Source organism: Camelus bactrianus, chromosome X, assembly GCF_048773025.1.
Source record: "Camelus bactrianus isolate YW-2024 breed Bactrian camel chromosome X, ASM4877302v1, whole genome shotgun sequence".
Lineage (NCBI taxonomy): Eukaryota > Metazoa > Chordata > Mammalia > Artiodactyla > Camelidae > Camelus > Camelus bactrianus.
The window spans coordinates 37,653,708-37,722,167 of NC_133575.1; the positions used below are offsets into that span (position 1 = coordinate 37,653,708).

General features: G+C 46.8%; 5 protein-coding genes across 17 annotated transcripts in view; all 5 read left to right on the forward strand.

Moving 5' to 3' along the window:
- Positions 1-9,230: 9,230 nt before the first annotated feature.
- On the forward strand, positions 9,231-20,400 carry PORCN (porcupine O-acyltransferase). Of its 5 annotated transcripts, XM_074359098.1 has the most exons (14): positions 9,231-9,675; positions 9,989-10,101; positions 10,341-10,513; positions 11,836-11,957; positions 12,273-12,316; positions 12,694-12,875; positions 12,956-13,086; positions 14,600-14,725; positions 14,880-14,980; positions 15,983-16,059; positions 16,159-16,222; positions 16,338-16,423; positions 17,417-17,527; positions 19,893-20,400. In XM_074359098.1, the coding sequence occupies exons 1-14, from the start codon at positions 9,377-9,379 to the stop codon at positions 19,992-19,994; spliced, it is 1,731 nt and encodes a 576-aa protein (XP_074215199.1). In that variant the 5' UTR covers positions 9,231-9,376; the 3' UTR covers positions 19,995-20,400. The 5 variants fall into 5 exon arrangements, with proteins under 5 accessions (XP_074215199.1, XP_074215196.1, XP_074215200.1 ...); XM_074359095.1 differs by having other exon boundaries at positions 15,983-16,222; XM_074359099.1 differs by lacking the exon at positions 9,989-10,101 and having other exon boundaries at positions 11,765-11,957.
- An 895-nt stretch (positions 20,401-21,295) lies between these two features.
- On the forward strand, positions 21,296-25,513 carry EBP (EBP cholestenol delta-isomerase). 2 transcript variants are annotated; one of them, XM_010968122.3, is made up of 5 exons: positions 21,296-21,447; positions 22,397-22,760; positions 24,125-24,161; positions 24,290-24,420; positions 25,017-25,513. In XM_010968122.3, the coding sequence occupies exons 2-5, from the start codon at positions 22,460-22,462 to the stop codon at positions 25,238-25,240; spliced, it is 693 nt and encodes a 230-aa protein (XP_010966424.1). In that variant the 5' UTR covers positions 21,296-21,447; positions 22,397-22,459; the 3' UTR covers positions 25,241-25,513. The 2 variants fall into 2 exon arrangements, with proteins under 2 accessions (XP_010966424.1, XP_010966426.1); XM_010968124.3 differs by having other exon boundaries at positions 21,301-21,447; positions 22,442-22,760.
- A 3,056-nt stretch (positions 25,514-28,569) lies between these two features.
- TBC1D25 (TBC1 domain family member 25) lies at positions 28,570-40,521 on the forward strand. 2 transcript variants are annotated; one of them, XM_074359094.1, is made up of 6 exons: positions 28,570-28,693; positions 30,550-30,659; positions 31,617-31,771; positions 38,232-38,359; positions 38,487-38,675; positions 38,924-40,521. In XM_074359094.1, exons 1-6 carry the CDS (start codon positions 28,676-28,678, stop codon positions 40,283-40,285), a joined length of 1,962 nt encoding a protein of 653 aa, XP_074215195.1. In that variant the 5' UTR covers positions 28,570-28,675; the 3' UTR covers positions 40,286-40,521. The 2 variants fall into 2 exon arrangements, with proteins under 2 accessions (XP_074215195.1, XP_010966423.1); XM_010968121.2 differs by lacking the exon at positions 28,570-28,693 and adding an exon at positions 28,706-28,955.
- An 8,306-nt stretch (positions 40,522-48,827) lies between these two features.
- RBM3 (RNA binding motif protein 3) lies at positions 48,828-52,502 on the forward strand. Of its 4 annotated transcripts, none has more exons than XM_010968125.3 (7): positions 48,828-48,986; positions 49,585-49,704; positions 49,960-50,066; positions 50,711-50,819; positions 50,920-51,019; positions 51,492-51,577; positions 51,921-52,502. In XM_010968125.3, exons 2-6 carry the CDS (start codon positions 49,602-49,604, stop codon positions 51,550-51,552), a joined length of 480 nt encoding a protein of 159 aa, XP_010966427.1. In that variant the 5' UTR covers positions 48,828-48,986; positions 49,585-49,601; the 3' UTR covers positions 51,553-51,577; positions 51,921-52,502. The 4 variants fall into 4 exon arrangements, with proteins under 4 accessions (XP_010966427.1, XP_010966428.1, XP_045361111.1 ...); XM_010968126.3 differs by having other exon boundaries at positions 51,492-51,573; XM_045505155.2 differs by having other exon boundaries at positions 51,495-51,577.
- A 4,930-nt stretch (positions 52,503-57,432) lies between these two features.
- WDR13 (WD repeat domain 13) overlaps positions 57,433-68,460 on the forward strand; it is a 12,228-nt gene continuing 1,200 nt past the window's right edge. Inside the window, exons 1-8 of one of the 4 annotated variants that reach the window (XM_045505179.1) lie at positions 57,433-57,451; positions 63,417-63,496; positions 64,184-64,424; positions 65,059-65,168; positions 65,286-65,416; positions 66,315-66,622; positions 67,343-67,523; positions 67,627-67,768. In XM_045505179.1, the coding sequence (XP_045361135.1) occupies positions 63,456-63,496; positions 64,184-64,424; positions 65,059-65,168; positions 65,286-65,416; positions 66,315-66,622; positions 67,343-67,523; positions 67,627-67,768 (1,154 nt within the window). In that variant the 5' untranslated portion in view covers positions 57,433-57,451; positions 63,417-63,455. Of the gene's footprint in view, positions 57,452-62,928; positions 63,069-63,416; positions 63,497-64,183; positions 64,425-65,058; positions 65,169-65,285; positions 65,417-66,314; positions 66,623-67,342; positions 67,524-67,626; positions 67,769-68,460 lie in introns of those variants that run through there. The other 3 variants (XM_010968127.3, XM_045505181.2, XM_045505182.2) reach the window with 3 other exon arrangements.

A 68,460-nucleotide genomic window follows, 5' to 3' on the forward strand; every position in this document is an offset into this window, starting at 1 on the left:
GCAGCCGTGCTGGAGAGCATCTCTAACCAGAAGGTGGAGGTCACTCTTAGCTGGGGCTCTAAGAATTTCCTCTAGGGAAGGAGATTCTGAAATCTCCTGAGTATAGCTGAATATTTTTATCTAAGAAACTATCGGAGGGGGGAGTGCTATAGCTCAGTGGTAGAGCGCGTGCTTAGCATGCATGAGGTCCTGGGTTCAATAACCAGTTACCTCCATTAAAATAAATAAATAAACCTTAGGAAAGAAAGAAAGAAAGAAAGAAAGAAAGAAAGAAAGAAAGAAAGAAAGAAAGAAAGAAAGAAAGAAAGAAAGAAAGAAAGAAAGAAAGAAAGAAAGAAAGAAAGAAAGAAAGAAAGAAAGAAAGAAAGAGAGAAAGAGAGAGAGAGAGAGAGAGAGAGAGAGAAAGAAAGAAAGAAAGAAAGAGAAAGAAAGAAAGAAAGAAAGAAAGAAAGAAAGAAAGAAAGAAAGAAAGGAAGGAAGGAAGGAAGGAAGGAAGGAAGGAAGGAAGGAAGAAACAAAGCCAGTCATCCTAGACTCCTTGTCATAAGCATTGGACACTGTTGGCTCTGTGAGATGGTGTTGTCTTGCATAGGGGACCAAGAGCCAGCAGGACAGTCGAGGACATGCAGTAGGGATGACATGGCTGAACCAACCCCTGTGCTGCATACTTCCAGGTGTCAGACCCTGTCGGGAAAAGGGGACAGCTTAAACAGCTCAACATGAGGTCAGTATAGTCAGATCTTGGGGCACCAGAGGGACCTGGGGTAAGGGTACGGTGTGCCAGGAGGCCCTGGGGTGCCAAGAGCTGTGGAGGGGGCAGCAGCTGGTAGATGGGTTAAGGCAGGAAGCTGAGGGCAATAGGACTGCAGGGTGAAACGTGGGGTCCCCCAGACCCAGAGAGTCCCCTTGGCAGCCCCATCCCAAGTGGTCTTCAGGCAGGCAGAGGCCAGTCTTACCACCCCTCCTTCACCCACGCTATTCAGCTGCTTGATGGGGTCCTGTAGTCAGCACTTGCTGGGCATTGCCTGGAAGCCCAGCCCAGCTCAGCCCAGTGCAGAAACTGGGGGCCCCAGACAGAACAGATATGCAGGCCCTGCCTAGCGGGGAGACAGGCGCTTCTGGGTGATAAGGCTAATGAAGGGAGGGTCTCTCCAGGGTGTGGAAGTGCCAGAGGCAGGAGGTGGGAAAGGTTTCCCCTACCTGATGGGTGACACCAAGCTGGGTCTTAAAGGGAAATTAGGAGAGGCTGAGGATGAGAAGTGGAGGAAGGCATTCCAGACTGAGGGGATGGCATGGGCCAAGACAGGGAGGTATGAGATGAGAAATAGAAAGATGGGAATGAAGCATGCTCCTGGTGATGGGGTTTGTGAGGGGCCAGAGCCCGGAACCAGAGCAGATGGACCAGGAAAGAGGAAGCCCTTTGGGTTGAGACCTCACTGCCTGAAACGCCTTGAGGGCAACCCAGGTGTGGGGGTTCCTGCATCCCTCACCTCAACCTGGGATCTTACTGCTCCAATCAACAGAAAGAAAAAACTAGGGCGGGGAGAAAAAAAAAAGCCATCCTTCAGATCTGAGCCCGTGTGTGTGCTGTAGGCAGTTCTGTGGCCCCCAGGGGCAGGTGGCGGGGGCGGGTGGGGCGCTGTTGCCTTCCTGTTGGGGTTTAGCTGGGCTAGAATGGGCTTGGGGACAGGTCCTGTGTCTGCTGGACACACTTCACCTTGGGGTCAGCCAGCGTGGCTTCCAATTCACATCCAGCTACCAGCTCGGAGGCGGGGACTTTGAGGAAGTCACTTAATCTGTCTAGATCTTACTTTCTCCATCTATTTAATGATGCTCCAGGCTCCGGCCCACTTAATTAGGAGTCTGAGGACTAGAGGGTCCAAAGAGCCCTTGAACTTGCAGCCAGCTCTGTAAATGATGTCAAAGCCTTCCAGCCAAAGACCCCCCCAGGAATACACTGGTGGTTGAACAAAATTGGTTGACTGCCCTTTTCAACAAGAGAGAATGCACACTGTGGGGAACTGTGGGGTGTCTCAGTAGAGGACGCAGGAGAGAACTTCTAGGATTTGGGCTAGTGGGTACATGATTTGGGGCAGGGTTTAAGGAAGCAGGGCTTTGCTCTGGATGGGAGGTGGGGTGATTCTATGATTGGGGATCTTAAATCTCTAGAAAGAGGGAAGATTAAAGTGAGGCTCAAGTTGTAATTGGGAATTATAATTGGCAGCATATAACCAGGTTAGGGGACTACTTGGTCATCTCTGTGGCTTGGCTAGTGTTCATGTTCCGTGTTCAGACATGATTATGGGCGGTCTTGTTCTTGTCTTGATCTCTGGCGGGTCGCAGAGTGACCTTGTTTGGGGCTGGTGCACTATGAAACTCTTCACATTCAACGGGAGGACACCGAGGTCTGGTTGTGAGTTCTAGCCCAGCTCCTGGATGCACAGACTGCTTTTCTCTTTCTCGGCTTTTTACTAAGGAGAGGGCTTTAATCAGATTTTCCTGGGAGGCCTGGGATCCCACAGAGAAACAAATGTTTCATCTCTAAAATTGCCTATAGCCCAGACAGTCCAAGAGGGCCCCTCATGGCTTATCACTCGTGACCTCAGTTGCTGCTTCTGTGAACTAAACAGTTCCTATAACAGCATCAGGTTGTGTGGCGGGAGGGTGTAGCCACCTGCAGAGGCTCCGACAATGCTGGTGAAATTAAATCGCTCTGTAAAAACCAGTCTTTGTGAAATTAAATCCCTCAGTCTTAAAACCAACATGGACTAATGAATGGCAGCAAGGAAGACTGTTTGGTTTCTCTTGTGAATAGCAGCTTTTCTTCTCCGTGCTTTTGAAAATGTCCTTTTTACAACCCCAGTGCAAGGGAATTTGACATCTAACAAAAACTCAAATGTGTTTCTCTTTTGCCCCAGCAATCCCACTTCCAGCCATTGGCCTTAAAGATACACCTCCCACAATGTGAACATACATATGCATAAAGTAATTCGTTGTAGCATGATTGATAATTACAAAATATTGGCAACAATGTCAGTTCCTAGACACAGACACTGGTCGAATAAACTGTGGTACAGTTACACAATGGAGTGCTATGCAGCTGTAAAAAGACTAAGGAAGAAAACTATGGATGAAGGAGGAGTGATTTCCAAGACACATTGTTAACTGGAAAAAGCAAAGTGCACAAAAGCATCTATAGAACACAACCCCTCGAGTAAGAAACAAGATGATATAAGAAAACATATGTATATTTGCTTATCTTTACAAAAAGAAACGTAGAAAGGCTAAACCAGTACCTATTGAGAATGGTTGCCTAGAGGGCTGGGTGGGAGCCAGCTAAAAGGAATGGGACAGAGAAATGACACTTCTTGTTGTCACAACAACATACTTTTTGATATAATTTCTTTTTTTTTACCGGAGGTACTGGGGATTGAACCCAGGACCACATGCATGCTAAGCACGTGCTTTACCACTGTGCTATACACTTCCCCCATACAGTTCTGACTTTTGAAACCACCTTAATGTTTCACATACTTAAAAAAATAAATGAAATTAACAAAGATGGGGGCGGAATCCAAAAATAGAATACAAACAGAAACAAATGAACCTTAGTCATATTTCAAATACAGCCTCACCCAAAGGGGAGCAGGAAGAACTAACCCAAGTAACTTTTGAACAAGGTATCCATCAGGCTAAAGACAAAAAGGACTGTAACAAACACTGGCCTCTGGTTGGTAGGCTTATCTTCCACAGTGAATCAGGTTAGTGAATCTGAAATTACTGAATGTGTATTTTAGGACTGAGCAAATAAGTAAAATTCTTGTGGATAATGAGGATCGGGTTTCTCACTGTTGGAGAAGGGAGTTACAAACAGAAAAGGAAAAGTCTACGAACACTGGGGTGTTGTGAATAACAGCTTTTCTTCTCTGTGACATTGGTATTGTAGATTTCAGTCAGAACTTATTGTGGATTTTAATATACAGGTAGAAAGATAGATGTGAGTATGGATTTACATACATATGTATATATGGATTCACTACATATACACATTCATATTTATATCCTATCTCTGTCCACTGAGAAGGCCTAGAATCAGCAACATGACAGAAGCAATGAGCAGTTCTAGGACCCAGATCTTGGTGTCCTCAGTGCCATTGTCCACTAAAAGGAAACAAGGCTCCTTGGGGGAAATGGCTGACTCCAGGGCCAGGACTAGGAAAGTACAAGATGGGCCTGAAACATCCTGATATGATCAAAAGAAAGGATGTGCTCAAAAAATGATGGAGACGTAAACTATAATGAAAAAAGAATATGAAAAGGAATATGTGTATGTACATGTATGACCGAAACATTATGCTGGACACCAGAAATTGGCCCAACATTGTAAACTGACTACACTTCAGTAAAAATAAATGAATTTTTTAAAAATGATGGAGACATGTCAAAAGGACACAGCCAGCTCGAAGAGACTCCCTCTGGCCAAAACTAGAACAATCTGAGCATTAAAATACTGATAATTCTTTTCAACAAATGGTGTTGGTAAAAGTGGATATCCACATGCAAAAGGATGAAGTCAGAGCTTTATCTCACATCTTACACAAAAATTAACTCAAAGTGGATCAAAGATATAAATGTAAGGCTGAAACCTATAAACCCCTTAGAAGAAAACATAGGTGAAAGCTTCATGACATTGGATTGGATTTCTACTAAAAGCATAGGCAACAAAAAAATAGGTAAGTTAGCTAGGTCAAAGTGAAAAACTTCCACACATCAAAGGACACAATCAACAGAGTGAAAAGGCAACCCATGGAACGGGAAAGAATATTTACAAATCACATATCTGTCTGATAAGGGGCTAATATCCAGAATATATAAAGAACCCCTACAACTCAACAACAACAACAGCAACAAACAATTCCATTTAAAAATGGACAAAGGACTTGAATAGACATTTCTCCAAAGAATATATATAATCGAAGCCAAGAACCACATGAAAAGAAGCTAAATCTCACTAATCATTAGGGAAATACAAGTCAAAACCGCAGTGAGATACCACCTCATACCCATTAGGGTGACTACTATAAAAATAAATAAATAAAATAAAAAATAACAAGTGTTGGTAAGGCTAAACTTATCAGAACTCTTGTGCACTGTTAGTGAGAATGTAAAATGGTACAGCCACTGTGGAAAACAATATGGTGGTTCCTCAGAAAACTAAAAGTAGAATTACCATATGATACAGCAACTCCATTTCTGGATATATACCCAAATGAATTGAAAGCAGGGACTCAGAGAGCTATCTGTATACCCATGTTCATAGCAGCATTATTCATAATAGCTGAAAGGAGGAAGCAACCCAAGTGTCCACCAATGGATAGCTGGATAAACAAAATGTGGCATATACACCAAAATGGAATATTATTCAGTCTTTAAAAAGGAGATTCTGACACATGCTACAATATGGATGAACCTTGAGGACATTGTACTAAGTGAAATAAACCAGTCACAGAAGGGCAAATACTATATGATTTCATTTACATGAGGTACTTAGAGTAGCCAAATTCATAGAAACAGAAAGTAGCATGGTGGTGGCCAGGGGTTGGAGGAGGGAGAAATAGGGAGCTGATGTTTAATAGGTACGGAGTTTAAGTTTGGAAAGATGAAAACAGTTCTGGAGCTGGATGGTGGTGCTGATTGCACAACAATATGGGTATACTTAATGCCACTGAACAATACTTAAAAACGGTTAAGATGCTAAACTTCATGTTACATGTATTTTTATCACAGGTTTTAAAAATTATGCTTGGTGACAGAGACAAGATACAAATGATGACCTATTATGTGATTTCATTTATATACGATGTCCAGAATAAGCAAATCTAGAAAGAGATTAGAGGTTATCTAGGGCTGTCAGGGGCAGAAAGGGAGTGACTGCTAATGGCCACAGGGTTTCTTTTGGGGGTGATCAAAATGTCCTACAATTAGATTGTGGTGATTTTTGCACAAGTCTATAAATATACTAACTACCATTGCATTGTACAACTAACTCGAGTTATGGTATGTAAATTAGATCTCAATTAAGCTACTTTTATAAATACATATAATAGTAACAGATTTTAACCTGTAAATTATGAATCTCATAGTGATACAAATAAACAAATGAATAAATACATGGGGAAGAAGAGAAAGCTCTTTGGCACAGTAAAATCCCAGCTACACATGTAAAAGAAAGTCATCTTTTGGCCACCATCATAGTAGTAATTGCTTCAGGCAAGAATCATCAATGTATGCTAGATAGTGAATGTAAGTTTGAAGAAAAATTGGAGAGTGACATAGTCTCAAAGTATGTCCCTATAAGATACTTATTAATTACAAAGGGAAAAGAGTACCTTTACAGAGGAGAAACCTGGAAGACACTACGTTAATCGAATGATCAAAGCTAATACCAACAATTTTGAAATTAAGCAATACTTCGTGCTTCCGGATACACCAAGTAGAACACAGCGTCACTTCTGTGGAATTCCTGCCAAAAATGCATAATCCAAATCTAATCCTGAGGAAACATCAGATAAACCCTAATTGAAGGACATTCTTCCAAAGAACTGACCTGTGCTCTTCAAAAACATCAAGATCGTGAAAGTTAATGGAAGACTGAGACATTGTTCCAGATTGAAAGGGACCAAAAAGACCTGATAAAGGAATGCGGCTCGTGACCTAGGATTTCCTTTTCCTAGGAGAGGACAGTATTGGCATACCCACTAGGATGGCTAGAATCAAAAAGTCAGATAACAAAGTGTGAAGATGTGGAGAAATCGGAACAGTTGTACTTTGCTGGTACAAAGGTAAGAAAATGTCCTTGTTCTCAGAAAATTCATACTGAAGTATTTAACTGAAAGGGCATCACCCCTGCAACTATTATCAAATACTTAAGAAAAAATTATAGATAAATAGATACCGAGAGAAAAAGAGAGACAGGGAGAGAGACACAGAAAGAGAAAGTAAATATGTTATTATTTTGAGGCTTGGCTCTTTTTTCTTTCTTTCTTTCTTTCTTTCCAATCTAATAAGCGAAAATGGGATCGCGTTGTCCTAATTTTCATCTCTTTAATTACAGGGAGACCATTTAAAATGTCCTAGAAACCATAACCCAGAATGACTACAAAGGCTGTAAAATCTGACAGATATTTATTGAATGCTCACTCTCCACTAAGTTCCAGCAGTAGAAATATGAAACAGCACACCTAGTAGATGTGAAACAGTATCTAATTGTTGTTTTAATTTTGCATTTCCCTGATAACTAAAGAGAATGAGCAATCTTTTCATATATTATACATCTTGTGCACTTCAGATGTCTTCTGCTGTGAATTACTATTCACTCATGTCCACGTCCATTTTCTAGTGTATTGTTTGTCCTTTTCTTATAGATTTGTAGATACCCTTTATATGTCCTAGAATCTAGAGACTAGTTCTTTGTCACAGAAATCAAAAGACTAGGTGGAAACAATCAAGTCTGTGAAGCTCAGGGTCTGGCTTGGTGAGGATCACCTAGTTTTAAATGCCAGATTTTGCAACCGAGGGAAATATTTCTGGCTTGTGCTGTGGGTCACTGTTGACTCAACTTGAGTATGTTTGAAAACTGATGGAAAAAAAGTAGAATGAAGTGTAATTCATAAAGTGTATGACCTGTATTCTGCTGTTAAGGGAAGGAATTAGTATTGGTGCATCTGGCCTATGTAATTACTCATTAGAGTTGACCATTGAACAACGGGGGGCGGGTGTTAATCAACGTATCATTTATAGTTGGCACGCCATATCTGCAGTTCCTCCACATCCAAAGATTCGACCAACGAAGAACAGCGTAGTATTGTAGTATTTACCACTGAAAAATACCCTCCCATCAGTGGACCTGCACGGTTCAAACCTGCGTTGTTCAAGGGTCAACCGGATATATACATTCTACTGTGTTAAATAGTTTTTATTTGTAATACATAAATATTAATTTATGAGTTAAAATTCCATTTAACTTCATGCTAACTTTTTTTAAAAATTGGAGGGGTAATTAGGTTTGTTTGCTTATTTATTTTTTTAAACATTTTTTATTGAGTAATAGTCATTTTACAATGTTGTATCAAATTCCAGTGTAGAGCACAATTTTTCAGTTATACATGAACATACATATATTCATTGTCACATTTTTTTTTCCGCTGTGAGCTACCACAAGATCTTGTATATATTTCCCTGTGTTATACAGTATAATCTTGTTTATCTATTCTACATTTTGAAATCCCAGTCTGTCCCTTCCCACCCTGTTTATTTATTTTTTAATGGAGATACTGGGGATTAAACCCAAGACCTTGTGCATGCTAAGCATGTGCTCTACCACTGAGCTATACCCACCCCTACCACGTTAATTTTTTTTTAAGAGAGGAGACATACATTTCTCTTCAATTGCCATTGGTATTTCCAAGCAAAGAACTGCTAATCCCTCTCTTTTGTTTAACAGAAGGGGACTGAAGCCTGGGGAGTGGGCATGGCTTGCCCAGCTCCATGCAGGCAGGCATCAATCTGATTAGAACCTGTTTTCCTTAGTTCCTCAGGCCAGGGTGGGGTCCAGCTTGACCTTGGCTTCCTTCTCCCTTATATCTCATAACGAAGTATGTAGTATGTGCCCAATAAATGCTCCGGGAAAAGGCCCTTCATCAGCCTTGGGACAGAGTGGAGTGTCCAGACACCAGCCGGGTAGGAGAACAAACAGCCGGTGCTGCATAAATCCTCAGACTTGGTGCTGATAGAGCCCAAGACAAACCATCGTTGGGGACGCTGTAAGTGCTTCATGAGTGCTCCCAATCAGTGCTCCCTACTAATCTCCTGGTTCACCGGGACAACTCAATAGTTGCTGGGTTACCTTCAGTGCAGGAGTGAGTACGGCGGAGGAGTTAGCAGTCAAATCAGTTCTCAACGACAAGCTAAGTGCTCACCAGGAGTCCTGAGGGGAAAGCACAGGAGCCTAATTCGTGCTCCTAAGTGACACAGTCAGTACTTGTGAATGTTTCTTCTAGTCCGTCCCTGGTTGGGGGAAAGGTTGGGAATTCCCAGAGCTCCCTCAAAGGATGGGAAAGGAGAGACCGCGCTTTATTTTCCCATCTATGAAACCGGGGCACAACGGCGTCAAGCTGACTTGCGCGGGTGGGCAGTTTCGGGGGCGAGGCGGACGGGTAGGGGAGCAGGCTTTCTCTCCTCCCTCCGCCATCCTCCCCATCTGGGCTTCCAAGGATTAGGAATTTGGAGATTGGACAGTTCGTTCCCGGGCGGCCAGAAGCCCTCCCGACACGAACGTTCAGGGACTGGCACCCCAAGAGGTTGGAAAGGTGCGGGAATGAACGTTCCGCGAGCCGAAGTCCTCCTGCGCCCCGCTCCTCTCAACCTCCCGCTCCTCCTTCCCTCCATCCTCCCGCTCCCCTCCTCCTCCGTCCCCGCCCCGCTCCTGCCCTCTCATTGGCTGGGCCGGCCGGCCGGGCCTCCCCGGGATTTAAAGGGCCCGCTCTCCGCGCCGCCCTGGGAGCCGCAGCTGGTCCCGGCCTTGCGGCCTGCGGGGGAGGCTGCCCGGAGGAGGCGGCGGCGGTGGCGGCGGCGGTGCGTCCCCGGCCCCCTGGACCTCAGCTTTCTTACTGCCAGGTAGGTCGCCGGTGGTGCACGCGCGGCTCTCCAGCTCACATCCTGAGCCGGCCTCCCCTTGCGGGTCTGCAGCGCGTGTACTAGGGCCCCTCTCCATCACCTTTCCAACTACCCCTTCTGCCGTGTCCCTTCCCACCACCTCCACCTCCCTGCAGCCCCCGGGCCTGGGCAGGGCTTTGTTGGCGGCCGGGAAAGGCCGGGTAGGGGTGGGATGGGGCGCGCAGGGGATACAGGACACCCCCCACATCCGTTCAAGGAGAGATGCACACGGCCTCCAAGTGTCACAGGATCTCCCTCTCTGCCCTCCACACAGAGTGACTCTACATTGGAAACCAGGGAGGCCCCCACATTTGATATACGGGCCTAGAATGTACACCATTCAATCACCATCGGACCCGGACTGTTCCCAGCATACAAGAAACACAGGTCTTTCATTCACCGCAGGTTACGGGCTGTGTGTGTGCACCCAGGACAACCCCAACACACACAGTTGGCGGCTCAGCCTGATGTCCCTGACACTCACACCCTCTCCCAGCCCCCAGTACCGTGTCTCTACAAGGGTTGGACAGCACCAAACTGAAATCTGAGTGCTCAAGTCCATCCCTTGAGTATCGTCTGCCCCGTGGACTTCCCAGCTAGCTCCCTCTATGTCCCCCGTTTGGCAGGTCTATCCATCTGTCCATCCATCCGTGGGGGTCCGCAATGGCCACCTTCAGCCGCCAGGAATTTTTCCAGCAGCTGCTGCAGGGCTGTCTCCTGCCTACTGCCCAGCAGGGTCTTGACCAGATCTGGCTGCTCCTTGCCATCTGCCTCGCCTGCCGCCTCCTCTGGAGGCTTGGTAAGTGCCTGCCACACCATGGGCCACCACACCAGGGATATCACACCTGCCACGTTCATCCCTACCAAGCCAAACCTTATCCTGCCAAGTCTTGCCAAGTCAGCCAGGCTCCGACACGTCAAGCCTATCACATCCCACCAGGTTAAGCACCATTCTACCATACCACGTCCTACTACACCCAGCCACCTCATGCTCCACCACGGCAAGCCACATCCTGCCATGCCAACCATGCCAAGCCATGCCTTTCAGTATTCCTGGGTTCTGGGATTCTGGAAAGCTGAAGTTCTTGGATCTTGGGATCCTGAAATGTCTACATCCCAAGGTTATAAGATTCTGAAAATGCTGATGTCACAAGGTGATGGAAAGTACCGCATATCCCCAAGTACCATGTTATAGGGTTTGGAGATTCCAACAAGTTAAAATTCTCACCTTCTAAGCTTCCCAAATGCTGGCATTCTAGAATCAGGGCATAAGCTTTCTGGATTCTAGGATTCTGGAATGTTTCCACAATCGTGGCAAGCCTATATCCAAATGACAAGATTCCAAGTCCCCAAGGTTCCCATAGGATGCTGAGAATTTTGGAAATCTGAGATTCAGAGGTTCTACACTTTCTTTTTCCTTATTCTTTTATTTTAAATGGATGTTTTATTTTTTTTCCCCCCAGGTTTATCAGTTTGAAAAATTTCAAAGTTACTGAAAAGCTAAGTTGAGAGAATAGTGCAGTGAACACCCATATATGCATTACCCGACTGGATTCTCCAAATGTCACCATCTTGCCACATAAGCTCGCTCTGTTTATCTATCTATCTATCTGTCTATCTATCTATCTATCTGTCTATCTATCATCTTCCTGAATCACTTGAATAACCTGCTGCCACTGTACCCCCAATCCTTTTCTGTGTGTCCCCCAAGAACAAGGACATCTTCCCCCAAACTACAGTCTCAACCATCACCCCTCAGGAGATGCAATCTGGATGCAGTAATATTATCCAATATAAGTTATGCAGATTTCCTCCAGGGTTCCCCAGATGTCCGTTATAGATGCCTCTTTTCTTTAAACCCAAGCCCTTCCATCTCTCCAGCTCCCCAACACCTGCTTTGGGCCCCCTGCCATCCCATTCCAACCTCTAAGCCTTTCTTTACCTGGGCTGTGCCCTCTGCCTGGGTTGCCCTGCTACCAGTCCCGCTCAAATTCCCTTTCTTGTTCTCTCCCTCTGTCTCTCTGTCTCTGTCTGTCTCTCTCACGCAAAGGGTTGCCGTCCTACCTGAAGCACGCAAGCACCGTGGCAGGCGGGTTCTTCAGCCTCTACCACTTCTTCCAGCTGCACATGGTTTGGGTCGTGCTGCTCAGCCTCCTGTGCTACCTCGTGCTGTTCCTCTGCCGACATTCCTCCCATCGCGGCGTCTTCCTCTCCGTCACCATCCTCATCTACCTACTCATGGGGTACGGGCGTGAGTCCTCATCCCCACGCTGTCGGCAGAAGGGCGGGTGGGTCCCCAGATCGCTCCTCGTGAGGCTGTCCAGGACAGGGAGGACATGGGGTGTTGCTGGAGGGGGGACTCTGAGAGACTTGTGCTTTCTGAAGGCTCTTTGGGACAGGCTGGACTTGGGCTCCCCCTGGAGGAGGGATCCCTGGAGAACTCTTCCTTCATGAGGTTGTGCAGGGCAGGGGAAGGTATATCCTCCTCGCACCTGGGTTTTCCCCCTCCTTTGTGGCCATGGGAGTCATAGGGCCAAGACCACCACCTTTTTCCTCAGTGAGATGCACATGGTGGACACGGTGACATGGCACAAGATGCGAGGTAGGCAGCCCTGGACCTCTCACCTGCCCCAGCCCTCCAGCCCCACTCCACATCTCCTAACTCCCCAACCTAGTCTTTCCTTCCTCACTTTTCTCCCCCATCTGCCTCGCCCACTGGACATGCAGACCTCAGATCCCCCTTACGTCTGTGTTTTTCTCTACCATGACTTCTCCCCATCTGTCTGTCCCATCTCATGGAATCTCTTGAGTCAGGGTGTCTGCCAGTCCCGGACCCACCTGCTCGACTGCCTGTCTGACCCTGTGCCCACCTGTCCACCCTTGGACTCTTCTTTCCTGCCACCTCTCACCTGGTGTTCCCCGTGCCCCCACGCTGACCCGCTCTCTGCTCATCCACTTGACTGTGGGCACCACACATAGGGGCCCAGATGATCGTGGCCATGAAGGCGGTGTCTCTGAGCTTCGACCTGGACCGGGGTGAGGTGGGTGCAGTGCCCTCGCCCGTGGAATTCATGGGCTACCTCTACTTCGTGGGCACCATCGTCTTTGGGCCCTGGATACCCTTCCACAGCTACCTACAGGCTGTCCAAGGCCGCCCACTGGTGAGGTCCTGGGTGGACAGGCGGGCAGGGACTGTGGGAGCCACCGTGGGGCCGTGTTCATGGAGCCTTGATCCCCACAGAGCCGCCGATGGCTGCAGAAGGTGGCCCGGAGCCTGGCGCTGGCCCTGCTGTGCCTTGTGCTGTCCACCTGTGTGGGCCCCTACCTCTTTCCATACTTCATCCCCCTTGATGGTGACCGCCTCCTTCGCAAGTGAGCACGGCCTTTGAGGCCTCTGCCCAGCAGTGAGGGGGGTTGGGTAGGGACCTGGGGTCTCCCCCGCTCTGAGCTTGTCTCTTAATGCTTCTGTCTGTCTTCTGTTACTACAGCAAGAAACGCAAAGCCAGGTAAATGAAGGCAGGTGCTGAGAGCGAGTGGGGCTGACTGGGGGGATGCAGCGTGGGGCACAGTCTGTGACCAATTGGTTCTGTAAGTCTGAGACTGTCCGACCGTCTACCATGACTAGACAGAGACTGAATGTCTGTCTGTGGCTGTGGTTTGACCCAGACTGGCCCTATGACTCCATGTACAATGGATACTCCAACACATACTGTCTGGCTGTCCATCTGTTCCACTGTTTCACCATTAGAAGCAAGCTGTGACTACAACGGGGAATGACAAACACATGCTGGTTGGTGACACTGACCTGTGACTCTGGCTAGGGGTGTATATGGGTTATTTTTCTATCAGCCACTGGCTCCTTGTGTGGGACTGGAATTCTGGTTGTCTGGCTGTGCCATTGTCAATGACGGGGGTATGTGGCTGCCCTGGATAAGTCAAGTCTGACTCGTCTGTAACTCTGGCTGGGAATGGGTCTGACTGTCGCATGTGGTGTGCGTGCGTGTCTGTGGTGGATTCTGCCTGTGGGTCTGCCTCCTCTGGCTCCGGGGTGTTGTCTAGCTGAGGGGTTATGAACGACTGCGTGCCTGTGCCTGTCTGCAGGACCAGTCATCCACCCCCGGTGTGACTGTAGGATTTCATCTGGCTGTTTGAGTGTGTGACTCTCTCCCCCACTTACTGGCCACTGATTCTGTCTGCTGCTGAATGAGGCTCTGAAAGGGGGAATGACTTGGCCTAGTGTCACCCAGCCAAAGCAGCCATGCATGAATCCCAGAACCTAAGCATTTTCCAGTGTAAGATGCGGCCTGTTTTTGACCGTGTCTGTACAACTGACAGGATGACTACCTTGAGTGTAGAATTGTGTTCATGTGCATAGCAGGGTGCTTGATGGTCTCCGTGCCCTACTAAAGGACTTCCACGTGTCTTAGGGTCACTGAGTCAGGTCAGAGAGCTGGAAGTCTGGGAGTCTGATCGAATGTGTGTTTGGACACGTGGCTGTGTCAGTGTGTAGGGTGGTGAGGTCGGCCTCTAACAGGGGCTGGGTCTGGATGTCTGGCCACGTGAGGCTGCGGGACCGGGTGAGGCTCACACAGCCATTTGAACTGCATGAGACTTACTGGTGGTGGATGGATGGATGGGTGGGACTGTCATACTGCATCCCTTTTGCTGCCATGTTTCTGTCTGTCTCGTCTACGAGCAACTCAGGCCAGCTTCCGGGGCCTCTCTGACTCTTTCCTTTCTTCTCTGCTGCCTTCCTGACTCCTGGGGGCCCTAGGGGCACCATGGTAAGGTGAGTCTACAGAGTGGGGTCAGGGATGCTGCCACACGGTGGGGTGTCACCCTGGGGCCCCGGGAGTGATGCCTCTCCCCCCGGCTTTCTCCCCAGGTGGCTGCGAGCCTACGAGAGTGCTGTCTCCTTCCACTTCAGCAACTATTTTGTGGGCTTTCTGTCTGAAGCCACAGCCACGCTGGCGGGGGCCGGCTTCACCGAGGAGAAGGATCACCTGGAATGGTGGGGAGGGCTGGGGGGCCCCCCTCTCCCACAGGGTGCCCAGAGGAGATGTGGGGGGGTGCTCCCCGGGGAGGGAACAGCCAAGAACAAAAGCGTGGCGGTCAGATGGGTTGAAATCCTCAAATGAGTTTGCATATCTCTTTTTTGCCTACAGGGACCTGACAGTGTCTAAGCCACTGAACGTGGAGCTGCCCCGGTCCATGGTAGAAGTTGTCACAAGCTGGAACCTGCCCATGTCTTATTGGCTAAATAACTGTGAGTCACCAAGAGAGTCGGGAGTCCTCAACCCACGTCCCTTTCACACATTCAAACAAGCTGAAGATAGCACAGGGACCAAAAAAACCCCAAATCCCTGCCCTGGTGGAACTGACATTTTGATAGAGGGAGCAGATAAGAAGAAAAAAATACACAATAGTTCAGGTGGTGATAAGTGCTATGGTGAAAAAAAATAAAGCTGGTAAAGATGATCTGGGAGTGTCAGCAGGAGTGTTTGGGTGGGGGTGGCTGCAATTTTAAATGCATTTGCCAGAGCAAGTCCCACTGAGGAGCTGACATTTGAGCAAAGACCTGGGGAGGGTGAGAGAGCAAGCGATGCAGATATGCGGGGGAGGCATTTAACACATGGCAAGAACAGCAAGTGCAAAGGTCCTGAGGCAGGATCCCAGCTGGCACATTTGAGAAATAGTGAGGAGACCAGTTTGGTGGGATCAGAGTGAGTGAGGGGACCAGTTGGCAGGTGGTAGGGTCAGAGAGGTGACGGGGGCCTGGTCTTCTAGGGCCTCTCTGGCCACGGGGAGGACTTAGGCTTTTTCTTGGGTCCAAGCAGAGGAGGGCTGTGGGCTGACTTGGGTTGTGATGGGGCCCTCTGGCTACTGTGAGGACAGATGGGAGGGAGCGAGGGCGGCAGTACATATGGAGGGGAGAGATCAGATTCTGGAAATGACGGGATTTGCTGAGAGTTTGGTTGTGGGAGTAAGGGGAGGGCACATCAAGGGTGATTCTGAGGGTTTTGCCCTGAGGAACTGGAAGGGTGTCGTTGACACTGGCTGCACTTGGGGAGACTATGGGAGGAACAGGTTGGGAGGGAAGATCAGGAGCTAAGTTTTAGACATGTGAAGTTTGAGGCCATTATAAAGAGACTTTATCCCTGGGGACCCTAAGAGGTGGTGGGTATCCTCACCCTGGCCTATGACCCCATCCCTGAGGAAGGGCAGGGGGGAATCTCGGGAGACTCTCAACTCAGTCTCCCCCCTGCAGATGTTTTCAAGAACGCTCTCCGCCTAGGGACCTTCTCAGCCGTGCTGGTCACCTATGCAGCCAGCGCCCTCCTGCACGTGAGAAGGGCAGAGTGGGACTGGGGTGGTAGCCCGGTGGGGGGGCAGGGCCTCCTCCTCATTCACTTCATTAACCGCCCCCCACCGTTGCCCTGCCAGGGCTTCAGTTTCCATCTGGCTGCGGTGCTGCTGTCCCTGGCATTTATCACTTACGTGGAGCACGGTGAGTGCAGAACCCAGCCCAGCAGATGGATGGAAGGTCGGTGGGGAGCTGGAACCACTGTCCCTCCACCAGGAGGCTAACCTGACACCCTTATCACCCCCTCCATCTGCCCTAGTTCTCCGAAAGCGCCTGGCTCGGATCCTCAGTGCCTGCGTCTTATCGAAACGGTGCCCACCAGACTGTTCACACCAGCATCGCTTGGTGAGGGTTCAGCCTAGGCCACCTTGTGCCCAACGCTCCCCCTGAAAAATATTACTTCCATCTCCGTTTTATATCTGTCCGAGGGTGACCAACTTCCCCTTTCAGTGCCTGAACCAGCCCCGTAACCTCACCTCTATTCACTGGCATCCATTTCTCTAATGACCATTTCTCAAGCAACTGCTGTCTACATACCTGGCATTAGTTTCCCCCGATGAACATCTGTTGAGTGCCTGCTGGTACCAGGCACTGTTCTTGCGGAGCTGGAGACAGTAGTGAACAAAACAGACCAAAGTCCCAGCCCTCTGGGACAAACATTTTAACAGGGGAGACAGGAAATGAAAAATAAATCAAGTATGATAGTTTGTTAGATTGTGATTAGTGCCAAGGTGAAAACACATAAGGGACAGAGGAAGGGAAGTATCAGGGGGGCAAATGGTTTCTAGTTTAAATGAGGAGGTGACTTTTGAGTTTTTCACTGAAGAAGGTGAGGGAAGAAAGCATTTCAGGCAAAGGGAACAACCACTGTAAAGGCCCTGAGATGGGAGAGGGCCTGGACTGTTCGAGGAACAGCGAGGAGTCCAGTGTGGCTTGGCTTGAACAAAGTGAGTGGTGGGCCCTGTAGGTCATGGTGAGGATTTGCTTTGGTTTGGTTTTTTTTTTTTTTTCTCATTCTTTTTGCAAAAAGAAGTATGGACAATTTCAGATTTGTCTTCCACCCAAACCAACTTAAAGCCCCACCTGCCATGTTTCCTTCTCTGTCTGAACACTCACATCTCCCCCAACCTGGACACTCTCATGCTAACAGTACCCTCATCCTTCGACCACCCCACCTTGAGCTCCCATAGGAGAACCTTTCCTTTCCTACGGCGGGGGGGTTGCCCTAGACATCCTAATTCCTGTGCCTTGTGCGTTTCCCTGGGCTCCCCTGCCCAGTTGGGGCTAGGAGACAGTGATTAGGTCCAGCTGCCAAGCATATACATCTGTCCCTCACAGGGCCTGGGGGTGCGAGCCTTAAACCTGCTCTTTGGGGCCCTGGCCATCTTCCACCTGGCCTACCTGGGCTCTCTGTTCGATGTTGATGTGGACGACACCACAGAAGAGCAGGTGAGGTGGGGCCCTGGGCTGGTGACTACGCAGGGATGTGGTCCCTGCTTGTGGGAACCTTGAGGACAAAGGTGGGGAGGCCGAGCAAGGCATGAGGATCTCATGTTGTGTTCTGTGACTAGCTCGTGCAGCCTGTGCTCCTTGGTCCCAATTTTCCCATTGTCCCTCCGGCTGATTCACACTGTTGGGTCTTTTACTTGGGTGAAGTGTGCAAAATATGTTTATTTTACTTATAAAATTTATTTCATGGAGCTGGAGGGCAAAATCCAGGTTTTACTTTTTTTTAAGTTCATTATTTCATCATAGTTTTCTTTCAGCCGAATTTGCACACTCTCTTATTTAATTTTTTTTTAAATATTTTTACTTACATTGTGCAAATTCTGGATTCTATTTTAAAAGCACATGATAAAATGTATGCGCTATTTTTTACTCAGGTGGAGTATGCACAGTCCAGATTTTACTCCTTTTTAAATGAAAAACAATTATAAATAATGTTTATTCATATGGCTCTAGCAGGATCCATCCAGGTCTTGCTTCTCTTTTAGTTAAATTCTTAACTGAAAATCAAACTTTATTTTATATTATTTTATACTTTGTCATTAAAAACAATTTAAAATTTTTTACTCAGGTTAAATGTGCAAAAGCTGGGTTTTGCTTCTTTTTAAATAAAGTTTTTGCCTTATTTGAATTCAAGTATTAAAAATAGTTAATGCATATCACATGGTTCAAAAACCAAACTGGGGGGAGGGTATAGGTTAGTGGTAGAGGGCGTGCTTAGCATGCATGAGTCCTGGGATCAATCCCCAGTACCTCCATAATAATAATAATAATAATAATAATAATAATAATAATAATAATAATAATAATAATAATAATAATAATAATAATAATAATGTTCAAAAAACCCCCAAACTATTCAAGATGTTCAGGGGAAAGTCTTACTCCTACTGTCTTACCCCCTGCCCTCTTACAGATAAGCACTTTTATTCTTTTTATTCAAATATTGTCCTAACACTTAAGCATAATAAGCAAATATAGAAAATCTATTTTCATTCCCTCCCCCTGATTTTTACCCTAAAGGTAACACATGAATGACACTGTGCTGCATGTTGCTTTTTCACATAATAATTCCTGAAAATCTTCCACATTAGTACAGTGTCCTCATTCATATTTTTCCATTGTGACACAATGTAGTTTGTCCCCTATTGGTGGACACTCAGATGATTTCCACTCCTTTCCTATTGCTTTTTGGTTTTTTTTTTTTACTTTTTTTTAACTACTGTTTTTTTAATGGAGGTACTGGGGATTGAACCAAGGACCTCATGCATGCTAGATGTGGACTCTACCACTGAGCTCTACCCTCCCCACCCAACTCCTGTCCTATTGTAAGTGATGCTGCAGCAAGTAATACCTTCAATTGTGTGTGGATTCCCACAGGTGCAGAAAGAGGCAGAAAGAGCTGTAGGATCTATTCCTTTTTTAAAAATTTTATCCTATTTAAAACATTTTCTTTAAATAGAGGTACTGGGGATTGAACCCAGTACTTCATGCATGCTAAGCACACACTCTACCACTGAGCTATACCCTCCCACCCCCATAGGATCTATTCTTGATACAAGATGGAGGGGGTGGGGGTATAGCTCAGTTGGCAGAGTGCATGCTGAGCATGCATGAGGCACTTGGTTCAATTCCCAGTACCTCCATTTGAAAAGAAAGACAAGAAGATGAAGAAGTTACCTTTTTGCCCTCCCACCAGCAGTGTGTGATCCTGCCTGTCACCCCACCAACTGTGCCTCTCAGACTTCATGGAGATGTTTGCCAGTTTGAGAGGAGGAAGATTATGAGTGAGGCTGAGTATCTTTTCATATGTTTAAGAGCCATTTTTTTTCCTTTACTGAAAAGGGCTTACTCACCTCCTTTGTTAATTTTTGTCTTTTTAGAAAAAAAATGGTGGGGGGTAATTAGGTTTATTTATTTATTTTTAATGGAAGTACTGGGGATTGAACCCAGGACCTCGTGCATGCTAAGCACACACTCTACCACTGAGCTATACCCTCTCCTCTAGTTTTTGTCTTTTAAAAAAAATCAATTTCCAGGAGCTCTTTATTTATAAGGGAGAGTACAGGCTAAAAAGTGGGATTGCCTTGACTTGTCTTGTAAAATGATTTTTAAAGGAGAAGAAAATACAAAAGGAAAAAAAAACGAAATCTGCTTACCTTTCTTATTGTACCCAGTCTCTTCTCTCAGGCCTCACCTAGGGTTGCAGTGAAGTCACAGAAACATCCTTGAGCAAAGGATGGGTTTTCTTGAGGCCTTCTTTGTTCTTGCTGAGTGGGACCAACTGTCACCTCTCTCTCTCCCACAGGGCTACGGCATGGCGTACACTGTCCACAAGTGGTCAGAGCTCAGCTGGGCCAGTCACTGGGTCACTTTTGGATGCTGGATCTTCTACCGTCTCATAGGCTGAGGCACAGATGTGGACCCTCACAGCTCCCTCAAGACCCCTCCTCAGGGTCCCACCTCTGATGGGGGATGAGGGAAGGCCCTCTCTCTAATTCTTGACCCTCTCTCCATCCTTGACCTCCCCCAAGACCCCTACACACACACACACACACACACACACACACACACACACACACACACACACACACACACATCATTTCCATGCCTGTCAATCCCCACCCACCACAAGGCGGGAAGGGAGTGGTCCCTTCTGGGGCCTAGGGGTGGAGGATGCTTGGGGAAGCAGAGAGGGGGAGATCCAGGGCCTCCCCGCCTTCCTTGTCCCTTTTTATATACGGTTTGTTATTATCGAATAAAAGTAGGAAATGTACAAAAGGTACTTTCTTCACTGCTAAGTGGCGAATAGGAGTGAGAAAGGAGGCACAGAATGGATAAAGGTTTAGCAGCTGGACACCTGAAGTGGGAGCAGGTTGTGATTGGTTCGTGGCCAATTTATTATCATTCATGATTGGAATGATAAGTCTGAGGCTAACACTGCTTAGGATAGATTGGATAGTTGGATGTGGGGGACGCCTGATACTAATTGGCTGGGAAAACTGAGGGATCCCCATTCTGATGGGTTGCTCTGACTGGGACAGAGGAAGGAAAGCAAGACAGATGAAGAGATGACACTTATTGGTCTTTAGGAGTGAGGGGTGTGGGTTCTAATTGGTTAGAAAGCCTGGAATGGCTTTGGACTCTGATGAACAGTCTGGGTGCCCACCGGCTTTGAGTTGTGGGGTTCTGATTGGCTCTTTAGAGTTGGCACAGGGAGATTGAGGTTCTCCACGTCAATTGGCCAGCAAGGCTGAGGTGAGGGGTCTGGGTTTTGACTGGTTCTGACTTGAAGTTGGGAGAGGTGAAGATGACCAGAGGGAGAGACAGAGGCGCAGTGTATAGGATGTGATCTGCCTGTCATTTTAACAGTTCCCTTGCCCATTCAGGCATTAAGACCGATGGTTGGTCTGGGAAAAGACTGGTTGCTCTGCCTTTGAAAACGAGGGCAAAGGTGAGAGGACATAACGCAATGCTGTCTCAACAGCAGATAAGGAGGTTAAACACCCAATTTCCAACGTGATTGATAAGGGGATAGAAAAATTAAAACCGACACTAGCTGCAGATTGGTTTCCAGCCGAAAACGCCCAGCAACATTGGCCCTCCCAGCCTCTTCCACTCCTGACTGGGTCTCAACCAACAGCGAAAATGGCACCACGCGTGAGGGTGGGGCCGGAGGTGCACAGAGAACTCCTATTGGTTGGGAGCAGCACCGGCCGCCTTCCCAGCCCTTCCATTGGCCAGCTCCGTAAGGCAAGGAACCTGTGAGAGGGTGGTTCTGAACTAGGAATATTTCGGAGCCAGCGAGCTAGCCTAGAGGACCCGGGAGCCTGTGGCAGAAGCTGCTGCAACCGCGCTGCTGGGTAAGCGCTCCCGTGTGGCCTGCCACTCCATTCCCTAGGTCTCAATTGCTAAACAGCCGGCCCTCTGCGCGCGTACGCAAGACCCTTCCCCCCCAACCCCTGCCCCGCCATTCCCACGCGCCTGCGCAGGACCCCCAGCTACCGCGCGGTCGTCCGGACGACAGAAGATCCGCCTTCTCATTGGGCAGCTGGACTAGAGGGTTCTAGTTCTGATTGGTGGTCTCTGTACTTGACCCTCCTTTTCCTCTTTAGCGCCCCGCACAAGACCCCTGCCCTCCGCTTCCTCTTTCTTGCAAGTTGGCTGCGGGAAGCGCTGTTTCAGGAGGAATCGGGCCATCCCACACACTGAACCTGAGGGTCGTAGTTCTGATTAGTCTTCTCTCTTCTGTCCTGCAGTTTCCAGGACTACGGGGAGGGTAATACCTTTTCGTTGAATGATGCAAGACAGTGACCCCTGCAATAGGACCTAACCTGGTCGTTGTGTCTCCCCCAGCCGACTGTGACCCATGAGGACTGGAACCAGTTCCGGCTCCTGTGTCTCCCCCAGCCGACTGTGACCCCTGAGGGCGGGCACCAGTCCTGGTTCCTGTGTCTTCCCCCACCAGACCAATGAGGACTGGAACCTAGTGTGATTCTTGTGTCTGCCCACCAGACTGTGACCAATGAGGGCAGAGACTAGGTCTGGTTCCTGCCTTCCCCAGCAGACTGTGACCAATGGGAGCTGGGACCTGGTCTGGTTCCTGTGTCTACCACATCGTATGGTTCCCAGGGGGCTGGAACAAGCTTTCAGTCTTTCTGTGGTCTTATAGCCATGTTTTTAAGTCAGTATATAATTCTTTTACTTGAGTCCGCCTGTTAACTGGTTAACTGAGTCCATTTATATTTCTTGTCATAATGAACTACTTGGATTTGATTTTATGATCTCATTCTGTGCTTTCTATTTGTTCAGGTTTATCCACCTCCTTTTTTCTTCTTTCTACATATCCACACACAGCTATCAGTCTACAGAGACATGTCCACCAACGCCGGCCCCATGCATCCATACTGGCCTCAGCACCTGAGGCTGGACAACTTTGTGCCCAATGACTACACCACCTGGCATCTCCTGGCTGGCCTCTTCTCCGTCTCTGGGGTCTTACTTACGACCACGTGGCTGTTGTCAGGTCGTGCTGCAGTCATCCCACTGGGGACTGGGCGGAGACTGTCCCTGTGCTGGTTTGCAGTGTGTGGGTTCATTCACTTGGTGATTGAGGGCTGGTTCAGCCTCTACCACGAGGACCTTCTTGGAGACCAAGCCTTATTGTCCCAGCTCTGTGAGTCCTGAGTTCTATGATGTGCTGTGGGAGGGAATTTTCTGGGAAGCGATTGATTTAGTTTACCCCCTCACCGACTCCTTTTCCATTAACTTATTTTTTAAATTTATTTAATTTTTTTGTCTCATATATATTCACATGGGTCAAAAAACAAACCATTTAAAGAGGTATGCAGTGAAAATCTACCTTCTGTCCACCAAGTTTCCCCAATTATTTATTACCACTGTTAATTGCTTATGTTTCCTTTCAGGGTTTTACACATAAATTACACACATAAGCTTCAGTTTTCACAGTTGTATAAGAGGGACCAAAGTAATATCCAAATATATATAAGACACTTAGAACAGTGTTTAGCAGACAGTAGATGCCATGTAACTGTCATGATTTTTATTTTTCCCTTTTGTGTAAATGGTAACATGCTATATACACTTCTAAACTTTGCTTTTTTTTAAATGAGGTCACTCCTCCTCAGTTCATAAAGAGTTTTGAAAGCGCAGATGTTACAGAATGATTTGACTTCTCCAGTATTGATAGGCATCCTCCCCCCCCAACCCCAATCTCTTGCTGTTAACAAACAATACTCCTTTTTGGCCTCATGAAGAAAGCTGCCAGAACATTCTGTGTGGCAATCTGCTTTCATTTCTCCTGGATAAACAGGGAGGAGTGGAATGGCTGGGTCACATGGTAGATGGATGTTTAACTTTATGAAAAGCTGCCAAACCGTTTTCAAGAATGGCTGCACCATGTCATATTCCCAGCAGCAGTATAGGGGAGTTCTAGTGTTTTCCCATCCTCACTGACACTTGGTATGGTCGGGTGTTTCTTAAATGTTAGTCCTTCTCGTGCATGTGAGTGCTATCATTATGGTTTTAATTTGCTTTTCCTCGATGACCAGTGAAAGTTTGAGTACCTTTCATGTTTACTGACCATTTGGAAATCCTCTTTTGTGAAGAACCTATTCCAGTCTCCTGTCTATTTTTATCTTGGGTGATCTGTCTGTTTCTGACTGATTCTCTCCTCACTCTTTCATTCATTCATCTGTTCACCCTTGTGCTTGCTCTGTTTCACGCTCATTGGCTACTTCACCCTCTCCATCATTTACACCTGCCTCATTTCATGCCGCAACCATTTATTGAATACCCGACAATCACAGCAACACTTACTGTTCTGTGTCAGGTTTGCACACATTATCTTGTATATGTATATTAACTCTCGAGTCCAAACAGCTACCCCATTTCACAGATGAGGAAACTGAGGCATGGGGAGGTTATAAAGCCTGTCTTCTTACATGGGTCCTCGACTGTCATGAGTCTGAGTTCCTTTTCCTGCCAGTATTCTTCACATCTGTCTTTTGTCTTCTCCAGGGAAAGAGTATGCCAAGGGTGACAGCCGTTACATCCTGTAAGTGTTTGCCTCTGTCAAGGGAGACCTGTATCGGTTTCGGGCGGTGGTGAGTCGGGAGCACTAATGGGGTGCCTGGTGCCCTACACAGTGATGCCAGTTTCCACCCCCTATCCTTTCTTCTGCAGGAATGATAACTTCACGATATGCATGGAGACCATCACAGCTTGGCTGTGGGGTCCACTCAGCCTATGGGTGGTGATCGCCTTTCTCCGCCAGCAGCCCCACCGCTTTGTCCTACAGCTTGTGGTCTCTGTGGGTGAGGAGAGGGCCCATGCTGGATGTTTGCTGGCTTGATGGGGGATCCACAGACATGGGGGCATCCCTGCGGGTGGGATCTCTCAATAGTGCCCATTGAGGGTTGAGTCTGACTGAATTTTAACAAACTCCCTGAGGTTCTGGAACAGCCATGCCCCTCTTGGCCTGAATTCTCATTTCTCCTCCCACTCCATCACAAAGCCTCCTGTAAAGGTTCCATGAGGTGGCGCATGATGGCAAGAACTCCCGGGGTCCTCCAGGATCAGGATTCTGAGCTGCCTTCATCTGAGATTCAATGTTCTTACATTGTTAGCTTTCTGCCAACGTGAGTTCTCTTTAGTCCTGGAATCCTGAGCTGTCTTAAAGGATCTGGAGCTTCCTTAAATTCGGGAGCGATGAACCATCCTGAGTTCAGAATTTCTCAGCTTCCGATTTCTGAAATTCTCCCTTTCCTGATTTCTCAACTTTTCAGCTGGGTGACTTCAGAGTTCTTAGCTCTCTGAATTGGAGAATCCTAAGCTCTGAAGACTTGGAAAATGGCTTGGAATTGCACCTCCTCCTCACAAGGTTTCCCTCTTTCTCTTCTACCTCCCACAGGTCAGATATATGGGGATATTCTCTATTTCCTGACAGAGTACCGTGATGGATTCCAGCATGGGGAGCTGGGCCACCCACTCTACTTCTGGTTTTACTTTGTCTTCATGAATGCCGTGTGGCTGGTGCTGCCCGGAATCTTTGTGTTCGATTCAGTGATGCATCTCGCTCATGCCCAGAGCATGCTGGATGCCAAAGCCACAAAAGCCAAGAGCAAGCAGAACTAACAAGTGATGACGTGGGCTTGAACACTGGCTGTTGAGGAATTCTCCCCCTGCCAGAAGAGTCCAATCCTTGCTCCCACAGGTTGGAAGGGCAAATTGAATTGATCTGTCAAATTCAGGCTGATGGGTGGGCACCAAAAGGGCCAGAGATGGGAAAGGAAGGAGCTGTGTGGAGCAACTGTCAGCAGCCATTGGGACAAAGGTACAAGAGAACCTAGGAGGTATGGCAATGGTGGCAATTTTTTAAATCAGGAAATAAAAGATCTTGGCCCTATACTGAGAGATCTTGAATTACTAACCCCAGAGATGCCCCAAGACTGGCCCCATAGACCCCTCCATCACTAATTCCACAGACCACCATTCTCTCAGCCATAGACCCCCACCATCGTTATCACATAAACCTCACAAACCCCCATCACTGATCGCACAGATGCCCCTAATGGCTGATTAGATCCATGAGACACACCTTTAATCTCTTTTTGCGGGGGAGGGGTAATTAGGTTATTTATTTATTTAGCATTTATTTTAGTTTGTTCAGATTGACATTGGACCCATTGCTTTAAATGTACCTGAAGGTTGAAAGCAATGCATTGAGCATATTTGGCGGAGGGGGCGGGTAATTAGGTTTATTTATTTTGTTTATTTATTTTTTGATAGCAGTACTGGGGATTGAACCCAGGACCTCATGCGTGCTAAGCACGAGCTCTACCACAGAGCTATACCCTCCCCCCACCTTTAATGTCCCTCTCTCTTTTTTTTTTTTTTTTTTTTGCTATTTTTAAAAAAAAATTTTGGCCGGGGGAGGTAATTAGTTTCATCTATTTATATATTACTTTTGGTGGAGGTACCAGATATTGAGCCCAGGACCTCGTGCATGCTAGGCATGCACTCTACCACTGAGCTATACCCTCCCCGCTTTTAATCTCTTTTAAGGCTTGATCGTCCATCCACACCTTTGGTATTCTCTCCACAACACACTTTCTCATTTTTTGTAATACGGACAGGCTGCAAAATTTCCAAATCTTCAGGTTCTTCAGTTTACTCAACTTCTTGTGTGCTGATCAGGCACCCCATAGATACCCCATTACTATCTCCATAGACCCCCCATTACTCACTCCAAGGACTCCCATCAGTACCCTAAAGATCTCGATCACTCACTCCAGAGACGCCACAAAACTCACCCCACACACTCTGTCATTAACTCCTAAGATACCCATCCCTCTTCCCACAGCCTTTTATTTACTCCATAGACTGCCCATCATTCACCTCACAGACCTCCATCACACACACCACAGACCCCATCTCTCCCCCCAACAGATCTCCCATCATGTACAACTCCATGACTCAACCCATAGACCCTCTCCCCACAAACCTGCTATCATTTACCCCATAGGCCTCTCATCACTGACTGTACAGATTCCCCCATCACTCACCCCAGAAACACCTCATAACTCACCTTGCAGAATCCATCACTTCCCTCACATCCCCTCACTTACTCCACAAACCACCTATCATCCACCTATAGACTCCCATCATTCACCCCACAGATACCCCCTCATCCCACAGTCTGTCATTAACCTCATAGACCTTCAGTCATAAAACAAATGGGTACTTAAGGAATTTGGAGTAGGTGACAATGAATAATAAAGCTGCAGATACCTGGCTCCAGGAGACCTGTGCAGAGCAAGACTTCAGTTTAAATCATAGTTCTGCTCCAGCCTACAGTATGGCTTTGGAGAAATGCCTCACTGTTAAAGCCAAAGCCGTGCATTACTTTCTCACCTCATATCTGTCACTTACCTCATTTACTTAAGGCTTGCTGGCCTCCTTGCTCTTCCTCAAACACTCCAGGCCCAGCCCCACCTTCTGTCCATGGTGCTGTCTACTCTCTGTGCCACTTACTATCCCTTTGACATTGAGCACATTTTCCCCTGACCTTCATTCTCTGCTTTCATCTGTAAAATGCTGATAATAGTAATACCTACCTCATAGGGATTTATGCAGATTAAATGAATTAATATATGTAAACTATCTGGCACTTTGTATATGCTGAATGGAAGAATAAACAAATGAAAGAGAAAATTCTCCCCTCTCCCTGACACTATGGCAGGGACCTCCTTTTTGATCTCCTTTCTTCCAGTATCTTTCCTTCCAGAGCTCTGTAACCAAGACAGAGACATCTGACTACATCATATCCGCATCTAAAACCTGTGCTCAGGATAAACTTCAAGGTCTAGGCTAATATTTTGCTCCTTCCACCCTATGCTAATTTTAACGAGAGGCAGACTTTCTTTTTCTTTAATTTTTGTTAATGGAAATACTGGGGATTGAACCCAGGACCTCCTGCGTGTTAACATGCTCTACCACCGAGCTATATCCCCCACCCCCTGGGAAGCAGACTTTCAAACTCCTTGTTTCCATCAGAAAATCCAGCAGTGCCATAAGAAGTGTTTTTGGCTCCAGCACAGGGGACAAGAGAAATGCGCCACGAACCCTCTTCTGGCTTTCAAAAAAAAAAAAAAAATTCCACAGGATTTATAGCTTCCAGGAAATAGAAATCTATTTACTCTTAATACCAAGGCAAAAAAGTATTTTAAAAGATATCAAAATAGAATTGCAGACTTCTCTACTTCTCTAAAAAGTTAACATTCAGGGTAGCATCATACAACACTGCAACAACAGCAGAAGTCCAGGCACCTTACAGGACTTCTTTGTTAGAAATTACATTTGTACAGGCAGCCTGTATTCTTTCCAAACCATACGATGTTGTGCAATGAAGTGAAGAGAATGCCTTTTTGCATTTTGCGATACATAAAGTTTCTCAAAGGAATCTAATGTATGTCCAGTATTCAGCTGATATTTGGTGGACACACACCGTTTAATAATAGGACCAACCTCAACGTGTTGTAAGAATTAAATAAAAGAAAGGCAAATTTTAAAAAGCTAGGACCTCCAGAGAGTATAATAACGGCTTTTAGGGGTAAATTATTTATTGAAGTATAACGTAAGGGCAGAAACTGCAAAAATCATAAACGTACAGCTCGATGAATTGTCACAAAGTGTAAACTATTCTTTAAAGATTCTGGATAAAGGATTATTCCTCCCTTCAGCAGATTCATTTGAAGTGAGGCCCACAGGCATTTGAAACAGATGACATCATCTGTAAGCAAAGAAGCAAGGCGACTTGGGGCGGGGCGTGAGGCCTTGACGTCATCGCGCAGCAGCTTCCTTTCCCCGCCCACTTCTCCCGCCAGAATAGGTTGTCACTTTAACACACACCTAGGTGAATCCGGAAGCAAAAGGACCAAACAACCAAACGCGGCCGAGAGGAGGCGGGGCCTCAGTAGGCGCCTGCACACTGGCCGAAGTGAGGCAAAATGCCCGGCTTTGGTGGAGTGGGGGCCTGGCAACAGCGCGCTGTGCACATGCGCAGAGGCAATGGCCAGCCTGTGCCAGGTGAGGGGGGGCAGGGTCGCGCGGCGCCCTCTGCGCCTGCGCCCGGGCGCAAGGTGGGGCCGCGGGCGCCTGCACTCTGGGGTGCGCGCAAGGGTAGGGGGCAACGGTCAGCTGTCACTCTGAAGCGGGTGGCGGCGGCGGGATGGCGACGGCCTCTGGGTCCTTGGAGTTGGCCAGCTCCGGAGCGCCCCCGCCTGGCGGGGGAGCCCAGGCGGCGGCGGCTGAGGAGGAAGAGCGAGAGGTGGTGCGGGTCCGAGTCAAGGTGAGGCTGGCGACCCGTCCGCCAGCCAGCCGGGGGCTCCCGGGGGAGGGGAAGGCGGTGGCTGTCCTAGGATGGAGGGCGGGACCTGAGATTTAGGGTGTTGCGTGAGAGGCGAGGCTTGAGGGCAGAGTGATGGTGGCGTGGGTGGGGGTTGGGGGAAGGCTGGACTTGGAATGCAGGGGCAGGGCATGGGGCGTGGGGACTGCACATGGAGGGATAGGGGCCTATGGAATGGAGATTGTAGGTAGAGAGGAGGGGCTGTAGGGTTGGAGGAGGGGCTTTAATAGTTGAGTGGGGCCCTGATGAATGAGGGAGGCTGTTGCTGTCGGAAAAGGTGGCGCCAAAATCAGTTAACATACGTGTTGAGACTGCACTTTGGTGCACGTCCCCACCCTGATTGAGCAGACATACTCGTCTATATAAATGAGCTTCAGACACTGGTGGATGGCATGGGGAAATAACCAAAAAGGTTCTGAGCTAGGGAGTTAGCTTTAGCCAAGGTTGTACAGGGAAATCCCCAGAGAGCTATTGAAGGAGCAGAGACAGAAATAAAAAGGAGTCAGCCATGTGCATATCAGCGGGGGAAGAGTGTTCTAGGTAGAAGGAACAGCAAGGGCAAAGGCTGAGAGGTGGGGACAAGCTTGGCATGCTCTCTTAGGCTCCCATATTGTTAGCGCCCAGAGAGTGCAGGGAAGAGTGGTAGGAGGTGAATCAGAGAGGTAAGAGAGGGGCAGATTGTGACGGACCTTTGGTGCATCCTCTTGAGTAAGAAAGCTGTTGGCAGTAGTTCCAGCAAGAAGTGAAGGTGGCTCGGACTACTGTGGTGGCTCTGGTGGTGATGAGAAGAGGGTCACTTCTGGGGAGATGTAAACAGATCAGTTCAGTGTAATAGAGAGAGCTCTAAGATAGAGGTTTGGGAGTTCAGAAAAGAGATGGTGCCTGAGCCATGAGTGAGCCAGTTGAGGAAAGTGGAAAGGATGTTCCAGACAGGGGGAGCAGCATAAGCAAAGGCCAGGAGCCAGAATGTGTTTAGAGTAACTTCCCTCAGTTTGGTAGTACCAGAGTGGAAAGTTCAAAAAAGCTGACTGGAGAGAGGCTGGCTGGGGTCCCGTAGTTCCACTTGGTGGGGACCCTGGGGTTCCCTTTGAAGAGATTTAAGCAGGGGAGTATTGTAGACAGAGATGCTGGCTTGCTTGCATTGTGGATGACTGGTTTAATAAGGGCCAGACTGGACATGGTGATCCTGCCAGCCATCGTTGAAGGGATACAGAAGAAGGATTGGGTGCCTGGACGATTGCAGTAGCCTCCTCCTCACTGGACCACTGCTTTCTCCTTTGTCCCCTATAGTCTGTTCTTCACAGAGCAGCCAGAAGGATCCTGTTAAATCCTAAGTCAGACCACATCCCTCCTCTATTCAGAACCCTCCCAAGCCTACCCCCTCACTCAGAACAAAAACCAAAGTCCTCACCATAGTCCAGAACTCCTGCCTTCATTTGGCCCCTGCCACTTCTCTGACCTTGCCGCCAGCCTCTCACTGCGTTTCAAGCATGGTGATGCGACCCCTGATGGCTGACCCTGTGTCTTCTCTTCCCAGAAATGTGAGAGCTTCTTGCCACCTGAGTTTCGTTCTTTTGCTGTTGACCCTCAGATCACCTCGCTTGATGTGTTACAGCACATCCTTATCCGAGCCTTTGACTTGAACGGGTGAGTAATGGGATGCTGGGGAAAACCTCTGTACCACCCAGCCTCGACAGTAGTTGTTTGGGTTTTTTTTATTGTTATTTGGTAGAGTGTTTGTTTGTTTGTTTTATTATTATAAATAATCCCACAATAAACAAACAGCCACATGCATATCTTGGAATATTTGGGGAAATCTTGTCAGAGGAGAAATTCCTAGCAGTGATATTGCTGAGTTAAAGGGTGTATGCTTTTTAAAATTTCAATGGATGCTTCCAAAATGTTCTCCAGATAGGTATTACCAATTTACTGTCTCACCAGCAGCATATAAAATTCTTGTTTCCCTCACAGCCTGGTCACTAACACTAGTTAGAAAACACTGGAAATTTTGCCAACCTGACAGATGAAAAGTGGTGTCTCTTGGGGGCAGGTATGATGCTTATTTTGTTGTGGTTGTCGTTTTGGAGGGCTATATGCACATGGTGACAAACTCAGAGTACAAAAGTGATGGGTATATGTTTCCATGGTTACATAGTTATAACTATTAACGTACTTCTTTGCATAGTTGCACAGGTGTATCTGAAGAACAAATTCTTAGTTGTTATTTGACTTTTTTGCATAAACATTTTTTGTTGTGAAAAATAACAGACATACAGATTGCTTTATTTTTTATGCAGTAAGAAGGCTGCTTTCTTCCCACCTCTATCCCTCAACTACTCTGTTACCCTCCCTAGAGAGGACCACATTACCCGTTTCCTATATGCTCTCCAGATACAAGCAGGTGTGTATCTGTTTCTGTGTTTGTGAAACAAAGTGGATGTAAATGATCTGACCTCAGACTGCCTGAAATCCTTGGCGCAGTACCCAGCACATAGGAGGAAGTTGTATTCAAAACCATCCATCTTTCCCTGCTTCTTTTGGAAGCCATCCCTGAGGCCTCCAGGGCACTGGGGCACTGAAAGCTGCCACGTCTCTTCTGTCCAGGAAGAAGAACTTTGGTATCAGCTACCTGGGCCGGGATCGGCTAGGGCAGGAAGCTTACCTCTCACTCCTGTCTGACTGGGACCTCAGCACAGCCTTCGCCACCGCCTCCAAACCTTACCTGCAGCTGCGTGTAGATATTCGGCCCACTGAGGATAGTGAGTACCTGGTGCCCTGGGGTACTGCTCTGGGATTGCCTTTCTTTCCTCATAGGATGACTCCACCCCTTGCAATACACTCCCTCACAGGGGGCTAGGGAGCCAGGTCTCCTAGGTCCAAATTCTGGTTTGGCCACTGGGCCTCAATTTCCTTACCTGTAAAGTAGAAGTAATGGTATCTTAGGGCCATCATGAGGATTAAACAGGGAAATTCATGTAAAATGCCTGGAACTGTGCATAGCTGCATAGTGAATGCTCAAAAAGTTTTAGCTCTAAGAACAATAATTATCATTGATTATAGCATATAATCTAGCAATGTATGTTATGGTCATAGAATGCAGTGTAACAATAGAGCTGGAGTATTATGCTTGAGTTATAATAATACGTAACTATAACAATGCTGATTATACTAATGGTAATTGTATTTATTTATTCAGTCATCTCACACTCATATTCATTTGTTTGCGCTGTTGCTCACTCATTTGTTTGTTCCTTTGATCTCTCAGCCACTTCTGATCTTCTCATATTTGTTCCCTCAGTCTTGACTGTGCTGGTCCCAGGGGCCCACAGATAAATTAAGACATGGTCCCCCACATTTGATTATGGAGCAGACATTAGATAATAATATAGTATCAGTGTTAAACTTCCTGGGTATCATAATGGTATCATGGTTTTCGAAGGAAAACATCCTTGTTCTTGGGAAAAACACAGTTAAGAATTCAGGGGTAAAGTGTTACGAGATCTGCAAATAATTCAGCAAAAAATAAATGCATATATACAGAGAGAGTGAAATGAAGCAAATGTGGCAAAACTGAACAGTTAAGGGAGCTGGATGAAGGGTGTACGGCTGTTCAATGTATTTTTCTTTTTAACTTTAACTGTAGATTTGAAGTTTTTTAAAATAAAAAGTTATGGAGTGGAAGACATGGTTCGCAGCCTCAGGGAACTCACAGTGCCTATTTAGGGTGACTGAGACATTTTATTGACATAATAATAACACATAAGTAGCTAATACGTATTGAACACTTGGGGCCATTCTGAAACACATATTTATTCATTGGATTGTCAAAACAATCCTACAGGGAAAGGGCAACTGTTATCTCCGTGTTACAGATGAAGAAACTGAGGCTCAGGGAGGGGACAGTACTTATCTGTGTCACACAGACAGTAGTGGAGGAGCAGGATTTGAACCCCAGGTGGTGGCTTCGGAGTCCTCGCTCTTAATGTCTGACTCTGCAAAATTTGGAGCTTGGTAAGAAAAAGACAGGCAGAGAGAGAGAGAAAGAAGAGTCAGAGAGAAAGTTAGTGACAGAGACAGGCAGAGAGACAAATGGAAAAAAGACAGGTAACCAGAGACACAGGATCCTCTACACTGAGAAGCCCTGTGCACTACCATGTGTCAGTCACTTGACTAATTCCCCAAGCCCAGGGTTTCCTCCCCTGCGAAATAGACACATAGCACTATTTCAGTAAGGAAATAAAATCCCCTCGGCTAATAAATATTTGAAGAAAACCCCCAGAGGCAAGGCTATAGCTCAGTGGTAGAGCGCATGCTTAGCATTCACAAGGTCCTGGGTTCAATCCCCAGTACCTCCATTAAAAAATAAAATAAATAAATAAATAAACCTAATTACCCCAAAAAATTTTAAAAAAGAAAACCCCAACTGCATAAGAACTGAGAGGAATGCAAATGACACAGGGAGACAGACATCCAACCATTTGGCAAAAGGATATTTAAAAGGTACCTTTTTAAAGAGAATCAACTTTCCAGTTACAGATGAGTCAGTTCTTATTTACCAAATTCCTGCAAAGACAGGAATACAGGAGTTTGTTTCAGAATTCCTGATCCTCTTAAACTGATCTCTTTGTTAACTCCTAAGCCAGTTCCATGTTGTTTTCATCACATAGCTTTAAAATAAATATGTTTCAATGTTTTCCTTTTAAAAATGTTCTTGATTATTCTTGTGCACTTGCCGTTCTTTTCATTTAATAGAGTTAGCTTATCATTCCATTGAAATCCTGATGGGAATTTGATTGAAGTTGCGTTTTTAAAAGAAACGATTTTTTTTTTGCAGGGGAAGGTAATTAGTTTTATTCATTTATTTAGTTTTTTGATGGAGGTACTGGGGATTGAACCCAGGACCCCATGCATGCTAAGCATGCACTATACCACTTGAGCTATACCCTCCCCCTGAAACGAATTTTTTAATTATCCAGTAAATATATTACTAGAAATGAAAATATTTCAAATAATGCTGTGGTCTCCTGGAACCACTGTGCCTAATCTTGACCCCCCGCCACCCTTTCACCCTGCAGGAACCACTTTGATCAGTTTGATGTGTAACCTTGCAGGTCCTTTATTCACACACGCACACACAAATTAATCCACATATAGAGATACGTAAGTATGTTCCTATTTATATATATCCACAAACAGTATTTGTTTAACATAAATGGTATCATACTCTAAATGAGTAAGTATCCCATCGGTGGAGCTGTTAAAAATACTATTAATGGAATTCTTGCAGTTGTGTTCATGACTGTGAAAGCAGCAGGCATGCAGTGACCACTTGGATGGCCCAGTCCCTCTTTCTGGGAAGAAGTCAGTCTCTGTCACCTCTATAGTTGGAAGATTACCAAACCTAGACCTTCAACCAATTTGTGCATTTGTGATAGGAATCCTCTTTCTGTCATAGGTATTGCAAATATTTTTTCCAAGTGTATCTTTTGGTTTTATGGCTTTGCTTATGGTATCTTTTTTCGGTCCTATCAGAAACTAAAATTTGTATGCAGTCTCATACATGTGTCTACCTTTTCCTTTATGGTTTCTGAATTTCTCCTCTTACTTCGGAACATCTTCCCCATCCATAAGCTTACACAAATATTCTCCTATATTTTCTTCCAATATGCTTATTATTTTCTTTTTTTACATATAACTCTCTACTCTGCCAACAGTGTGATTAGTAGACTTAGCTTTTAAAAATAATTCCAGATAGTTATGCCAGCATCATTTATTTAATAACCAGCTTTTTGTACACTGATTTGAAATGCCACTTTTGTCATATACTGAGTTTCCATATGTACTTGGATTTATTTCTGGGCTTTCTATTGCATTCCACCAATTGGCTCTATTTGTCTCATGCTATGCTAACACTATATTTTTATCTCAGTGGTTTTGTGATAAATTTTAATCAGAAAATTTAGTGCCTTCCTCCCACTATTTTTTTTTTTTGGCTCTTCTTTTTCTTAACTATTCTTAAATATGAATTCTTTCATATGAGCCTTAAAATAATTTTATCCAGTTCCAGGAAAAACCTCATTACATTTCTATTTGGCATTGCACAGACTCTATCTAAAGTTTGGGAGGTTTGACAATTTTATGATAAGGAGACGTAGTATGTATAGCATATATTGTGTAATACTGCAGGCAGGGCCTGGGGCCACACCCTATAATGAAACACTTTGCTCTTTCTTCAGGGAAATGCATGCGGATTCACACTTAGTGGGTTACATAAGGACTATATATAGTCTCTTGTCAGTTCAGAGCTGGTTTTGCCACTAGATGAGTTTGTGCTTGTAGAAATCCTTCACCCATTTTATTAAGAGCTTCTTTCTTTCTTTTTTAAATCAATATAGAACGTCTCTCTTTTCCTGTCATGTATTTGGCCCTGTGCTTTTCCTGACGTTCACATGGCTGCTCTTGGCTTTGTTTATCCGTGTTTGCCAGGTACACCTTTAGGTTTCTTCTACTTTTTCTTTTTAATTTTTTTTTTTTGGCTGGGGGAGGTAGTTAGGTTTATTTATTTTTAGAGGAGGTGCTGGGGATTGAACCCATGACCTTGTGCATGCTAGGCACGCGCTGTACTGCTTGAGCTACACCCTCCCCCGTTTCTTCCATTTTTAACCTTTCTTTGTCACCTAGTTTGAGGTACATCTCTCAGAAAAACTCCTCAGCTGGATTTATGCGTTTTAACAGAATTGCCAGTGAAATCTTTTGACCACTTTCCCCCTCCAGACTCCCCCACCCTCCCTGGCCCTTGAAATGGAAGCTCTGGAGCACTTCTAATTCTCATTCTTCCTCTGGTCCCTCCCTAACCCTTAACTTCCGAGATGGCTTTGCTTAGACGGTAATTTTTTTTTCTTTTTAAATTCCAGGCTATCACTTATCTTTTCTTTAGAGTAGGTCGCTTATGTGTTTCAGGAATCGTAATGTAACACTTAATATTACAAACTCCCAGTCACTGTGTCTTTGTCATTTTATGTTTAACTGGGTATATTAAACACTTGTGGCCTGTCACCATTCACCTTCCTTTCTGCCTTCCCCCACCTTAAGCCCTTGCAGTCATTCCGTAGTCATTTCTGAGAGAACTTCTTTGTTCTCCTCCAGTAAGGTGCACAGGTTAGATGTACTCCGGTGACCAGAAAATTCTTTCCTCGGCTGTGGTACACATGTGCTGGCTTAGCTGGGGTGGGGCCCTTGGATCTCGGGCCTTTCTTGTCAGTGCTCCGTGGGTGCTGCAAGCCACTGTCTTGCTTCCAGAGTTGTGGAACAGAAGTCCGTCGCCAGTCTGACCTTCTTTCCATTGTAAGCAGCCTGTTCTTTGTCTTTGGAAGCTGGCAAGAGTTGGTCTTCATTCTTAGAATTTGGGCATTTCGCCAGCAGGTGAGTAGAGTTGGGGGAGGCCTGTGATATGGGCCATTTGTGGATTCATTCTGTCTAAGACCTGGTGAGCCATTTCTTCATCTCAAGGACATTTTCCTTCATACCTGGGTCATCGTGTCTCCACCTGATCCCTTATCTCCCCCTGCATTTGCTGGCGTCTGCATCTTAGGTCTCCTGGACTTGTCCTCCTGGTCACTCTACTTTTTCACTCAAATCACCAGGCTTTACCTCTGTGCCTTGAAAGGGGTTCTTCTCTTTGGTCTTTCAAACCATCGGTGTGACCTTCATTTTACCCTCTGAGTGGTGCGATCTTCTTCCTTTTAAGGGCTTTCATGTTTTAGAAAAGACCACTCTGCAGCTAGCTGTTGGAGAGAGTGGAGAGGGACAAAGGGGAAGCAGGCACTGGTCAGGAGGTGGCTTGAGACAAGAGAGGTGGAATTGAAGTGTGTTCCGCAGGCAGGAGCCACGGGGCTTAGCGACAGTTTGGCGCTGGGTGTTGGGAGAGTGGGAGGTGGCAAGGATGTCTCTCAGGTTTTGGGCTGAAGCAACTGAACAGATAGAGATGCTGTTCACTCACATGAGCAGAGGAGGAGGGCATGTCTAGAGTGGATCTCAGGTTCCCCTTTTGGACCCCTTAGGTTTTCAGTGCCCTTTGAGACCTCCAAGGAGAGACAGTGACATCCACTTGTTGATGCTCTGTAGGAGAAAGTTCAGTGGACTTCATGGAAATGCTGCTTAGGGGCAGCATTTGCCTGCAAATGACAATGGCTTAAACAAATCGCAGTTGATTTGTTTCACATCGTAGCATTTGAAAGCCACCGGTCTTTGCTGTTGTCAGCTTAGCAGCTCTGTGGCACCAGGGCTGACATCTCTTAAGTCTCTCGAACTTACCCTCAGGTGGCCACTGCTGCTGCAGCCACATCACATTTGACGTGGAAGAAAGGATGCAAGGGGGGAGGAAAGAAGGGAGAGAAGGGACAGGCTTCTGCTGATATTCCAGGGGCCAGAATTGGGTCAAGTCAAGCATAGCATTGTTTCTTGCATCTAACATACACGACCTACCTGTTCCACAGATACTTTTTTCTGACGTTTATCTGGGCCCTGGAGTAAGGTAAATGAGATTCAGACCCCAGCCCTACTGTTTCCTGGCTGGAGAATCTTGGCCACTTACTAAATGTTCCAGCCTTTTGGTCCTCGTCTGTAAAATGAGAACGATAATGGTGGTCTCCCCCAGTTGTGGGAAGAGGACTAGCAGGAATGTAAGATTAAGAGTTTAGGCTCCTGAGCTTCGGGCCTGGGCTTCAAATTTCAGTTCTTTCACACTCACTAGCTGTGAGGCCTTGGGCAACCACCTAATCCTGCCTGTGCCTGTTTCCTCATAGAAAGAGTGGCGGTGATGGTAGCACCTAATTTAGAGGATGGAAGTGAATATAATATTAAATGAGTTAATATTTGCAAAGGGCTCGGAACACTTACTGGCTCTTAGCCCTACGGAAGTGTGGACTAATGTTCTTATTATTTATGTTGAAGTTAAGCCCTGTCACAGTACCTGACACCTAGTAAGTGCTCAATAAATACTACTTTATATCATTAAGCTATTACCGATAGAGTCTCCCAGCCATCTTGTGAGACAGTTACCACAAGAGAATTATTCAGGGTTTTATCTTTGCATGATTTGGATGACACGGCAAGAGAGAGTGGAGTGGCTCATTGCCCTGTGGGTGGCCTGGCTTTGGTGGGAGAGGAACCCGGCCCTGAGGTCTGGGGTTCTCATACCACGTCATCCTGTGTGCCCAGGCCCCCTGCTGGAAGACTGGGACATAATCAGCCCCAAGGATGTCATTGGTTCCGACGTGCTGCTGGCTGAGAAACGGTCATCGCTGACGACAGCTGCCCTGCCCTTCACACAGTCCATCCTCTCTCAGGTGGTTTCAGGGAGCTCCGGAACCCAGTGCGGTTGGAGGGCAGGGCCTGCTTGGCACCCCTAATCCGAGCATGCTGGTTGGTGCCTGCCCAGCTGACTGGGGGCCTCCCACCCTCCTTCCTTCACAGGTGGGCCGCACCTTATCTAAGGTCCAACAGGTGCTGAGCTGGTCATACGGGGAAGACGTCAAGCCCTTCAAGCCACCCCTGAGTGATGCGGAGTTTCACACATACCTGAACCACGAGGGCCAGCTCTCCCGCCCCGAGGAGTTGCGCCTGCGGATCTATCATGGTGGTGTCGAGCCCTCCCTGCGAAAGGTGGGTTTTCTTGGCCACTGGACCCATCACTCCTGGAGACATAGGCAGTGGGCCACACTATCATGGGATGGAGTGGAAATATTCCAGGGCGGCAGGCTCGCCTTCAGGAGGGACTAGGAGTCAGAGGTGGGAAGGCAGCCTTTCCCAAAGAAGGGTGGAGACCTGAGGGCGGGGTGGTGACAGATCCACGCCGGGGTGTGGCACCTCGTCTGTAGAACCTCAGCCTCACCTGTCTCATCCCTGGCCAGGTGGTGTGGCGGTACCTGCTGAATGTGTACCCAGATGGGCTGACAGGCCGAGAGCGGATGGACTACATGAAACGCAAGAGTCGCGAGTACGAGCAGCTCAAGAGCGAGTGGGCCCAGCGCGCCAGCCCCGAGGACCTGGAGTTCATCCGCAGCACGGTCCTCAAGGATGTGCTGCGTACCGACCGGGCCCACCCCTACTATGCGGGGCCTGAGGACGGCCCGCACCTGCGGGCCCTGCACGACCTGCTCACCACGTACGCCGTCACCCACCCACAGGTGTCCTACTGCCAGGGCATGAGTGACCTGGCCTCGCCCATCCTCGCCGTCATGGACCATGAGGGCCACGCCTTCATCTGCTTTTGTGGCATCATGAAGCGCCTGGCCGCAAACTTCCACCCTGATGGCCGCGCCATGGCCACCAAGTTCGCTCACCTCAAGCTGCTGCTGCGGCACGCCGACCCTGACTTCTACCAGTACTTGCAGGAAGCCGGTGCCGACGACCTGTTCTTCTGCTACCGCTGGCTGCTGCTCGAGCTCAAGCGTGAGTTTGCCTTCGACGATGCCCTCCGCATGCTAGAGGTCACCTGGAGCTCGCTGCCCCCTGATCCTCCTGAGCACGAGGTGGAGCTCGTCGGGCCCCCCAGCCTGGTGACAGACACCAGCTTCGGGGGCCACAGGGGACGGCCCGTGCGGCAGCGGCACATGCTGAGGCCTGCAGGTGGAGGAGGTGGTGCCTTTGAAGATGCTGTTGACCACTTGGCTGCCACCAGCCAGGGGCCTGGCGGTGGGGGGCGTCTCCTGAGACAAGCCAGTCTGGATGACCTCCAGCAACTCAGGGATAACACAGGCCCCAGGAGGGACGCCCTGGTCCAACTGCCCCACCCCGCTGCCCTCATCAGCTCCAAGTCCCTCTCGGAGCCCTTGCTGAACTCCTCAGACCCGCTGCTTTCCTCCTCCTCCCACCCTGATTCCCCATCCTCCTCGTCTCCGCCGTCCACCCAGGACGCCTCTCCTGCGGGTGACGTGGCTGCAGGATCCCCCTTGATGCCGGAGGTGGGCTCCCCGCAAGACCCTGGGAAGCCCCTGCTCCCCCCACCCCCACTGGGCCTGCCCCCGCCCCAGGAGTTTGGCCGCGGGAACCCGTTCATGCTCTTCCTCTGCCTTGCCATCCTGCTGGAGCACCGCGACCACATCATGCGCAACGGGCTGGATTACAACGAGCTGGCCATGCACTTTGACCGCCTAGTGCGAAAACACCACCTGGGGCGCGTTCTGCGCCGGGCTAAGGCTCTCTTCGCTGATTACCTGCAGTCAGAGGTATGGGACTCAGAGGAGGGGGCCGAGGCCACGGCCCCATCGTGATCAGGCTCCCTCCAGGCCACCATTAGCCCCACCAGATCTTCGTTCCTTGCCATCAGGGCCTACATGTGAGACCCCACCTCCCTGCCTGCCAGCCCGAGGCCTGTGGGAACACGGTGCCCTCTCTCCCCAGCTCTGAGAGTATGGGGCTCTGTTTTGGCACTGCCCCATGGAGGCCACGGCCTCTTTTTTCTGTTTTTGTTGTTTTATTTTTAACAACTATACTTTGCACACATGAAGGTCACCGTGGTCTGTGTATTTCTCCATCTTCTCCCTGGTTTTGGTTATAGGTGGCATCCCCGGGGGCTCTTCACCTGGTGGAGCTGAAATACCTCCCACTTCATGTGAAGGGCAGTTTGCGTCCCCAGGGGCAGGAGGGCGGATGCTGAGAAATCGGTTCTAGAAGATGAGCCCAGGTCGAGGACAGCTTGAGGAGGCCTGAGGCTGTTTTGTGGTACATTTGTCTGCCTATGAGGGTCTGGACTATGGCTGTGAATGTATGTTTTTAGAACAGGCCCCGAATGAGGGATGAAAGAGAGTTCCTGACTCAGAAAGGACAAGATTCATTACAAAGACTGGGAAGTATGGGCCACTTAGAGAAAAACACTGAGCCAGCCACCTCTGGCATTCCACATGTCCCCATTTCTAGGATCCAGACCCTCCCTCCCCTAGAGTCTTATGCACTCATGTCAGCGGTCCTGTGCAAGGGTCTAAGGCTCCTACTCTTGTCACTTGCTTTGGGGCCAGCTTAAGGGACTGTGGCCTTGCCATGCCTAGGGCTCTATGCCCTAAACTGGGTTTCCAACTCATGGATACCTGTGTTAACCATTTCTTTGCCTTCTCTATGCCACGACTGCAGACAAACTAATCAAGCACTGATAAAGCTCAGGCCTTAAAAGAAGTCACCTACATATTTGGAGGGTAATGATCAAAAAAAGTTCCTTTTTTCCACTTACCTTCTCACAAGGCAGATTCTCTCACAGGCCTGGTGCTCTCCTCCACAAAGGATGTGACCGACGATTGGTGACATCACTGGGCTCCTTCAGGTTGTGGCCTCATTATGCCAGATTCTGGCCAGAAGCTGTGCTGTGCCAGGCAGTGCTGACAGTTGAGGGGCATCAGGGCAGCCATCCTTTCATCTGTCTCTCCCAAGAATCCCATACAAAGCTGGAGATAACCCTTCAAAGGCTCCCAGTATTGGAGAGGAAGCTGACCATTCCTCAGATGAGGGCTCGGTCATCAGAAGAGCAGGACATGACCGTTCTGTGCCAAGGGTGCTCTGAGACTGGGGGGGGGGGGGGTGGTCTAACAAGAGCAGATAAGGAGCTCAGAAACCCTGGTCCCCAAGCACCATCCAAGCTGTGGACCTGAAATGTCCCCCTTTGTCAGTAACCAGCTGACACCCTCTGGGTGCATGCTGTGATTAACGAGCTCATATACTTGAGAGGTCAGACTATTTGGTGGTTTGGGACCTCTGAGGGCCAGAGGGGTCCCTTCTGTGAACAGGAGGCTCAGATACCCTGAAGGACAGAAATATCTGTTAGTCCCCAAGGTTACCTGGGACTTCTGGTTCTTGCCAAGATGGCAAACAACACAAGCCACTGACTCCCTTGCCCCAAAACAACTCTGGAGAAACTACAGAGGAAAACATGAGTTCCAGAGACTGCAGCACAGCTATGAAGACCTAAGGGGAGATGGAAGGCTGTCTTTAGCTGGCCTGTGTTTTGAGTGGCAGATGGCTGGAGGTAGCAGATACATGATGGCTTAGAGATAGAAGTTCTGGCTGTTACCTCTCCCCCATGTTGCCTCTTTAGCCCGCTCACTGCAGAAATCATCCAAACCACTGGGACAGGCATCGGGGGCTAGTATTAGGGCATCAGGAACCCTGCTGAGGGGAGGAAATGAGCAGCCAGAGGCAATCACTCGTCCACTGTCCCCTCCAGACACCAGGGCCCGTGGTCACACCTGGGAGATGACCTCCTCTTAGGGTTTAAAGAGAAAACCGCTACCAGAGGAATCATCAGGCGGTGTGATACTAGATGGGAGAGAGCTCCGCTTGTGTGGTGCCTGGGCCTGTCCACCCCCTGGCTTATCTCCCCACACATCCCTTTACCCCTTGGACTTCAGGTGATTGAGCAGAGTCAGGTCTGGCCTTCGGCCTTCCATCCACACATTTTACCAGTGAGAACAGCTGCTCATGTCGGGAATATGAGCTCACTGCCCAAACAGCTAGACACCGGGGCAGTATAATTACCTCCAGTGAAGAAAAAGCTGGACGTAAGTGGGGAGGGTATCGCTCAGTCGTAAAGCACGTGCTTAGCATGTACGAGGTCCTAGGTTCAATCCCCAGTACCTCCATTAGAATAAATAAACCTAATTCCCTCCTTCCTCCACAAAAATAAATAAACTGGATGTGTTATCTATTGCTCTATAACAAATTACCCCCAAACCTAGCAGCTTAAAACAACAAATATTTATTTTCTCAGTTTCTGAGGGTCAGGAATCTGGGAGCAGCTTAGTTGGGGGTTTTGGCTTAGGGTCTCTTCTGCGGTTTCAGTCAAGTCAGCCAGGACTGTGGTCAGCTGAAGACATGACCTGGCTGAAGGACCCACTTCTAACACAGCCCATGCACAGGGCTGGTGGTAGGAAGCTTCAGGTTTTCGCCACCTAAGCCTCTCCGTGGGGCTTCTCATAATAAATGGTTCCAGCAGGCAGGCAAGAGACTGTGGCCAATGACATACTATCACTTCTGCTGTATTTTCTTGGTCACATAGGCCAACCCTAGCACAGCATGGAAGAGAATTACTTAGAATGTGAATACCAGGAGGCAGGGGTCATCAGGGGCTATGTCAGAGATTGGCTAACACACTGGGTGACACACAATATCCGAAGCAGGAGTATTGGGATAGATCAATGAAGAATTTTAAGTAAGTATAATAAATAAGAGGTAAAATATAAAACAAGAACAAGAAGGAGTGAGGGTAGAGCTCAGTGGTAGTGCATGCTTAGTATGCACAAGGTCCTAGGTTCAATCCCCAGTACCTCTGTTAAATAAAAAATAAACCTAATTACCTCCCCCCTCAGAAACAAAACAAAATAAAAACCTAATTAAAAAAAAAACAAGAACAAGAGATACAAAAAGGACCCAAAGAGAATATTAGGTATAAGTATGATAGTTGAAAAAAAGGAACAGAAAAATACTGTAAATGAAAAATATAAAATGAGACACCAGAAGTTTTAATAGTAATTATGAAAAATACTTAGAACACAGAGACCCTCAATAGATTTAAAAAAAAAAAAAGTTCCAGCAGTATACACAAATGCAAACATTTGGGAATGCTGAAGAGGAAAGGATGCAGAAAAAATACAGCAGAGCAATAACCAAAGAAAGCTGAGATAGCCATCCTAATAGCTAACAAAACAAAATTTAAGATCACAAAAGACAAAGGACATACACTCACTGACAAGGAATATGAGTCTACCATGAACACATACACTCCTAAGGGGCCCTGAACAATTTTTAAGCTTGATATATAATTTCATGACACATTCCGATATAACCCTCCACTTAGCAACTGGAGAAGACTCTTTATGCTTACACTTAACAATTACAAAAATAGACCATGTTAGGGCACCGAGAAAGCCTCAATAAATTCAGAAGTATCAATGTTAAGCATGCTGAGCACAATACAATAAAATTAGCAATAACAAAAAGCTTTTTAAAAAAACCCCATTTTGGGGGAACTAGCATTACTAAATAGCCCCTGGATGAAAGAAGTCATGAAGGAACTTTACAAATATTTAGATCTAAATAATAAAAACACTATATGCAAAATTTGTGGGACACAGCAAAATCAGTTAATAAAAGAAAATATATAGCTTTAAACACATTTATCAGAAAAGAAGAAAGGTTGAAAAATAAATGATTTAAACATTCATCTTAAGAAGTTGGAAAGAGCAGAGAACAAACCCATGACTCCATGAGTCATGGAGGAAATATTATAAGGACGGAAATAATTGCCAAAGTGAATTTTTAAAGTAATGATAAAGAATAACAAAATGAAAAGCTGCTAGGTTCTTTGAAAATATTGATAGACCTTGGCCAAAGACTGCTTTAAAAGAATGCAAAATACAGAGCAAAAAAAAAGGGAAATTACAGACACAAAAAGAGGCTAAATATTCTAAGCTAATACATTTGAAAACCCAGGTGAAAGGCTTAAGTTTCTGGAAAAATTTAAATGTGCTCAAGTTGATGCAAAAAGAAATTGAAAACTTGAACGTAAGTTTTAAGAAAAATTGAAATGATAGTTAAAGACACCCCATCTCATTGTAACAAAAAGCTTCAGACCCAGATGCTTTTGCAGATGTCATTCTATCAAACTTACAAGGAGCTGTTAATTCCCAAATACACAAAATTTTCCAGAAAATAAAAGCAAAAGCTGCCTAGCTCATTTTTTTGAGGCTAGCATAATTTTTATTCTAAAATGAGATAAGGAAGATGCAAGATAATAAAGTTCTAGACCCATCTTACTCATTAATATAGATGCAAAAATTCTAATAAAACATTAGCTACCTGAATTCAACAGCATATCTTTTAAAAATCACAAGTAGGGCTTATCCCAGGAATGCAAGCATAATCCAAATTATAAAATTAATGAGTGAACTACCACATTAATAAGAAGGAAAAATCGTGATAATCTCAAAGCAGAAAAAATATTTGCTAAAGTTCAGTACCCGTTCATGATATTTAAAAAAAGAACCCTTAGCAAACAAAGTTGAGTACAAGAGGACTTCCTTAACTTGATAAAGGTTATAACGTGGCAAAAAACAGCAAACATGCCTAATAGAAAAAATTAAACCAAAACAACAAACGAAAGAATGCCTAATAGGGAAAATTTAAACACATTTTCCCTTTAAGATCAAGAACAGGCAAAGACATTCACTCTCAATATTGCTATTTAATACATAACTGACCAATGCTGTAAGGAAAGGAAAAGAAATGATATGTAAGTTTTGGAAGGAATGGATAATAGCCCATTTGCAAATGATATGATTGACTACCTTAAAGAACTAACAGAATGACCAGAAAAACCATTAGGACCAATAAGAGCTTTCCAGACCAACCTATAAAAATCAAAACATTTCTCTACACTAGCAATAACCAAGAAAATAAAGCAGCTAGGAAAGAATTTATCCAATACAAAAGACCTCTGTAAGAAAAAAATCAGTAACAAATAGGTGATCTGAATAAAAGGAAAGCCATCTCATGCTCTTTGCTGGGAAGATTTTAGTGATGTATTAGTTATGTATTGGCAACAAATTACTCCCACACTTATTGGCTTAAAACAATAAACATTTATTATCTCACAGTTTCAAAGGGTCAGAATTCTGGGAGTAGCTGGGTGGTTCTGGTCCAGAGTCTCTCACAAGATTGCAGTCAGGATGTGGATGGGGGCTGCAGTTATCTGAAGACTTGACTCCACTTCCAAGAAAGCCCACTCACATAGCTGTTGGCAGGAGGCCTTAGTTCCTCCATAGGGCTGCTTCATGACATACCAGCTATCGTCCTATAGCGCAATCTGTGTGAGGGCAGGATGTCGAAGTGACTTTTATGACCTAGTCTTGGAAGTGACATGTTCATTCTGTGCATTACAAGTGAATCACCAAGTCCAGCCCACACTCAAGCGCAAAGGAACTAGGCTCCACCTCTTGAAGGGGGCAGTATCAAAGAATTTGTGAACCTATCTTAAAAGCTCCACAGGGGGAAGGAGGGTATAACTCAGTGGTAGAGCGCATGCTCAGCATGAAGGAGGTCCTGGGTTCAATCCCAGTACCTCCATTAAATAAATAAATAAATAAATAACCCTCATTACCTCCCCCCCAAAATAAATAAAAATAAATTGCACAAAAAGAAGCTCCACAGGTAATATTATTAAGATGTTATTTTGCCCCAAATCTATTAATTCAATGCAATCCCAACAAAACTTACATTAGTTTTTTTTTTTAGAATTCTAATAAACCTACATTAGAATTTAGAATAATAAAGGATTATCGATAGCTAAGATAACCTTCAAAAAGTAGTTTTGATGGCACAACATTGTAAATCAACTATATTTCAATAAAAATAAATAAATAATTAAATGATACAACTACTTTGAAAAAAAAAAGCTGTGATAGGAATTTGTCCCACTAGATATTAAGACATACTAAAGGCCTTACTAATTAAAGAAAAAAACTGATATTGGCTCAAATAGCCCAATGGAATAGAAAAAAAGGGCTCAGAGACAGAGCCCTATATCCATGGAACTTAATATATGATAAGAAGTGGTACCACATAAACAAAACGATGGGACAGATTGCTTAGCAGATAGTGATGGAACATCTGGCTCATGATATGGAAAAAAATAAAACCAGATCCCTCTCTCACACCACAAATAAGGATGGACTCTAGATGGGTTAAAAACCTAAATGTGAGAAAAAATTATAAAGTTAATAGAAGAAAATACTGAACATCTATATGACCTGGGGAAAGAAGAATTTAAAAGCACAGACCATAAGGGGGGAAATTAATTACATCAAAATTAAGGATCTTTATTCAACTAAGAATACTACTTACAGTTAATACCATACATGTCAGAGTGGAAAAGGGTATTTGCAATTTCCAACACCAAAGAGATTCGTAATTAGACTATGTGAGGGACTCCCGAAGATCAACAAGAAGAGGAATATGAGAATTGGCCCAACAGTAATATGGATATGAACAAGCAATTTACATGAGGAAATCAAATACCGAACAAGTATATGAGGAGTACTCAAAATAATTGTCAATCATTTTTAAAACTAATGAAATATGACTACACCTGTTGGACTGAAAGATTTTAGAAAGCTGAATAATGCTAAATGTTGGCAGGGATGGGGGAATGTAGACACTTTCATACATTGCCCCACCCCGGCACTGCTTACAGAAATTTAAGTAGGTACATACCCTATGACCCAGCAATTCTTCTGAGTACACATTCTAAAGAATTTTCCACAGTGCCCATAAGGGAGCATTTACAAGGCATTATTTATTGAAATGAGGTGTTGGAAGGAACCCAAGTGTCCCTTATTGGGAGCTCCTAGGGGTAAAATGGAGTGGATGGACACATCGGAGTTTACTGCAACCATTAGAAGCAACAGACAGATTAGATGTACCCGTAACAACACAGATGGGTCTTAAAAACATAATGCTGGTCGGAGAAAAGGAAAAGAATGACACTACCACTTACTTTAATTAAAAGCATACACAAAAATACAGATTTTATATGAAATCGCACCAAAATACACATTAAACTCAATTAAATGGTTAACTGCGGGAGGAAGAGAATGATAGTTGGGTGCAGGAATAAAAGAGAATAAATAAAACGAGAGGCTTTGCATAGAACAACCATAACAATGTGTCACGAACTGTGGAATATGATCAGAGGTCAAACACTCTGAGAGGTAAACAAGTACCTCATTTTTTGCATGGGGGCTCAGATTCTCAGAAGGCTAAGAAAAACCAGTACGTGTGTGGATAATGTGAAATCTATTCACGTCCATCCTGGGCGTATGAGGTTTGGATATGGCAAAAGCCAAATTTTGTGGATGCATACCATACTGTATTCTGAAAGTTAACAAATTGCGTCTTTTTCTGGGGTGATGACCCTTAGCAGGCTGAACAAGTCCATTCTATGGATAAGAAATTTAGAGTCTCTGAGCGCAAACTAACCCATTCATCCTTGATGGGGAGCTCAGAAACAACAGGTCTGTCAAATCCATTCATTGTAAAGGTAGCTCAGAGGCTGGACAAGACCAAATTGTGGGCAGTGGGTTCAGACACTCCTTACCCTTTGAATAAGTCCATTTTGTATTGTGAAAGTCCCTTCTGTGAATCGAGGGTTCAGCAATTCTGAGTAACAACAAATCATTCTGTCGGATTGGGATGCACTCCCTCTTAAGATTGGAGCATCCTATTTTGCAGATGCACCTCAGGCAGTCTACTGGAGGGGAATTCAAGAGACTGGCTTCAAGAGGCTGTCAGATAAGGATGAGGGCTGAAGTCAGAAACGAGAAGGAATGACGGCAGGGAAAAGAGTCCAGAAACAGGTAGTGAAATGTTCGGCACAGAGAAGAAAACATAGGGGTCAGGATAAGGCACTAACAAACGAAGGGTCTGATGTTAAGGACCGTGAAGGGTGATGACGTCACAGACAGTAGGTGGATAAAACATGGGCTCTCAAGGGGTAAGAGTTTAGAGGACTAAACGGTGAAGGAAACAATCGGAGGACGGCAATTATGGCATCAGGGACCTGGAGGAAGGTATCAGAACCAACGGGGGAAATGACGTCAAAGATGGTGAGGGTGAAGTCAGGGACGGAAAGGGGTGTGACAGAGAAAAGGTTCATGCGCAGAAGGGATGAAGACGGCTGGGGCCAGTGGCGCGATGCTGACGTCAGAGTCTACCAACCACACAAATCTCGCCTCCATTCCCGGAAGCGTGCTAAGCGCATTCCTCCCACCCACCTCACTGGCCTCAGCCAATGAGAGCTCACGCTCGGGGGACGTTTCGTGACGTGTCCGCTACGTAGGCTTTATCAGGCGTCTTCCCGCGCGCCAGCCTTCTCAGTCTCTCGGCTCTTTGGCGGTAGCTGCTTCTCCTGCCTTCTTACTTCTTGACTTCCAGGTAAGCAATGTTGGTCTTGCGGAGCGGCCACTCCTAGTCTCACTGACTTGCGCCGCGCCATGGGGAATAGCGGCTTCTGACACGTAGGCTTGGGCTTTTCCGGGGGGGGCGGGTCTCGTACTCGGAAGTGACACTTGTTGATTGCCGCGAGGCTGGCCGTGCTCTGTCCGAGTGCGGGAAGTGCCGGGAGGGTCTGGCGGCTTTGGTGGCAGCAGTGACCACGCGACAGCGGAGATCTGCGGGGGGATGGGTGGACCCCTTTTTTCACGTGATCGCCGCCATCTTGTTCTGCGGGTGCTGAGGGAACGCAAGGGTGTAATGGGCATGCGCGGCCATACAAAATGACGGGCGTGGTGGCAGGGGATGTTGTGGGCATGCGTCAGGGCGGCCCTCAAATGGCTACCTCACTGAGCGGTTCCTGCAGATTTCCTCTTTTTTGCCTTTTTTCTCTTGTCCATCCTTAGTTATTCCTTATTTTATCCCTTTTGTTTAGTTCCCTGTTCTCTCTTCATTCCCTATCTTCATTCTTTCTCACTCCGATCTCTTCTGTCTCCCATCTCCGCTTCTCTCCCATTCTTTTCCGTACTTTTCTCCGCAGGACTCGCATTTACTGCCATGTCCTCTGAAGAAGGGAAGCTCTTCGTGGGAGGGCTCAATTTCAACACTGACGAGCAGGCTCTGGAAGACCACTTCAGCAGCTTTGGGCCTATTTCTGAGGGTGAGTCTTGGGCCATAACCATAATGAGGGGGTTGTGGGAAAAAGTCTGGGGCACATCCATTTCAAGAAACATGCAGAAAAGGCTCAGGACCCCAGGCCTTCATGTATCCCTTTCCTCCTTTTGTTTCTCGGCCTAAGACTGAGGAGAACCCAATAACCTTCCATTGAAGATTGGTGGGATAAGGGTACATAGTTTAGCTAACACTCTTTGCCACTCTTCTTACCTTCCTCCTCCTCCTCTCTCCCTTTCCCCAGTGGTCGTTGTCAAGGACCGGGAGACTCAGCGATCCCGGGGTTTTGGCTTCGTCACCTTTGCCAATCCAGAGCATGCATCAGATGCAATGAGAGCCATGAATGGAGAGGTGAGGCCTCCTAACTTTATAGGGGTCCTGCCCCTATCTGTCACTTCCACCATTCTTTCTGTTTTTCTCTGTGTCTGCTAGGGGCAGCGTGGCCACCAAGCCCCGCAGTGCCCACTCACAGGAGCGTGACTGCCTTCTGTTCTAGGGGGTGGAGGGCAGCGGCAGACAGAGCCGGGCTGCCTGGGAGGCGACGACTGGTCCTGCATGAGGCCGAGAAGCCACCTGTGGATGGTTGACCTGCCCTGGGCTTAGGTAGTAGAGTCTGCAGACCTGCGGGCCTGGCCCGGAGAGGACCTCGTGAGTCTTCTGGGATGGACTCTGAAGCCTCAAACCAAGAGAGGTGTCTAACTAGCCCTAATAGTCGGGCAGCTTAGAGGAGTGGGGAGGAGAACTCACCTGAGTTCAGTCAAGATGTAAGTAGTAGCAGGGGGAACACGGTGGATTCAGGTCATGTTGTGGGATTCTGTAGCTCCCAATAAAGCCATTTTGGTCAGAGGAGCTTGTTCTGGAATGTGGCACCCAGAACCTGGTGCCCAGCAGGAGTTTCTGGGCTCATTTGCTCGCCTGCCCTGCCCACTCTTCCCTCAGCACTGCCCTGTCTGACCACCAACCCATCCATCCTCCTTGTGTCTCCCCACACCTAGTCTCTGGATGGTCGCCAGATCCGTGTGGACCACGCGGGCAAGTCAGCCCGAGGAACAAGAGGAGGGGGTGCCTTTGGGTCCTATGGGCGTGGTCGTGGCTACCCTAGAGGTAAGTGTAGTGGTTAAGCTTGATCATGGGGTATGGAGGAGAGTCACCTGTTAGTGGCCTTTGTCTAGATAATTGCCATTAAAATATTTATGTGTTATAGGTGGTGGAGACCAGGGCTATGGAGGTGGCAGGTATGACAGTCGACCTGGAGGATATGGATACGGATATGGATATGGAAGGTCCAGAGACTATGGCGGCAGGTGGGTAGCCCAGGGATTGGGGTGGCTCTGGTGGTGCTTCTTAAGAGCTCAGCTTCTTGAGCATTCATTCATATCTTGTTTTGGTGCCGCTAGTTAGTTTTCGCTTTTACAAATAGCGAACTATAAAGCAAGTACATGACAGTATTCTGGGTTACATACAACACTAATAAGTCATAAGATCATACAGTTTCAGTGTTCAGTAGATGGTGAGAGGTATATATTAATTTTACTGTGTTGGTTAATGAGGTGTCTGTATTATATTAGTATTTGATACGACTTAATATGCTATGCATGTTATGTGCCGTATGACTGATTTCTACATGCTGTTCACGTGTTTAATATATTCCATTTTATGCATTAAAGTTTGTATTCTAGTACATAAAAAATGACAGGATATGTAAGCATACATGATCTTTAATATTATCAGGGAGTGTATATAATACATTTCTGATATGACTGTGTTTTTTCTCAGAAGCCAGGGTGGTTATGACCGCTACTCAGGAGGAAATTACAGGGACAATTACGACAACTGAAATGAGGCATACACGCCTAATGTAGGTGAGACATGTATGTTGCTGCTGGGCAGATCTCTGTCCACCAGCCCTGTCCTGTTCCTCTCACTGTTCCTCCTGCATGTGCACACCTCACGGAACCATCTGACACCATTCCTAGGTCTCCCTTACTCTCGGGTGCCTGTCAAGGCTAGTCTGATTGTGGGGAGGGGAGGGGGCGGGCAGAGGAGAGTTAAGCCTGTCTTGCCTATAATCTTCTGTTCTTACTGAGCATGGAGGAGATGAAGGGGTCCCTGTTCAGCCTTTCAGCATCCTTAATCAACCCCGGGAAGTGAGCATGTTAGCCTGTTTCCGACATCACAATTCTTCCCTTTCTTTACTATTCTCAGATGCACAAGGAATAAAACTTCTGATCCAGGACCATCCTTCCAAATGGCTGTGTTTATAAAGATATTTGGAGCTGCACTGAAACATCTGGGGGTTTTTTAAGTACATCAAGCTTTTTTTTTTTTTAATTGAGCTCCCAAGGTAGCTTGTTAAAGACTTTTCAGAAAGCTCCATGTTTTTTCTAAAAATTTCCCGTTTAAAGACAAATTCTGAGACATCTGTAGTGTCTGGGTAATTTTTCTTTTTACCAGTTGTTTTAATTCAGGCTCTCAGGATTATCAAAAATGTTTGGCCAGACTGATTTTTTTGAAGATAATGTGCATCTAGGAGCATTTAAAAAACCTGTATGCAATGTTTTCAGTTGTCATTAGAAAGCAATTTACCACTGTAACTAAGAAATGAAGAACATAATTACTTAGGGGTACTTTTTACTCCAGATATCTGCCTTCGTTATATAGAAGTTTCTTAAAAATATTTGTACGTCAGTTTTTGATACTGGAAGATAAAAATATCCTGTTATGTTTCATGTAGTGTTTAGGATGTCTTTCATGGAGTTGATTAAAAAGATGAAACCTGAAAACAAATCGATCTTGATAGTGCTTTTTCCTTACACAAATTAAGGCATAGAGGCTTGTTACAAATTAAAAACAGGAAGATCAAGAGGGAGGCTTTTGGTTTTAGTTTTGTTTGGGGGGGGGCATAATTAGGTTCCAAATGGGAGTCTTTGAGAAAAGAATTTAGTTAGAGGGGTGGGCAGGGACTGCCAGAAGGGTAGAGACCTTGAGTGCAAAGCTTGGAGTTCGGGGTTGGTTTGGGTATATATAAGGCCTGCTGGGGGTGGGGGGGCGGGGCGGAATCCAGGTGAAATCCCATTATGGCTGGAACTGGGTTTTTTGAGATGGTCTCCTGGTCCCATTGTGTTGTTGAGTATCAGCTTGGGAATGACTACTTGGGTTTGACTCTCCCTAGCTTCTCTGAACATCAGGTAGGTGCCCTCCTCACAGGATTGTTTCGAGAATGTAAGAATAAACAGTGGTTCCAACTCCTGAAATAATGGGTGTTACAGTAAATTCACCTTAGTGTGAGGGACATGGGAGAATCCTGGCTTGAAAACGGTTGGTTCTAAGAGCACAGACTGGATTCAGAGTCTAGGATTCCAGTCCAAGTTACGCTACTTCCCAGGCACCTGTGCTCCCTACCTTGGGTGAGTCATTTAACCCATGTCCCTCAGGCTCGTGGACATTTTACTTTCTCTGTTGGGGGTTAAGTGCATTTAATAAGCATATACAGCCAGTAAAAACAGTTGGCAAAGCCATCAGCCACAGGCATTCAACCTTCCATGGTGGTTAAGGGTCTTCAGTGGTAAGGTGGTCGTGGTGGCCTGATTAGGTTTTTCACCCCTAGCTGGTCTTAGCTCCTCAGTTCTACTCCCTCTAGTCATGGTTCTGCTGCCTGCATTGGATTCCCATGTGCTTTATCTTTCTATCTGGAGCTACTAAATCAGCTGTGTCCATGGCTTCTACCTGACTGATACTGAGCCGAATACCACCAGATTGTAAGTTTCAGGACATCTCAAACTGCCTTATTCCCTCATTCATGGAGCCTGTGTTAGTGGACTGAATGTGTCCCCTCCCCAAAGTAACGGTATTGGGAGATGAGGCTCTAATGGGGGTGATAGGGGTTGGGTGAGGTCATGAGGGCTCCACCCTCATGATGGAGTTAATGCCCTTATAAGAGTCCCTAAGAAGCTTGGTTCAGCCACCACTGTGAGAATACAAGTTAGCAGTCTGCAATCTGGAAGAGCCCCCACAAGAGCTTGACCATACTTGCACCCTGATCTTGGACTTCATCCTCCAGAGGTGTGAGAAATTTCTCTTTGTAAGCCACCCGATAGATTGTACTATTGAACAGCAGACTGCATGAGTCCCAGTATTGACAGCCTGCCTCTGGTGCCTCCCAGCTAGTTGGGACAGGCCCAAAGACCCCTCGTCCACCCACCCAGTCATGAATTTGCTTTGACAGGTGGAGACTGGGAACTCCTGCAACCTGCCTGGCCCACTGATCCAGGCCTAGGTAACAGCATTGTGGCCACTCCTACCAGATGGGTACTAAGTCTGAGGAGGCGTTCTGTGCTGGGCCTTCAGAGAGCTAAGGCAGTGGGATCTGGCAAGAGGAACGCGGTTACTTACTGCCTGGGGTGGCACCTCTGCTCCCTACCTCTTCAGGAAGTAAAATGGCCCTCTCTCTATGTGGCCTGAGGCAGGATCCTATAATCAATTACAAAGTTCCTACAATAGAATGATCCCCAAAGTGACAACAAAGACCATAAACAGCCTTTCAGAAGGAAGGTGCTGTGTAGTAATGCCGCTCAGGGAGGCCCAGTCTCTTGTTCAGTTGCTCTAAGGAAAGGGGCCTAGAAGGGGCAGTACGTGGCTCATCAGTACAATTTCCAGACAGGAGACTCAAAACCCCATTAAAAGCATATTTTCTTCCGTTTTACCAGGACCTCACTAATTTGCATGTTTCCCAAGAACCCACCAGAGACTAGAAACTCCTAAATATTCAAAGGTCCCTTGAGAACCTGCATCCCAAGTCCTATGAAGACCAGGCCCCTGGCCTGCAAATTTTTGTATTTTCAAGCCCCAGATCTTGTCTATACCAAAAAAAAAATTGGTAACAAATATCTGTTATAGACACTCCCTGGCCTGTTTCAAGGTCCTGAATAAATCCCAAGCTTTGCCCTCCTTACCTCACGTGGCTGAAATCACACCGTTTCCTAGCCTAAATTCTTTGCCACAGGTTCAACGTGTGCAAAATGGGAGTTATTGTGTCCACTGTACAATAGCAGGGAGGGTAGAGCTCAGTGGTAGAACACATGGTTAGCATGCACAAGGTCTTGGGTTAGATCTCCAGTACTTCTGTTAAATAAAAGCCTAATTACTCCCCACCACCACCTAATTTTTTTAAAAAATTGTAGTGTCCACCATGCAGAGGGCTATTAGATGACATGTTTAGCCATGGCAGATGATTGGGTAAAGATATGTATATACACAATGGAATATTAGCCATAGAAAAATGAAATACTGCCATTTGCAGCAACAGGGATGAAACTAGAGATTGTCATACTAAGTGAAGTAAGAAAGACGTAATTTATCATTCGTAAGTAGAATCTAAAAAAACGGCATGAATTTATAAAACCAACAGACTCAGAAAACAAACTTAGGTTACCAAAGGGGAAGGAGGAGAGAGGGATAAATTAGGAGTTGGGGATTAGCAGATACACATTACTATATACAAAATAGGTAAACAAGGTCCTGTATAGCACAGGGAACTATATTCAATGGGTATTTTCAATGACTTGTAACCTGTAATGAAAATATATATACGTATATATGTATAATTGAATCCCTGCCAAACACCAGAAACTAACGCAGCATTTTTTAAAACATTTTTTATTGAGTTATAGTCATTTTACAATGTTGTGTCAAACTTCCAGCATAGAGCACAATTTTTCAGTTCTACATGAACATACATATATTCATTGTCACATTTTTTTTTGCTGTGAGCCACCACAAGATCTTGTGTATATTTCCCTGTGCTAAACAGTATAATCTCGTTTATCTATTCTGTTTTAAATCAGCTATACTTCAATAAATAAATAAATAGATGTGACATGTTGAGAACAGGGTACGTCTGTGATACCCACACCTTGCCCTACATTCTGGATTTGTGGGTGTAGAAAAACTCAAAAAAAATTTTAAATAATTCAGGTATGTAAAAAACATTAGATAACAGTAGGCAGTGTTCCTTCCACTCCTGCTTATGGAGACAGGACGTGCCACATTCCCTGCCCAGATGCATTCCTCTTCCACCCCCTCCAACCCTCTCCAGGCTGACAAGGACCATGATTCCTCATAGTCCAAAGTGCACAGAGATCTGAAAAACCAGAAGTGGTCTTTTTTCAAATTTGGTGACAAGACCTGAAGCTCTTCATAATTTTTATTTTTCCCACTTTGTATGAATATGCATACAATGTACTGCAGAAAATATTAGTGTTTGTTTGGTTATGGAGAGCTGTCCTAGAGTCCATGGGACGTGGGTTTCAACATACCAGTGAAAGCACACAGAAAGTTAAGGCTTCTAAATTGTTAAAAAAAACAATCCGTTGCACTGTTCTGCATAAACATTTCTAATATGCTGTTCAGTCAAATTTTTAAACTCAACTTTAAGCTCCCTTGAAGTAAAAACTGGGAGTTTTTTACTTTTTGTACTTAAATCATCTGAGCACAGAATTTGCAGTCTCTATTTTTTAAACTTTATGACCAATAATCCATAGTAAGAAGTACATTTTTCTTCTTTGGGATCCAGTCCACCCATTTGTCTATTTAAGTGGAGGAAAGATTTGATGAATGAAATGTGCAAAATGCCCTGATGTTTCCTAGTTTATTTTAACAAAGACAGCTGACCCCAAACCACTCAAATGCTTATGGAGCCTGAAGTTTAGAAAATGCAGTGTGTTTTACAATTGTTGGACCTGGGTGATAGATGCATGAAAGTTCATTATATCAGTACTATTGTAAGTTTGAGGTTTTCCATAATAAATGTTCAAAAGAAAAGTGTTAGAGGTGTGGTTTGTTAGACCTCTCCATTGGTATGGGAGGTGGGTAGCTGTCTAATGTTTCCTGCTGACCTGCCCCTGGTCCCCAAAGCCTTCTCCAAAGTTGCAGGCATTTCTACTCCAAGGGCCTCAAGAAACCCCAAACTGCTAGCTTCTACTTGACATCTGACATTCCTTGATATTTTCCAGATACTGGTCCCAGAACCCCTTCCTGCTTCTGCTCCCCAATCACAGTCCTCGGGACCCCTCTGGCTCCTCCAGGCCAAGGGACCATTCCTTTGCCCAGCACCAGAGGTCCTGCTTTATCTCCTGAAAAAGCCAGGATCTCTTAGAAACCTGTCTCCTTGTGGGTAAAATGGGGATAAAACGCATTAAATGAGTTAAGACGTGGGGAACACCCAGAACAGTGTCAGGTAGTTAGACATAGTCAATGTTAAGAAGAGTTTGTTATGTGTGCCAGATAATAATGGTAGGAAAACAATGGATGTGACAAATTTCTTTCCTTGGGAATCACGTTTTGGGGTCTATGGATGATCAAGTAATAAAGTGATGTGTAATGTAATGTTGGCATTAAGGAAAATAAAGCCAGGGGCATGGAGAGTGATGGGATGCGCCGTTTTACACAGGGTGGTTAGGGAAGATGACTCAGAGGAGGTGACCTTACAGCAGAGACTTGAAATTAGAAGAAGAATGGTAGGGGAATTGTTCCGCCACAGCGCTCTGGCCGCCTAGCACGTTTCCGCATAGGCGACGTAGGCAAGCTGATCTAAGTATTGGCAGAACGCCCTGTGATCCTTGGAACACAGAGCACGAGAGGCTTGTGAGGAACAGCTACAAGGCCATTTCTCGTTCACCTCCCTGTCTACCAAATAGGCTGTCATGAGACGATTTCTCATCTCCCGAGTTCCCAGTGAGGTATGAGGCTTTCTGTTACTTCTCTTCTCTGACTTAAGGTTATCAAACTGCTTAGCATATCCTAGCTCCTCGGCAACACGGTATCCTACTATCCATGCTGCAGTTATCTGGCCCCTTTTTGTTTCTGTGTTACCCTGCACGAGGGACATGAGCTGGCATCTGTGGCAACTCTTGCTTTTGCCGTCTAGGTAAGTAGCAAACACCTGAATGGAACGATGGCACATTTCTATACCAGCCAGATCTCTCAGCCTTCCCTTTCCATGACATCTGGAAGAGGAGAATTACAGGCAGAAGGAAAAGTAAGCAAGTGCAAAGGCCCTGGGGTGGGAGATTCCTTGGTGTATATGAGGAACAGCAAGAAGGTCAGTGCAGCGGGAGCATAGTGTGCAGGAGGGCCAGTGGCAGGAGGTGAGGCCAGAGAGGTGACGGGGCCTGGTCCCATAGGGCCTCACTGGCCATGGGGATGACTTGGGCTTTTTCTCTGAGAGAGATGCAGCAGGGGTCTGAACAGAGGAGGGCTGTGGGCTGACTTGGGTTGTAACAGGACCCTCTGGCTGCTGTGAGGACAGACAGGGAGGCAACGAGGGCAGAAGCCATGAGAAGGCCACTGTCCTGGTCCAGATCAGCAATGGTGGTGGCAGCAGTGGACGTGGATTCTGGATAAATTCTGAAGGAATTGACAGGATCCGCTTGACAAATTAAACGAAGGGGGTGAGAGAGAAAGAAATTGTTCTGAATCCGCACTGGAGGACCTCATACAAAGTAATTCAGGAACTGATATTAAATAGTGTAGTGGTTATGAGCAAGGATTCTGGAGCCGGGTGGCCTGGGTGTAAATCTAACTCCATCGCCTACTTGCTACGTGGCCTTGGGCTGTTTACTTCGTGTCTTTGCTTCCATTTCCCAATCTGTGACATGGGATGATAATATTACCAACTTCATAGGGTGGTTGTGAGTATTAAAGAAGGTTTTCTCTGTAAAATGCTTTGAACAGTGCGTGGCACAGAGTGCTTGTCATTAGTAATATTACTGTAGGATGAGAAGTGTTTGTTTGAGTGCACAGAAGACAGTGTTCCAGATCTTGGGAACAGTTTGTGCAATTTTAAAAGGATGTGCAAGAAAGCCAGTGTGACTGGAACATAACCAGATAGAGTAAGAGCAACAAGGGACAAAGCTGGAGAGGAGGCCGAAGAAGCCGGCTTCTCCTCACAGCAGCTGGGAGCCGCTGTAGATTTCAGGGAGGATGTACCAGTGGAAATTGATTTGGGACTCGATGCAGGGGCCATACAGAGAGGTGAGAGAGGGATGGAGTACCGCTGTCAACACTGCTGACCGGTTACCAGGGGATGGTGGTTTCTGGTGTTCAGGATAAGAAAACCTAGTCCAGTTCTACTTCATGCCTGGGTCCAAATGCTAGCTCTGATATTTTCTGCATCTGTGGCCACGGGCAGTAAACCCCTCCAGGGTTCACTTTCCTTATCTTCAAAGTGGAGCTAAATGTCACACCTACCTCATTAGGGCTGTTGTGACAGTTCCATAAGATAGATGTAGTAAGAGCTCGATAAATGCAGGCTGTCACCAAAACCAGGTGAGGCTCATCCCAGGAAAGCAAGGGTGGCTTCACATTTGAAAAGCAGCTAGAGGTAGTTCAGTCTATTAGCAGGAAAAATGGGAACAATCAAGGGCCTTGCCCATTTTGCTGTATCATCTGGGACTGAGGTACCAAACCTACAGTCTGGTCTTGCTCAGGCCCCTAGTCACTCACTGGTTAGATGGAATGGAGCTCTTAAGAGCAAAGTGACTCCAGTTCTAGCCCCGTGAAGTGATTTCTCCTCTGAATCAGTCACAGACTGGCCTCACTGGTCTTACCCAGTGTCCAGAGCTTTGTGTATCTGGTTCCCTTTCATTCAGTTTCCAGCTTAAATTTATTTCTCATCCCTCCCTCTCTTCCCTCACTGCTCAGAAACGCTAACCAAACTACTATTTTAATGATAGTGAATGTCGGTTTTTAAAATGATTGTATTTATCATGCGTCTTTCCGGCTAGAATGGCAACTTCATGAGAGCAGGGGGCCATTTGTTTAGAGTTCCTGCTGTTTCTCCAGTGCCTGGCACCTAGTAGGGACTTGATAAATATTTGTTAGAAGGCTGGCTTGCTCTTGCAACTTGCTGGAGGCTGCTCAAGTGGTCTGTGAGGCTCTTCCCAAATGCAGGAATTGGGTTCTGACTCATGCCATGGAGAGTTGTCACCATTACGGCTTTGGAGGGGGTGGGTAATAGCTCAGTGGTAAAGTGTGTGCTTAGCATGCACGAGGTCCTGGGTTCAATCCCCAGTACCCCCACTTAAAAAAAAAAAAAACTTTGGGAATTGTGAGCGCTCTGGCTTCAGAGGCAAATGTTTTCCCACCAGGAAATGGTCAAATTTAAGTTATGATCTTGTGTTCCAACCCCCACTTGTCCCATTTAGGAAGAAACTTCGGAGATGAGATAAGTGAACAAGGACTCAGTATCTGCACACTAGTTAGTTACAACCTCAGCTCCAAGTGTCCTCCCATATCGCTCTCTGGCCTTGATTCTCAGCACACCCTTGTCACCCCAAGCCACCCAGGCTTTCCCTCGAATTATGCTTCTTTTAGTTCCTGAGGATGGGGCCCAATTTCAGGTTTCATTTCAGCCTGTGTTTGTAATGAAAAGCAGACACAGCCACTGTGGTTCAGTGCTCGCTTTTGCAGGTGTAAGCTCTGGGGGCCATATAGGCAGGAGGCACCATGAAGAAAGGAGTCCAAAAAAGACACTGCCCTTACCTGTTTCTGCCATCACTTAAGTTACTATTGTGATGTGGCTTTATCTTCAAACAGTTCTGGCTTACCTGTCTTTTCTATCCCAATCTGTTTTTGTTGTTCATTTGGCTAGGACCCTCAGCTGTCACTCTGACTGTAAAATAGCCCTAGATTCTGTGAGAGTGGGTGGAACTTGTGTCCCACATGGACTTGAGCGTTTTTAGATGTCATGATTGTAACCAAGGTCATTCACAACCTCCAGAAGCTGTTTCTGGTTACTTAATACATCCAGGCCTCCCCCAACCCCGACGTGTCATTCATGCACATAAATTCTGCCCCTTTCTCTCTAAGCTCCCAGCAAACTGAAAAGACCTTCTGTCATCAGCTTGTTGCTCAAAACCCATTTTTAATCCAATAAGAGTGTGTAAGTGTTTAAAACTAAAAATTGAAAAAAATGCAGAGGACAGAAATACAAGAGGTGGCTGTGGTCATTCTAATTCACATCATTTCTGCCCCAGATTTACCTCTGGCAGATGAATCTGTTATTGGGAAAAGTTTTTAAAACAACTAACAGTAGTCAGCATTTAGTGGATATTTCCTCTGTCCCAGATGCTAGTGTAAGCTTTACAAATATTAACTCATTGAGTCCTCACTCTAACTCTATGAGGCAGTTTTTTTTTTTTTTTCAGATGAGGCTGGGTCACAAAGGGGTTAAGTGACCTGCCCAAGACCACATAGCTCCTACTTGTCAGAGCCTGTGGCAGTGGCCAAGTTATACTGCCTTCTGAAAAGTACTGCTTCCTGGAATGACAGCAAATGTTCACACAGCAGGTGTCATTATGAACTCTTTCTATGCATTAATGGCTAATTCTTACTTATGACCACCCTCATTAGGTTGTTTTATCTAGTATCTTATATATAGCTGTATATGAATAAGGTTTTTAAAATAATTTTTGAAATTTTAACATGAATATTGTAAAAGCAACAACAAAAAAACCAATTCAGGCAGTGAGACAGTAAATCTCCCTGGGACCCCTGACTCTCCTCTGATTTCTTCCCATCGTGTTTCTTTGGAAGCTGAATGGTGGGATGAGGGGCAGGGTTCTGTCCAGGGAGGATCAAGGTGAATGGGAAAGGCATTGATCATATCCTTTATGGCAAAAAAAGGAACTGGGAAATACAGTTGTTCCTTAGTGTCTGTGGGGGATTAGTCCCAGGACCTGCCGTGGATACCAAAATCCATGAGTGCTCAAATCCCATAATCGGTCCTCTGTATCTGTGGTTCTGCATCTGCAAATTCAACCAACCATGGGTGGTGTAGTACTGTAACAGTTATTGAAAAGAAAGAACCCTGTATAAGTGGACCTACACAGTTCAAACCTATGGTGTTCATGGGCCAACTGTAAACCCAGGGCTGGTTGGTCAGAAATAGGGGTCCAATTCAACAAAATGTCACCCTTGAACTTTCTGGGATTCAGATTTCCTCATCTGTAAAATGAGGATAGTAATGGGATCCACAACATTCAGTTATTAGGTTTCAGTGGATTAATACATGTAAGTCACCTTGAACAGTATCCAGTACATTGTCCAATAAATGTTAATGGTTTGTGCAGTGAAATAGTTTATCCTTTAGCAATCATGAAACACAAAAGGGGTCAATATCCTGAAAAGACACCCATAGCTTAGTTACATGAAGAAGGGAGATGTTAAGTCAGTACAATACAGTGTGGTCTATTTTTGTTAGAACACAAGGTTGCAATAGAGTTTTGGCTGTGTGTCTTTTCAGGTGGCTTTAAAAATATTGTCCAGATTATTGTATTTATTATAAAAATAGTGTGAAAAATAACAGTTTTGAGAATTGTGTCAGTTGATATTAAGATCCAGTAGGAAGCACTAACTACTATATATAAAATAGATAAACAAGTTTCTACTGTATAGCACAGGGAACTATAGTCAATATCTTATAGTAACCTATAATGAAAAAGAATATGAAAACAAATATATGTATGTATATGTATGACTGAACTATTATGCTGTACACCAGAAATTGACACAACATTGTAAACTGACTATACTTCAATTAAAAAAAATCCAATAGGAAGCTACTAAACCTCGTATTCCAACCTTGTACGTTGTGTGTCCTGATCACGTTAAGATGGAGAGATGCAGCTTCCTGTTGGAGTTGAAATAAGGATGATTCAGATAGCCTCCTGGGATCCAAACCCTAAAGCCTGTGTTGTGCCTAATTACGTCTTCTGCCTTTAGAGACTCATGCCCAGACCAAGCTTCCGGGGAGCATCCAAGCCCACCCACCCCACCCCACCACAGACACACAGAAAGGACTGTTCTCATCCCCGGGGTGTCTGAAGGTCCATCAGTCACCTAAGAACTGGAGAACTTTCTAGGGGCCTTCGCATGTGTGATGATTTTTCATTCTGCACTTCAAATTTTGCTTGGTTAAGATTGTGCTAAAAAAGCATCTTATACCACTCTAAAGAAAGTCATATTTCTGATTTTCAGTGAGTGATCTGCACACTCGCCCGTGTCCCTGTGGCTCCTGGACGTTGTTCATGTGTACACAAAAAGTGCTATTAGGGACTGGGGTGTATAGAATTTAAAAGGCGGAGCTTCCAGCCTTGTGCCAGAGGCCCTTAATGCGCCTGCGTGATTCTCCCACGCCCTAAGGATTCCTATCGATTTGCTCTGCGCTTGGCAGTTCTTCCTGGCAGCAGGCGGCCATCTTGCTTGGAACCAGAGAGAGGGAGAAGAGAGAAGGAAAGGGTGACACTGGTCTCAGGGCCGCCCCGGGAGCCTCAAGAGCCGGAGGCAGCCCCGGAGGTGGCCCCTGATCCCGGGCCCTGCTCTTGGCCCCGAGAAGGGAAGGCGGGGGGAGGTGGGGGCGAGCTGGGTGGGAATGCCAACAAGGATTGCTAGGCGGGGAGGAGGAGGGGCGTTGCTATGGCTACCTGGGAGGGGCGGGGTCAGGTCTGAATCGCGGCTGTGAGTCACCCGGGCACTGCCCGGGAAGGGCAGGGCTGGGGTGATGGCCATGCTAACAGCCGGGTGGGATTTCGCGACATCCTGGCATGGAGGGACTCAGTGTCTATGGCAATGATCGCCTGGCGGAAGGGGCGGAACTAGATCGCTTTAGTTGAGACGCTGACATTCCAAGCCCTTGTCCTGCAGGCTCCCGCGGGCGGACACGCCGGAAGAGGAGGCCGGGGAATGGCCGCGGTGTGGCAGCAGGTCTTAGCAGTAGACGCGAGGTGAGGCGTGGGGTCGGAGCTCGTGGGAGCGGAAGTTACTGTGGTGCATGCGCAATGGCGATAAGTGAGGCTGGGCGGAGAACTTGCCTTATGTGGCTGAGTGGGCTTGCCAGAGTTGAGCATGCGCAATAGCAGGGTGTGGGGGCTTGCCGGCGGTGAGAATGGCTGACCAAAGAGGGTCGTTAAAGAGCCTGCTAGGAAAATTCCGTCACCTATAGGCATGCGCAAAGAGGCTGTGTTACTGGAGCCTTTGGGAGGGGGTGATGGAGCCCAGGCTGGTGACATCCTGTTCCCCACCATTGCTTCCCAGACTGCTCTTACCACCATCACTTCCCCAGTCTGACTCAGTCGCCATCCTGTACTGACTCCCACCATTGTCCCACACTAATCTCCATCATCATGTCAGACTGGCTTCTCCTGTTGTTTACATTGACTTGGGCACCCCCTCCCAACTCCACCAAAGCTGCAGACGGCCTCCACGGTCCCCACACTGACCTCATTGCCCTGCCCATTAATGATGTAGACTCATCCTCATCACGGCACCAGAGGGACCCCCACCACCACTACTAATCACTTGCCATCCTAACCCTTCCCTGCCACACACCCCATTCTCCTTCCCTATCGCGTGAGTTGATTGGACTCCCTCTGTCCTGTGCCTGCTGCCCGCCTTGCCTCGTGCCATCGCAGGTACAACGCGTACCGCACACCAACGTTTCCACAGTTTCGGACGCAGTATATCAGACGGCGCAGCCAGCTACTGCGGGAGAATGCCAAGGCTGGGCACCCTCCAGCATTGCGTCGGCAGTACCTGAGGCTGCGTGGGCAGCTCCTAGGCCAGCGCTACGGGCCCCTATCTGAGCCAGGCAGTGCTCGTGCCTATAGCAACAGCATCGTCCGCAGCAGCCGCACCACCCTTGACCGCATGGAGGTGAGCTCCTCCTCCCCCACGCCTCCTGCGATACTAACCACCTTCCTTCATATCCATTCACTCAACAGACTTGTTAAGTGCCTGCTCTGTGCCAGGCACTGTTCTAGGCTCTTAGGCTAAGCGGAGGGCAGAAAGAGATATCGTATGAGATAAATCAGTAAACAGGCAATAAACAAGATAAGTAGGTCAATAAACAGCAAGCCAGATAAACAGGTTAATAACTATCATGGCTTGTAGCAAGAAGTGCTAACATGGAAAAATTAAAGCAGACTTGGGGGATGAAACAGGACTGGTGGGACAGAGGGAAGCTCTTTTTGATGGGGGCAATCAGGGAAGGCCTCTCTGAGGAGGTGACAGTTGAGCTGAGACTTGAATGAGGCAAGAGACTAAGCTGAGTGTTTCTGGTGAAAGAGTGTTCATTCCTTGTTGAGAGAAGGTTTGTTGAGTATCTGCTGAGCAGGGCAAGGGCAGGAGCAGGGGAACTAGTGCAGAGGCTACCACAGGAGTCCAGGCAGTGGTGGGGGCAGTAGAAGGGGTGAGAGGGGATCTAGTTCTGGCTATATTTTGAAGACTCCAGACCTCATAGGTTCTTGAGGGCTGTTTTCAAGGTGTGTCCCCCTCCTTCTGTTTGCAGGACTTTGAGGATGATCCTCGGGCCCTGGGCGCCCGTGGGCATCGCCGTTCTGTTAGCCGAGGCTCCTACCAGCTGCAGGCACAGATGAACCGTGCAGTCTATGAGGACAGGTACGTACTAGGGGCAGCTGAGGGTGGGGTCTGTGAGGAGGTGGGGTGCCGTGGGGCAACAGCAGGCCCAACGCTAGTACCTACCTCCTCTCACCCCTCACTCCTGTTGGGGCCTAGGCCCCCCGGCAGTGTGGTGCCCACATCAGCGGCAGAAGCAAGTCGAGCCATGGCTGGGGACACATCGCTGAGCGAGAACTACGCCTTTGCGGGCATGTACCATGTTTTTGACCAGCACGTGGATGAGGCAGGTGAGCCAGTGGGTGGAGGGTCCATGCCACATGTTTGTCCAAACTGTGAGAGCCGCCCTGTCCATCCTTTTTGGGAACACAGAATCTTGAACCCACCTCCAACGGAGGAATTCCTATCCATCAAACCTTTCACAAACGTAAAAGCCCACTGCAAAATGATCTGTAAAGTCTTGGCTGCTTTGTCTACCATAAAGGGGCTCAGCAGCTTAAAAGGGCACTTTTCAGAAGGCTTCTGGGGTCCTAAGTCTCTCAGACAAGTTTAAAGCCTTTGCTGTAGAGAAATCCCCCTTGCAAAGTGGGTTTTGCACACCGCCAAGACCTTGGTAATTGTGTTTTTTTTCCAAATGTTTTTATTGAAGTGTATTTGATTTACAATGTAGTTTCAGGTGTACAGCAAAGCGATTTAGTTATACATATACATACATATATTTTTTTAGATTCTTTTCTGTTATAGCTTATTACAAGAAATTGAATATAGTTCCCTGTGCTATACAGTAGGTCCTTGTTCATTTATTTTATATATAGTAATGATGTGTGTCTGTTAATCCCAAATTCCTAATTTATCCCTCTCCCCACCCCTTTCCCCTTTGGTAACCATAGTTTGTTTTCTATGTCCATGAAGACCTTGGTAACCATAAAGCGCTCACTGAGATGTAGAAGCCTTGTCAAGTTGCAGAAGTCATTTGTAATCCATAAAATATCTGCTAAGATTTAGGGAGCTTTTGGCAGAGGGTCTTCTGGGGTCCCAGCTCCCTTTCTCAGCCAAGGAAAGCCCTTTGCAGAGGCTACTGTACCTGGTGCAGTGGGTCCCGGTCCCCAGCTCACACATGAGACCTTCTATAGATGAAAGCACCCGGTGAGCATGCCGACTCTCACAAACAGCCTCTTGGCCTTGCAGTCCCCAGGGTGCGCTTCGCCAATGACGACCGGCACCGCCTGGCCTGCTGCTCGCTCGATGGTAGTATCTCCCTGTGCCAGCTGGTGCCCGCCCCGCCCACTGTGCTCCGCGTGCTGCGGGGCCACACCCGCGGTGTCTCCGACTTCGCCTGGTCTCTCTCCAATGACATCCTTGTGTCCACCTCGCTCGATGCCACCATGCGCATCTGGGCTTCTGAGGACGGCCGCTGTATCCGGGAGATCCCTGACCCCGACAGCGCCGAACTGCTCTGCTGCACCTTCCAGCCGGTCAACAACAACCTCACTGTGGTCAGGCTCCAGGGGGTCCATGCGCCAAGGGTGGGATGCCAGGCCAGGAGGGCTCTCACAGGGAGTCAGTATAAGGGGATCCCCTCTAGTCCATCGCTGCGGTCCTCATGTGGTCAGAGTCAGGGAAACAGGGCACAGCGGGGGATGCTTGGTCTGGGATGGCCTCACTGTGGTAGACTCCAGGGGTTCGAGGGGTGGTCAGGGGATCGGGTCATGGTCCCATTAGCAGTAGTCCTACTGTTTTCCTACTGCAGAGGCTGTTGGTTGGGGAGCAGGATTACTAGTTGGAAACCTCGTCTTGTCTCAGTGGCAGCTTCACGGTGGTCCAACCCCTGGATAAAGAGAGTCAGAGGGCAGGGGACAGAAATGAAACGTCTGGCCTGGCCCTGAGCGGGGAGTAGGGGGAGCTGGCCAAGTGAGCTTGTGCTCTGGGGTCCTCTCAGCTACAGCAGCAGCTGCCGCCCCAGTATAGTCAAGGCTCCCAGAAGGGCCAGGCAGGCCCCCTTAGTCCTGGGAGCAGCTGGTCTACTCCGGTCAGATTGCAAGAGAGGCTAGCTCAGAAGGATCACAGGCCTGGGCCACCTCACCTCCCGGCCCAGCCTCGCTGTGATTAGAGTCTGATAGGGATCCACCAGCCCAATCAACAGCAGCCCCTCTGTGGTCAGACTCAAGGAGGGACTGGCTGGGAACAGGGTGATGGTATATGGGTCTCACCCACAGGTAGGGAATGCCAAGCACAACGTGCATGTCATGAACATCTCCACGGGCAAGAAGGTGAAGGGTGGCTCTAGCAAGCTGACAGGCCGAGTCCTTGCTCTGTCCTTTGATGCCCCTGGCCGGCTGCTCTGGGCGGGCGATGACCGCGGCAGTGTTTTCTCCTTTCTCTTCGACATGGCCACAGGTAGGCAGGTCCAAGGCCGGCATCCGGGCGCTTGCGCACACCCCACCCAGTACGGAGCTCCCGCCCTTACCTCTGCCTCCCCTCCCTCCCTCTGCCACCACAGGGAAGCTGACCAAAGCCAAGCGTCTGGTGGTGCACGAGGGCAGCCCGGTGACCAGCATCTCCGCCCGCTCTTGGGTCAGCCGCGAGGCCCGGGACCCCTCACTGCTCATCAACGCTTGCCTCAACAAGCTGCTGCTCTATAGGTGGGTCTCCCTTCTGGGCCGCCTGGAGATTGGGGGGCCTGCCGTGTCCATCAGACCGGGACGAGAGCCCCATCTCCCCAGCAGACTAAGCGGTGGAGGTTAATTTCACTGAGCAGAAGTCTGGTCTCCTAATAATAATACTAGTAGTAGTAGTAATAGTAATAATGGCAATAATAATAATAACATGAGAATTGTGATAGCAATAGGAGCAGTAGGGGGGAGGGTATAGCTCAGTGGTAGAGTGCCTGCAGAGTATTCATGAGGTCCTGGGTTCAATCCGCAGTACCTCCATTAAATAAATAAATAAATAGATAAATCTAATTACCTCCCTCCCACAAAAAATAAAATAAAAATAGGAGCAGTAATAATAACACAGTAATAGCAGTTGCTAGCACATACGTAACGCTTCCTGGGGCCAGGCTCTGTTCAGAGCACCTTTATACGTAGCACCTCATTTAATTGTCACAACAACCCTGAGAGGTGGGTGCTGTCATCATGTCCATTTTACAGATGAGCAAACTGAGCCATGAAATAGACTAGAATCCCCCTTAGAGCAGGGACCTGCTTTTCTTCCTTTTTTTTCTTTTAAGCAGGGAGTTTACTGTCCCTACTCACTTACACATCATGTTACCAAAATGCAGTTCTCAGCCAGGGCAGCCCGCAGGAATGCTTTTCTCCCCAGGTGCTGCCTG

What these genes read in the sequence shown, in the direction of transcription:
- PORCN (XM_074359095.1), top strand. Translation starts at nt 9,377, where the DNA reads ATGAACGTTCCGCGAGCCGAAGTCCTCCTGCGCCCCGCTCCTCTCAAC. An exon ending in CTCAGCTTTCTTACTGCCAG is followed by an intron (nt 9,676 to 9,988) that starts GTAGGTCGCCGG and finishes CCCTCCACACAG; the next exon opens with AGTGACTCTACATTGGAAAC. An exon ending in TATCACTTACGTGGAGCACG is followed by an intron (nt 16,223 to 16,337) that starts GTGAGTGCAGAA and finishes CATCTGCCCTAG; the next exon opens with TTCTCCGAAAGCGCCTGGCT.
- EBP (XM_010968122.3), top strand. Translation starts at nt 22,460, where the DNA reads ATGTCCACCAACGCCGGCCCCATGCATCCATACTGGCCTCAGCACCTG. An exon ending in AGCCTTATTGTCCCAGCTCT is followed by an intron (nt 22,761 to 24,124) that starts GTGAGTCCTGAG and finishes TGTCTTCTCCAG; the next exon opens with GGAAAGAGTATGCCAAGGGT. An exon ending in ACAGCTTGTGGTCTCTGTGG is followed by an intron (nt 24,421 to 25,016) that starts GTGAGGAGAGGG and finishes TACCTCCCACAG; the next exon opens with GTCAGATATATGGGGATATT.
- TBC1D25 (XM_010968121.2), top strand. Translation starts at nt 28,836, where the DNA reads ATGGCGACGGCCTCTGGGTCCTTGGAGTTGGCCAGCTCCGGAGCGCCC. An exon ending in CGAGCCTTTGACTTGAACGG is followed by an intron (nt 30,660 to 31,616) that starts GTGAGTAATGGG and finishes TCTTCTGTCCAG; the next exon opens with GAAGAAGAACTTTGGTATCA. An exon ending in TCGAGCCCTCCCTGCGAAAG is followed by an intron (nt 38,676 to 38,923) that starts GTGGGTTTTCTT and finishes ATCCCTGGCCAG; the next exon opens with GTGGTGTGGCGGTACCTGCT.
- RBM3 (XM_010968125.3), top strand. Translation starts at nt 49,602, where the DNA reads ATGTCCTCTGAAGAAGGGAAGCTCTTCGTGGGAGGGCTCAATTTCAAC. An exon ending in TGAGAGCCATGAATGGAGAG is followed by an intron (nt 50,067 to 50,710) that starts GTGAGGCCTCCT and finishes CCCCACACCTAG; the next exon opens with TCTCTGGATGGTCGCCAGAT. An exon ending in TCCAGAGACTATGGCGGCAG is followed by an intron (nt 51,020 to 51,491) that starts GTGGGTAGCCCA and finishes GTTTTTTCTCAG; the next exon opens with AAGCCAGGGTGGTTATGACC.